The 56,168-nt window shown below is 40.6% G+C and overlaps 1 protein-coding gene across 1 annotated transcript; it reads right to left on the bottom strand.

The window, feature by feature from the left end:
* Window positions 1-5,033: 5,033 nt before the first annotated feature.
* On the bottom strand, window positions 5,034-54,094 carry METTL24 (methyltransferase like 24). The gene is made up of 2 exons (XM_039223965.1): window positions 53,864-54,094; window positions 5,034-6,731 (listed from the first exon to the last, which is right to left on the bottom strand). The coding sequence occupies exons 1-2, from the start codon at window positions 54,056-54,058 to the stop codon at window positions 6,417-6,419; spliced, it is 510 nt and encodes a 169-aa protein (XP_039079896.1). The 5' UTR covers window positions 54,059-54,094; the 3' UTR covers window positions 5,034-6,416.
* Window positions 54,095-56,168: the final 2,074 nt, after the last annotated feature.

Here is a 56,168-nt window from a genome sequence, read left to right as displayed (position 1 = left end):
ATTAGGAATTCATCTTAAGTGTGTCTTGTTTTTTGTTTTGTTTTTTAAGACATCCTTTATAGTCTGAGTTGAAGGAGTCCCTTCACAATGGTTTTACATTTGCTTCTGCCATATACTCTAACCTTCACTCTCTTAGTTTTTTTATCTCAGTTTCTCACCTTATGGTTTTCCTCACCATGAGATTAATATAAATTCAACACCTTAAAAAAAGGCCAGCGGTTTCAAGTTCTCACAGGAAACTTTTACTTCCTCTCAGAGCTACAGCAAGGATAAGCTTTCCTGTGGTGCAGGGCAGGGGTGAGAGGGGTGCATTTTTTAGGACTCTTCCTTTGAGGTTGTCGCCCTCCAAGGGTCCCACTGCTGAAGGTGTGTCCTGGCCCATCTTTTCCCCCAACACAACCTTATGTCCAGTGCGCCAGGCCTGTAGCATCCCTGGTAAACACTCATCTCCTAGGACTACTGCAGTGCATGGTCTTGCTCTACCTGTCAGCCTTCAGGCTCCCTCGGAGCTTCGTGTGTCTGAAGATTTTTCCTTCTGGGCCATTCGGCCTAATGTATCAATGTATACGTCTATACGTTTGTGTTGTGTGTGTACAAAAGGTAACACATTCACACGTGTACACACAGAAGAGTCACCATAGATATATATACGAAACCTAGTATCTTCAGATATTGCCACTTTGTAAGGACATTCTGAAAACAAAAGTATAAACCAGTACAGTCTGAGACATGGTTTTTAGAACCAGGTGAGTTTAAGTGTGTTATCCAAAAAGGTACTTTGCCTAAGGGCACTTCTTTTGATTGGAGAGTCATCAGAACAGAGTCCCCTATTACCTGGGCCTTTTCTTCTGAATAAGCACATCATTTGGATCCTTCTGAATTTATCCTAAGGCTTCCCTTTAGAGCACACAAATCAAGAAATTATCCTACCCCTGTCTAAGCCTTCTCTAATCACACACAAAAAAACAAAACCTTAGATTAACAAGATCTTCAAGCTAGAAGAAACCTTAGAAATCAAACATCCCAACCTAACATAAGAAAACAGGCCAGTAAAGGCGCTGATTTGTTTAATACCACACAGCTAGTTACCAACAGCATCAAAATCTGTCTCTTTCCATCCTACTATTCTGCCGCCTCCACATAATGCAACTTTCTTGTGTATTTTTTAAATCTCAGATTTGCAGCATAATGTTTGTGGCTTCCAGCTTGCTCTCTCTGAGGTAGTTTTAAAGAAACACTCAGTTACCCAGATTATGTGTATTTCATTCTTCAGTAAAACAGAACCCTGCTAAAGATGTTCTCTCGGCCTCTTGCATTAGAGATGGGCCCCCATCACTTTCTCATAACTGTGCCCACAGTAACATTGCTACTTTTACAAAGCATTAGTTTTCAGGAGAACTAGCATTTTTCCATATAGTGCTAAACAAAGTATGGCGCTAGCTTGCTTCATTTATTTTCCTTATGGACAGAAGTATAATTATTTAAAGTATTTCAATAAGATCTAAATGTAGGCAGTTTAAGAATACGTTGAATCTTTGGGTTTCGATTTCATGTATAAAGTACAAATGACCTCTCTCAGTCAGAAAAAGACTTCTTTACACAAGATGAAGTGTATTTCTAAACGCACAAAGAACCAGCAATTGGCTAATACAAAAAGAATTATGTCATTGCTTAAAAGGCAAACATAAACTTATCTCCAGCAGAAGTGAACAATTATATTAATTGGCCTAGAGTTACTATTGTATTGTCAGGTAAGATAATCTGTTTTAATGAGGGCTTCATTTTTAATTTGACAATGTGTGATGACGAGGGTGGCTCCCTGGTGTGAATCCAAGCTTTGCAATATCCAAACGTAATACTTCGGAAATACAAATCCTGTACCGTATTTACTATATCTGTAACCGTATAGCCAAAGCAGAAATGGTGCACACGACTAACTAACTGGACTAAATCCTGTAAATTCACGAGTTTACAGTTACTTTGGTTCTACCCTGATGTAAACATTAGTGGACCTTCAGTCAACTCTGCCAGACGTTTGTTTACTTCTGTCAGGCTCTCTTCATTTGAACATATCAAATACGTATATGATAACCTGTGTGAGCTGCATCAAATTCAGTCACTCTCTAAGAGAAATGGGAAATCCTTTTCCTTGGACTTTAATTTGAAATTGTGGCACAGCCTGTGCTAAAAGGTGATGTCTGAATCTCTTACAAAGTTCCATGTCTTTCACCTAAAAAAATAACAGATTTTTGATCATTTGAAGAATAGTATTGAATTTGTATTTTCAGATTCACCTATGAGCATTGCTCTGTTAAGAATAAGCTCATGTAGGAGCACCTGGGTGGCTTAGTCGGTTAAGCGTCCGACTTTCGCTTAGGTCATGATCTCGCAGTTCGTGGTTTCGAGCCCCACGTCGGGCTCTGTGCTGACTGCCAGCTCAGAGCCTGGAGCCTGTTTCAGTCTGTGACTCCCTCTCTCTCTGACCCTCCCCTGCTCACGCTGTTTCTCCTAGAAATAAAAAAAAAAATTAAAAAAAAAAAGAATAAGCTCATGTATGTGCAGGTCAAAGACCACTTGAAGCAAAGGAAACCCTGCACTTTCAAGCAACAGTGCCCTTTCTAAAGCCCACGAGGAAAGTGCCACATGGTGGGCTGAGCCAGGGCCAAGAGCGGCCTCCAGGCCTCACAAGAGACTTTCTGGCAACTGAAATATTGACTGAGAAGTTGCTGGATCCCCATATTCCTTCAGTAAGCCTCCATTGGCAGCCATATCTTAATCAAGTAGATGGTTTAAAAAAAATTTTTTTACATTTATTTATTTTTGAGAGACAGAGAGAGACAGTGTGAGCAGGGGAGGGGCAGAGAGAGAATGAGACACAGAATCTGAAGCAGGCTCCAGGCTCTGAGCTGTCACAGCATAGAGCCTGATGAGGGGCTCAAACTCACAAAGTGTGAGATCATTACCTGAGCCAAAGTCAGATGCTCAACCAACTGAGCCACGCAGGTGCCCCACAGGTAGATTGTTTAAATTAAAGCTGCATGCTACAAGAATGCCCCACGTGTAACAGATTTGCAGGTCTTAATGTATTTGTGGTTCTCTCCCCCTGCCCCACCGCATTTACTAATAAGAAAGCCAAAATTCATCCATTGGGAGTAGCAGCTTACATCTGTTAGAGGCTACTGAGGTGACATTGTGGAGGGAAGGGGACCAGCCCAGGTTCTGGATCTGAAAGACTGAGATGTGGATTCCTGCTCTACCATCATGTGCTAGTGGCATATCCTGAAAAAGCTATTTAATCTCTCAGAGCTCCCTTACCTGCATAACCGGGAAAATTACACTTCCTTGCAGGGTTGCTGGGAGAACCAGGAGCAATCTCTGCACCATACGGGGCACACAGTAAGCTCTCAATACCGGCTCCTGACTTTGTTCTCTGTGTTTTGTTTGTGCTGCTTTTGTGGTGGTTACAGTGGTGCTTGTTCTCCATTTCCCAGCTCTTCTCAAGCGGGAGCTTCCCAAACAGCGGCACTGTGGTACCCCAGACCCTCTCTCATCATGGCCTACACCAATTTGATTTTGCCGCCTAGAGGACATCTGACACTGTCTGGAGACACCTGTGGTTGCCACAACTGAGGGAGGAGGGGGAGAGATGCTCCTGGCATCTAGCGGGGCCAGGGATGCTGCCGAACATTCTACAGTGCACAGAATAGCCCTCCCTCCCCCAGCAAGGAATTAGCCAGCCCCAAATGGCAATCCGTGCTGAGGTTAAGAAACCCCAGCCCACACAATAAGCATAATAAATTTTAGAGGCAGGGAAACCATGGCAACAGTCAGATTACTCATCATAAATTTCAAACTATCCATGAAGGGAATGAAGGACAGTCTTAGAAATAAGCACAAAATAAGTACAAATAACTATTGAACAAGCTGCCTAGTAGGTGGGTGTGGGTGGGTGTGTTTGTGATTTATTTTGAGTGGTTTTTTTCCCCTTAACAGTACAGCCATTCTTGCTTCAGATATATATAATGAAATGAAGTCAATGTTCTGCACCACCAATCTGGAATAAATGGTAACGTGCCCTGCACAAAGGGGGCTTTCAGTAATTCCATAGATCTTCAATCCAATGAATTAAAAATCTTAACATGCCTGTGTACATATCTAAAACCTGATCAGATTGGACACATAGGATCAGAACATTTCAAACTTTAGTGTAAAAGAAGGTTTAAAAGGTTTAGCATTTTTTTTAAAAAAGAAGCTTATTGTATATACTTCAGTGTGTAAAATTTTAATTAAAAAATAAAAGAGAGAATCTGCGATATAATCCAAACAGGAACTGGGCTGAAGTTAACCTTCTTTTGGAGACACCACCATGCAAACTGAGAGTTGCACCACTTCAGAGTTTTTAATGGGTACTTTGTGCTTTTGAAATATCTATGGTCTTGAGAACAACTTAACTGCTATTTTTTTTTGTTTTGTTTTTTGTTTTTCTGGGGGGAGGGAGGAGCAGAGAAAGAGAGAGAGAGAGAGAGAGACAGAGACAGAGACACAGAACCTGAAGCAGGCTCTAGGCTCTAAGCTGTCAACACAGAGCCCAATGAGGGGCTCAAACACAAACCATGAGATCAAGACCCGACCCAAAGTCAGACCCTTAACCAACTGAGCCACCCAGGTGCTCCTAATATATATATATGTATATACTTTTTAACGTTTTATTCATTTTTCGAAAGAGAGAGAGAGACAGAGCATGAGCAGGGGAGGGGTAAAGAGCAAGGGAGACACAGAAATGGAAGCAGGCTCCAGGCTCTTAGCTGTCAGCACAGAGCCTGATGCGGGGCTTGAACCCATGAACTGTGAGATCATGACCTGAGCCAAAGTTGGACACTTAACTGACTGAGCCACCAAGGTACTCCCACCCAGGCGCTTCGCTCCTAACTACTACTTTAACTCACACTTATTCAAGCTGGTCTTCCCACCTCAATGAATTTTATTAGTGTACTATGAGTTTTACAATAAAAAGCTCATTTGTACTTTTAAAAATCATCACTACTAAATCAGAAAGTCTTGTTCCCTTTTGAACTTAAGTTAGTAGGATTATCTAGCTAATATATTTCGGTTTCTCACTTGACGAATGGTTATTTTCAAACCACTGCAAGAAATAAAACGCCAATGCAGGGAACATCTGGAGTAAAAGGAGGTAAAATATGGGGAAAAGGAATAAAGTCTAGTAGCAATCACTATTTTCCTGTCTCCCCAGATTTCTTTGAACAAACAACATACATTAAATTTCCTGCCCTCTCAGGATGTAAAACATGCCAGAAAATAAGCTTCATTTATCATAAGGTAATAATTTGCTTTATTTTGTACCATTTAGCTTATTTGAAGTAGAATTTTTGAAAATCATTTGTAGGGATGTCTAATCCTATAAATAAAAATGATAGAGATCGTTTGAACTACCGAGAACCTACATTCCTCTGTTTAATATTTAAAAATGTAAAAAGGATTGGCACTACTGAAATACTGCATAACCACCCCAGGAAAGATACAGATTTTGGCTCTTAGGCCAATTGGCAGTTAAGAAAAACTTACTTAATCTTTCAGATAATGTATTTAAAAAAAAGATTTGACAGCATAGGCACGTCGGTGGTTGAGAAATCAGGTCTGAAGTCAGAAAAGGCAACAGTAAAGACATGCAAATTCTGCTTTGTGCTTAGTTTCATAGGAACAGAAGGGGATTTAAGGCTGAGTGTAAAGGAATCCTGAGTTGAAGTTCTTGATAATCTAGACTTGTAAACTCAATGACAGAATTTGGTGTGTCTGAGTCCCCAGAAACCAGACTCAGTGGCTCTTATAACGTCCCAGCATAGCCCTCAGCAAAAGCCAAGTAGGAATGATTGAAATCTACAAGGTTGTAAACAATGTTATTGACCAAGGCGAACAAGAAAAAAAACCTCTGAGACTCAAATGAAGGGCCCTATTTTGAACAGTAAGCTACACACTTAATCTCATGAACCCAGTAAAAATGGAAAATGCATAGAATTTCTTCTTGATGCTGCTGAATTCGTGGACTTCAGATACATTAATGACTCTTAGGGAAAACAGCTACGTGGGGGATTATCTTCCATGTTAAAATGAAGGACAAGGATCCCCACTCTGTCAGAGGCAAACAGGCAGAAGGCTAGGATCTGGACAGACGGAGGTGGACTCCTATGGCACTCTGTGTCCATCCCTTCCACAAGTGTTAACTGTGCTCCTACCACGTGGCAAGTGTCGAGTTACATGCACTACAGAGGCAATAACACGATCCCCACCTCACGCAGGTAACAGGCTAGTGGAAACTGCGCAAGTACATCGATAATTAGACTGCCGGACGTGCCTCATTCTGCAATTATTTCCTTGAGTTCTTGATGAGGTCCCGTATCCTATTTCCATCTTGTATTCACCCAACTCAGAGTATAACAGCTACTTGCATTGAAAATGTCTTTCTTCAGGAATAGCTGAGGTTTAGATAAATCTTTGTAACTATGAAAAAGCCTGAAACCCTTTAGTTCTAACTCTTTGAGGAGGCTGTACCAGAACCGCACGACAGTGCTGTCCCCACCACTGACCTCAAACCCGGGCCAGTGGAGATGAACCTCAAAGGTGAGCTGTCCAATTTGTTCAAGGACATCTTCCAGAATAAGATTTTCTAAAATTTTCCATTCTGCGCTTTCCAGATCTGCTTTGAGAACATCAATCTGTAACAAAATGATGAAATGAGATTAGCAGATTCAATAAGCGCTGTTAAAAATACCATCCTGACATTAGGAGCATCACTGTATCACTACCTCCTACAAAAGCAGAATGTTTCAAACTTTAGAGTTAAAGAGCTTTTTCAAATGGCCACTTACAACGTGAATTTCTTTTTTTAAAAAAATTTTTGGGGTGTTTTTAAAAAAATGTTTATTTTTGAGAGACAGCATGAATGGGGGAGGGGCAGAGAGAGAGAGAGAGACAGAAGATTTGAAGCAGGCTCTGATCTGACAGCAGACAGCCCCATGTGGACCTCGAACTCATGAACCATGAGATCATGACTTGAGCCAATGTCTGCTCCTTAACTGACTGAGCCACCCAGGCACCCACAGCATCAATTTTTAACCTCATTCCACACTGTTAACATACAAATAATGAAATGCCAGCCACAAATCATCAGGAACCCTCCTACTTTATGCCCAATGGGAATGGATGCCTGAGAAGGAGATGCTGGAACATGTGTTCTCCCAGAACCGCATGCCCATAGCCTCCCCGCAACAACATACACACTGCTCACAGGAGCCCAGCCATGGTCCGGGCAGAATGGTGGCCCACTGGGAGGGACTGGCAAGGGCCACTGCCTGCAGGGACGACCTCACAAGCCTCAGCTCCCTCCAATTTCTAATATCCCAGGACGAGAAGCCAGGCAGAATTCTCAGGTATCGAAATATTAGACTTGTAAAAAAAGAACCCACAGTATTATTATGCCATGATTTCTTTTTAGAAGTAAACACCAGCACAGCATTTTAAAAGGAAGAAGCAAGGCGCCACCATTCTCTGTTCATTTAACGAACATAAGTTCACATTCCAGGTAAGATAGAATATAGGAAGAAGGGTGGGATAGGAGAGATGCTGCAATTAATTAAGTCATGAGAATCAGCTCATTTTTGCTGGCTTTGCTCTTAGAATAACAGAACCCCAAATACCTCCAGGAAGCAACGAGAGCTAATTACTTCCTGAGTGCTTATACACGCCTGGCACTATGCATAATGCTTCACTGGCAATATCCATTTACTCCTCTCAACGATTCTGCAAGGCTGATGCTGTTTCCATCCCTGTGTGAAGTTTAGGAAACCCAGACTCAGAGAGCAACCCATCCCCCGTCACATAGCCGGAGAGGCTGTGTAGTGACATGTGAACCTGGCCCTTATTCTTAATCACTAGGTGATGCTGACTCCTCATCAACCACAAGGGGGGAAATGGCAGCTCACATTCCCTAAAAATCTTTTGGTTTGGAAACTAAGGTGCTACTAGAGAGTGTATAAGGGTCAGTGAGTAGAAATAGTGTTACCAACACCCCCAGTTTACAGTTGTAGGACACGTTACAGCTTAAAGAATCACTTTCGGGGTGCCTGGGTAGCTCAGTCGGTTGGGCATCCAACTTCGGCCCAGGTCATGATCTCACGGTTCGTGGGTTCGGGCCCCGCGTCGGGCTCTGTGCTGACAGCCAGCTCAGAGCCTGGAGCCTGTTTCAGATTCTGTGTCTCCCTCTCTCTCTGACCTTCCCCTGTTCATGCTGTCTCTCTCTCTCTCTCAGAAATAAATTTAAAAAAAAAATAAAAAAAAAAAACAAAAAAAACAATAAAAAAGAATCACTTTCTACAGGCACAATCTCAGTGAAACAGCCTTATAGGCAAAGACTTGGTGAAAATGACTTTGGGCCGCCAACTCTGCTTGTGTGATTCCAGAGCTGGGTGGAGGAGGTAGGCAGCTCTGCGCCAGGAAATGGTCTTGGCCCAGCAGCATCCTGACATCCCAGGGGAGATGCTATTTCCACCGTCTGGCTTTGGACAGTACCTCACGATCCACTGGAAAAAGAGGGATAGTAATACCTCAAGAATACCAGGAGGCCTGAGAATCGCCCAGATATCTGTAAACCAGCCTGTCCCAACTCAAAGAGAAAAAGCCACATGAAAAACAAAACACAAAACAACATTCTTTTCTGAAAGGAACCGACCAAAAGCAGACTCCGGGCGAACAGGCACAAGGCTGAGATAATTCCTGTGAACTGGATGCAGTCGAATTAACTCACTCTTTTTTCATCTCTGCTGCCCTCCCACTTTCTTGACTTTCTTTAATCTTTCAGATTTTAAGCAGAATATTTCTGAATTAGGGTAATTAAACTGCCAAATATGGAATTAAAGCTTCACACAATGTTCTCATTAGGACAGAAAATATCCAAAACTCAAAATCAACATTTTGTGTCAATTCACATAGTTAAGAATTTTTTTTTTAAATCCTTAGAGACTTATTTCCTACCATGGTTTTCTATGAGTTCGCATATATTGAATGTGATCGATAAAACAAACTATTAAAGGGACAGGGCAAAGTTAATCAGCCTAAAACTGACCTAAAAACTACACTGGTGAAGACAGAGGAATATACATCACATATTTTTTTCCCAAACATATTTTTAAATAAGCTATCAATCAGAAGTTATGAGAAACATACCAAAAAACCAAATTGGGATACATCATAGCAAATCAGTGCTTTCTGCGGAAATCCAATTTTCACTTACAAAACGCTATCCTATTTAAGTGCAAAAAGCATTTTCGAATATAACAACATTGCCAACCTCTCTTGATTCCAGTGACTGAAGATTCTCTACTTCATTTTTTTTTTAAATATTTTTATTTATTTCTAGGAGAGAGAGAGAGAGAGAGACAGCGTGAGCAGGGGAGGGTCAGAGAGAGAGGGAGACACAGACTCTGAAATAGGCTCCAGGCTCTGAGCTGGCAGTCAGCACAGAGTCCGACGCGGGGCTCGAACCCACGAACTGTGAGATCATGACCTAAGCGAAAGTCGGACGCTTAACCGACTAAGCCACCCAGGTGCCCCAAGATTCTCTACTTCAATCAGAACTGGGTAGGCTACTCTAAATCATGCAGCCTAGGACAGTGCAGCACGGAGAAGCTCGTAAACTCTTCCCCGCCTTCCAGCCTGAGAACACAGCCAGACAAATGCTGTGAATAAAACATGGTTTTCTTTTCCTGTCTGCTTCTCCCATTTTTTTTTTTTTGTCTTTCAGAATGTTCTATCACCACAGCGATCTTGCAAATGTAATTTCCACTGCTCCTGCATAATGCACCCAATGTTATTGTTAGTAAAAGGCACTGAACATTTCCGCATCAGGTATGCCACTTTTCAGATCCTAACATCAGCTCTCAACAACCACAGCACTAAAAATCATGCAGATAATTACATCGGAATAACCAAGCGTCAATCCTATACACAGTTGGGTTAACTCAGCTTTCTTGAGAGAAACTACTCGGTGTTAACGCTCTGTAAACTCTGGAATAACTAAAGACATATTCTTGGGTAGAAAGATCTCAAAGAAGATAGATCAAACAACCTATTTGTGATCATTTCAGAGGCATTAAAGGAGTCCTCTTATCAAAAATTATCCCCTTTGCCTTGTGCCTGAAATATCCATTATATCTCCTTTCCCAGAACTTTTTGAGGAAATGAGAACTTTCTTTTTTTTAATGTTTATTTATTTTTTAGAGAAGGACAGACAGAAAATGAGCAGGGAAGGCGCAGAGAGAGAGAAAGGAAGAGAGAGAGAGACAGAATCTGAAGTAGGCTCCAGGCTCCAAGACAGCACAGAGCCTGACATGGGGCTTGAATTCACAAACGGGGAGATCATGACCTGAGCTGAAATCTGATACTCAACCGAATGTGCCACCTAGGCACCCTGAGAACTTTCATTTTAAGTGGATTCAGATGTGAAGCTATTTGGGAGCTTCCTCGTCATGGGCACAAGTCATTGGCTGCGTTCATCTACCCAGAACTGCAGAGATGAGGAAAGTGGGGAAGGAGCACAGGCCTCTGTACTAGTTTGCTGAAGCTGCTAGAAAAGAGTATCACAGCGGCGCCTGGGTGGCTCAGTCAGTTAAGCATCTGACTCGATTTCAGTTCAGGTCATGATCTAACGATTTGAGAGTCTGTGAATCAGGCTCTGTGCCGTCTGCATGGAGCCTGCTTGGGATTCTCTCTCTCCCTCTCTCTTAGCCCCTTCCCCACTTGTGTACTCTCTCTCTCTCTCAAAATAAGTAAACATTTTTTTAAAAAGTACCACAAATTGTGTGGCTTCAACAACAGTAATGTATTGTGTCACAGTTCTCGAGGCTGCACGTCTGACATCAAGGTGTGTGACAGCATCGGCCCCCTCTGAGGGCTACAAAGGAGAATCTGTTCCGTGCCTCCTTCCTAGCTCCTGGTGGTTAGCTGACAGTCTTTGGCGTTCCTTGGCTTCTGCATTACTCTGATCTATTTCTTCATCTTCACCTTGTGTCATTTCTTCATCTACATGTTGCCTGTGCCCAAATATCCCCTCTTATAAGGACATCAGTCATCCTGGATTAGGGGCCCACCCTCACCAGTATGGCCCCATTTCAGCTAATTACATCCGCAATGACTATATTTCCAATTCAGGGCATATTCTGAGGTACTAGGCGTTAAGGACTCCAACATACGAATTTTGAGGGCACGCAGTTCAGAGGACAACAGTGTCTGAGGGAGCTGCCATTCTACAGCTTTGGTGAGACACTCTGTGTTCTAGAGCCAATTCCGCAGTCAGTGCCTGGGAAAAGCATCCCGTGCCAGCGATCCAAGGGCCAGCAATTCTCTGAGGCAATTATGGATGTGGTCCTGCCAGTCCCTACATCAGCCAGCGCTGACAGTTCCAACTTTGCAGCATCCAGGCCGGGTCAGCGGGGCTCTGGGGCCAATTAAAACCGTGCTCATGAAACCCCTGCGCTTTATTCCTGGTTCCTTTCTGGCCACACAACAAGGCCCGGCTGGTGCACTTTGTCCTTGGCACTCTCTAATTCCCTAGCCACTTCTCTCTCTGTCCCCGGAACTCAGCAGGCACTCAGCATCCCCAGGCCTGCGGCTCCCCCCCACCCCCACCCCCAGCCTTTTCCCTTCCCCGGTACTCCCAGCAGGACAGGCAGACTGCATTCCACGCTGCAACACCTTTGAAGCACTAGGTCTGGGATTCACCAACATCACGTCCGTTGCATTCTATTGGTTAAAGCAAATCACAGGGCCAGCCCAGATTAAAGGGGAGACCAAAAAGATTCCAGCCCTTGAGGGCAATAGTGGCGTCCACAAAAAGGGTGAGACAAACTGTTCATGGTCATGTTGCAAATAATTGACCCCAGTTAATAAAAGCAATATTCAAACGTGTATACAAATCCATGAATGAACTACAGGATTAGAGGAGACATGAACCTTAGTCATCAGAATCTTATTAAAGAAGGGACATTAATTAAAACATGGCATTTACTATTAGATCTGGCCTTCCTTGGAAGCTGACAAAGAACTGGGACAGCCAATGGATTAGGGATGACTAATAAGAAAATACAAAGACAAGTAAAGCAAATAGGTAAAAATCTTAAGATACTGTATTAGTGCACCCAGGATGCTATAACAAAATGGCAGAGAATGGGGAGCTTAAACAAAAGACATTTACAGCTGCTTCTCCACTGTGCCTTCATGGACCTCCCTCTGTTCTCATCCACTTCTGGTATCTCTTCCTCTTATAAGGACACCAGTCTTATGGGATTAGTGCCTCACCTCATGACTTCATTTAACTTTACCTCCTTAAAGGCCCTATCACCAGGGCACCTGGGTGGCTCAGTCAGTTAAGCAATGGACTCCTGATGTTGGCTCGGGCCACGATCTCACAGTTTGTGAGATTGAGCCCTGCATCGGGATTGGTGCTGACAGCACGGACGGAGCCTGCTTGGGATTCTTTCTCCCATTCTTTCTCTGCCTCTCCCCTGCTCATGTGCTCTCTCTCCCTCTCTTCCTCTTCCTCTTCCTCTCTCTCAAAATAAATAAATAAACTTAAAAATATAAAGACCTTCTTACCAAATATAAGTCACACTGAGGGTAAGTGCTTCAACCTATGAATTTTGGGAGGGGACACAATGCAGTTCATAACAGATATAAAGCAGGTATTTCTGCTAGAGTCTATTTAGAGGCAAGCAGTATCTCTCCACAAAGAGTTTAAAAATATATCCCTGTTACTGTTATGACAGTCTGACTACTAGAGGGCTAGTCACTCCTCCTTTGTAGTTAATAGCTAATTCCAGTTCCGGGGAATAAAAGTGTGAGCCACCTCATTAACTGATGATCAGTCACAGAGACTGTGACAGATTTTATTCTTCAAAGATGGTCTCACCATTAATTCCCATCTCATGCTTTTCCACAATATGGCCTTGACCCTCCTCTTATCAAGAGATGGGATTGATGTTCCCTCCCCAGGGATGGCTTCACAGGGTGCATCCTGAGCAGCCACACCAGGCTTGCCCCACTTAAAAGGGCTGCATACATTGCTTAACGCTCTGTTGCCACGCATTTGAAATTCTTAGTAGGTTTTGAACAAGGGACCCTGCATTTTCATTTTGCACTGGGCCCCACAAATTATGTCCCTTATGCGGTGATGCACCCCTTGAGTCTTGATGGGCTTGTTACTATTGACTAAGAGTGTGGTAGGAATAGTTTCAGATGACATTCAAGACTGGGCCATAAAAGCTTCTACTTTGTTCAATGGTATACTCATCCTTGAAACCTTTAGCCCCCGTGCAAAGGGTCTGACTGTCCCATGGCCACAGTGCTGTGAGAAAGTCCAGACTAGCCTTTGCAGAGACACCCCAAATCAATAGGAAAAGGCCCTAAGTCAATAGGAAGAAAAAGATGTGTGCCCAGCTCCAGCTATTCCAGCCGTCATCTGACTGTAACTCCAAGAGAGACCCCAGCCAGCACTACCCAGCAAAGCCCTTCTCAAATACTGACCCCCAGCAACTGTGATCAGTAATGAAATGATCAGTTGTTGCTTTAAGAAAGTTAAGTTTTGGGGGTAACTTGTTATGTAGCAGTAGATAATTAGAACAGAGACCAAGTACTGTTTATGCAAATCTTCTTTTTAAAAGTTAGAGCTTACTTGTACAGTGTCAAATACTATATATTCCAAAGCTATGATTTCTATAAATTCAAATGTATATTTAACCAAAATTATTCTCCTATTAAAAAATCAATACATGGTCATTACTTAAAGATTAAAACTACAGGTAAGAAAAAAGAAAGAGAATTAAAATACTCATAATCCAAAGTTTACAGAGTTAACTCTTGCCATCCCTAGCAAAATAACACCAGCATTCTTCACAGAGCTAGAACAAACAATCCTAAATTATGTATGAAACCAGAAAAGACCCTGAATAACCAAAGCAATCCTGAAAAAGAAAACCAAAGCTAGAGGCATCACAATCCCAGATTTCAAGATGTATTACAAAGCTGTAAGCATCAAGACAGTATGGTACTGGCACAAAAAGAGACACTCAGATCAATGGAACAGAAGACAGAACCCAGAAATGGACCCACAAACGTATGGCCAACTAATCTCTGACAAAGGAGGAAAGAATATCCAATGGAATAAAGACAGTCTCTTCAGCAAATGGTGCTGGGAAAACTGAACAGCGACATGAAGAAAAATGAACCTGGGCCACTTTCTTACACCATACACAAAAATAAACTCAAAATGGATGAAAAACTTAAACATAAGACAGGAAGCCATCAAAATCCTAGAGAAGAAAGCAGGCAAAGACCTCTTTGACCTCGGCCACAACAACTTCTTACTCAACACATCTCCGGAGGCAAGGGAAACAGAAGCAAAAATGAACTATTGGGACCTCATCAAAATAAAAAGCTTCTGCACAGTGAAGGAAACAATCAGCAAAACTAAAGGGCAACCAATGGAATGGGAGAAGATATTTGCAAATGATAGAACTTATCAAACTCAACACCCAAAAAAACAAATAATTCAGTGAAGAAATGGACAAAAGACATGAATAGACACTTCTCCAAAGACATCCAGATGGCTAACAAACACATGAAAAAATGCTCAACATCACTCATCATCAGGGAAATACAAATTAAAACCACAATGAGATACTACCTCACACCTGTCAGAATGGCTAACATTAACAACTCAGGCAACAACAGATGTGGGCAAGGATGTGGAGAAAGAGGAAGAACTCTTTTGCACTGCTGGTGGGAATACAAACTGTTGCAGTCACTCTGGAAAACAGTATGGAGGTTCCTCAAAAAAATTAAAAATAGAACTACCCTACGACCCAGCAACTGCACTACTAGGTATTTATCCAAGGGATACAGAGTGTGCTGTTTTGAAGGGGCACATGCACCCCAATGTTTATAGTGGCACTATCAACAATAGCCAAAGTATGGAAAGCGCCCAAATGTCCATCAATGGATGAACGGATCAAGAAGATGTGGCACATACATATATACAAACACACACACACGCACACACACACACACACACACACACACACACTGGAGTATTACTCGGTAATCAAAAAGAATGAAATCTTGCCATTTACAACTACATGGATGGAACTAAAGGTATTACACTAAGCAAAATTAGTCAGAGAAAGACAAATATCATATGACTTCATTCATTGAGGACTTTAAGATACAAAACAGAAGAACATAAGGGAAGGGATGGAAAGCAAAAATAATATAGAAATGAGGAGGAAGACAAAACATGAGACTCTTAAATACAGAGAACAAATTGAGGCTTGCTAGAGGGGTTGTGGATGGGGGGATGGGCTAAATGGATAAGGGGCATTAAGGAAGACAATTGTTGGGATGAGCAATGGGTGTTATACATAGAGGATGAATCGCTAGAATGTACTCCTGAAATCATTATAGGACTATAGGCTAACTAACTTGGATGTAAATTAAATAATAATAATAATTTAATTAATACAGTTTTAAAAAATAAAATAAAATAAAGTATTGAAACTTCAAACAAGTGAAGAATAATATTGAGATATAACATAGATATAAAGAAAAGGCTATCTATCATTTAAAAAAAGAGTTAACTCTTGAATAGCTGGTGTATTTCTTGCTAAACATTTTTCTTTGCCATAAACACGCACACACCACATAGATCACAGCATAAACAGGCAAAATTCAACCACACATGTTGTTTGTAAAATTAGAATCACAATGTGTTTTCAAATATGCTTTTTAGTGTAACAATGTAACAAACCATGAATACCTTTCCAGGCCAAAAATTTTTATTAAAAATGTTCTCTGTGTCTCTTGGGGATTTCCTAAGCATGTGATTGAGGCGGCTGAGGCCCCTGCAGGGGTGAGAGAGATGTGGGGGAGGCTCTAGATCCTCTACTTCAATTCAACAGGAGCAGCTCCCCTTTCTTCTCTTTTACAGATTTGGGAACCCCTCACAAATTTTTGCCTGATAAAGAGCTTTCCTGCCAAGAAAAAAGTTTGACTCCATCTCCATGTTTTGTAGCTTTGGTTACAAAATTGGTTTAATTTACTTAATCAATCCCCCTTCTTTTAGAATTTTTAAAATCTTTATTATTTATTTATTTTTAGTTTTTTAAACAGAGAGAGACAGACAGAGCACAAGTAAGGGAGGGGCAGAGAGAGAGGGAGACAGAATCAGAGGCAGTCTCCAGACTCTGAGCTATTAGCACTGAGCATGACATGGGACTTGAACTCACAAACTGCGAGATCATGACCTAAGACAAAGTCAGACGCTTAACCAACTGAGCCACTCAGGCACTCCCATCAATCCACCTTCTGATGGATATCTAGATTCTTTCCAATTGGATACTGCACACTGATGTGATTAACAAATATTTAATTTGGAGGTACATATTTAAGTGTGTTCTATTATTTTCCTAGAAGAACCATATTCCCGGAAGTGGAGTAGCATGTGCAAAGGACAGCCACCGTTTATAACTTTCAACAATTTTATGAACCTATAGACCTGTCTTGTACCTGCTCCTGGGAAACTGAGGACAAACCTGGTTGAACTAAGGCTGGAAGGCTTGCCCAGATGCACGACAAAAGGCTCCTCCAGTGTCATCAGCCCAGGCAGTTGACCATTTGTTTTCTTACTCGGGTGCCATGTGACATCTGGAGCTTTCCTAAACATACCTACCTATGTCTCTAGTCTGACTGGGTCACTAGATAAGACAAAAATCTTCATGCCATATAAAGAAAAAACAGGGGCGCCTGGGTGGCTCAGTCGGTTAAGCATCCGACTTTGGCTCAGGTCATGATCTCATGGTTCATGGGTTCGAGCCCCGCATCGGGCTCTGTGCTGATGCACTGCTCAGAGCCTGGAGCCTGTTTCAGATTCTGTGTCTCCCTCTCTCTCTGACCCTCCCCTGTTCACGCTCTCTCTCTCAGAAATGAAAAACATTAAAATAAAAATTTAAAGAAAAAACAGGACAAGCCAATTTTACCTAAGTACATGTTAAATGGCCTCTACATATCTTTTTCATTTAAAGCATTTTAATAAAAAATGACTTATGTATTGTTCTACATTAAATCTTTAAAGGGATATAGATTTGGAATGCCTGGGTGTCTCAGTTGGTTAAACATCAGGCTTCAGCTCAGGTCATGATCTCACAGTTCGTGGGTTCAAGCCCCACATTGGGCTCTGTGCTGACACCTCAGATTCTGTGTCTCCCTCTCTCTTTGCCCCTCCTTCACTCGTGCTCTCTCTCTCTCAAAAATAAATAAAAACATTAAAAAATAAATAAGTAAAATTAAAGGATATAGATTCTCTTTTTCACCCAGAAAATATGAATTAAAGCTTAAAACTGGCTATTACCATCAATTATAAAGCTAGTTAATCATTATATAAATCAAAATCTCTGGCTAACAGCCAAAACTATAAGTAACACCAATAAAATGTCAATATCAACCATCCAATTTATCAATCAATTAACAGAACAAAGAACTTCCTATTTAGGCCATAATTTACCTACAAATACAGCTGCTTGCCTCAGTAGCTGCTGTTGGGTTTTGGGCCAGGATCATAAACATTACGGCATTTACACACAGATCTATTTTGTAAAAAATAAATTCCTGAAAAGGAGTGTGCAAATTGAGTCTTGTAATTGGGCTCATATTATGAAAATAATCATTTAACCATTCATCTAGTTATTTATGAATATTTTAAAAAATTAAGTTATTATCATTATGTACCACCCCAACAAATCAAGCTAATCTTTGAATAACTGCATCACTACAACTTCTTCCTGCTTTGTAGCATAATTATGGAAAGTTTTTATGTAATGAAGAAAGCAAAGTAAGTCCAGGCTTTTATATATCAATTCTACTTAAAGCAAGATATATCTGCACCTACAAAATTAAAGGTTGAACACATTAAAAAGAGGATCTTAGTTTTGTAGAAAATAGATTCATTTCTTCCATTTTTCTCTCTCTTAAATGAACAAGAGGGTTAAGTCTCTTTAAGATCCTTAGACTTTAAACACATTAAACCAGGCTCAATTATCACTGTTGGCTGGCAGAAATGTAACATTACAAGACTTCCACTAGCACTAGGGAAAGAGAGATAAGGCTCTGCCTTGAATATTATGAGAAACAGGAAGGGTCACTCCAAGCTAATGTAAGACCAATTCTGAACTCATAATAAAAGAAAATAATTTTATGTAGTAATCAGATCACAGAAATGACCTGTGCAGGGAGCCACACTCCACAAAGGAATTTTAAAAGAAATAAGAGAAACATTTACAAAGACATTTTGTCAGATCTCCAGCTTATTCACAGCATCCAACCTAAGCCTGGTGGGTAGGAATCTTCTGGGCTGGATGCAATGATATAACCTGGTCCTAGCTCTAAAAACCTGGGTCAGACACAGGAAACAGTGAGCTGGTGAGGAGTCAAGAAGTCAGCTGGGCTACTGGTGATTTGTGACAACAGAGAGCCAAGCAGGGCACATTTAGCAGGGCTGAGGTGGCAGCAAAGGACCTGGCCCAGGCCGTCAGGCAGGAAAGCAGTGGCAGGACCAAGGACAGCGTTAGTCAGATGCTTTGATTTACTTTTTTCTACCCGCTTCCCTGGGCATCTGTCTGTGACCTGAAGTGAGAACCCTGTGCCTTAAAGCCACATCACCTGGTTAGTTTATTTTTCTGGCCTAATTATATTTACACAAGTGTTCTCAAGTATTTCCAGAAAGAGATGGGATATTTTTTAAAAATCTATAAACTATTCCTAAGGGAAGAGATGTATAAACAAATAAATAACCATGCAAATACCCAAGTAAAATGTTTCTCGGCCAGACATTTTACTCTTAGACGTGGGACTGGTCAATCTCAGAGCATGGTGGAGCCAGCAGTGTGACTTATGCTACATCAAACATGGCCCCAAGCACTTAGACAAACAGAAAATACACTCATCGGTTTTTTTTAATGATTAAAATACACAGAAATATGAGTGAGGAAAAATACAACTGCGGGTGAACATTATAAAAGGATCAGCAGGATTAGAAGCCAGAAATGAGAGGAGATGAGGGACCAGCAAGAGGTCTCAGGATGTGTTCTATATATGTCAGTGTCACCCTGATGTCCTCCATTTCTGAACCTTGTATTGACCTCTAGGGAAGCATATAGCATGGTTTGCACTCATGTGTTGACAGGTCCGGCTCTCTTTCCTTCCCTGGGATGTAGTTCCATAAGGACATGACCCAACTCCTCCTTGGGGGTCACGTTTCTACAAGAGTTCCTGACACACGGTATGCACTAGCCCATATGATAACGAGTCCTGTCCATTCTGCACCTGTAATATCTTACACTGGGCCCCTCTTTTCTACCACCAGCACTGTGATCATCCTGCATAAGATCCCACTGACTGCAACAGTGGAGAGAGTCAAAGGTTGGTAGTCAGGAATGAGGTCAACTGTGGATTCCATCAACCCACTCTGCACAAGTGGTGTCAGGGTCTTAATTTTCAATACTTTAGGAACCTGGCATTTTAGCCAAATATTATTCTTTGCTATTCCTCAAAAGGCCATGAAACGTCCTGTCCTTGTTCCTTTTATTCATGCGACTTCCTTTTGGCATGGGACACCAAAACTTTCTGCTGGTAACCACACCTCCCCTCTACCAATGTATAGAACACCACAGTTGTCCCTCAAGTACAAGCTGAATTTCATGTTCTTTGAGGAATTTGAGTTGCTGGAGTTATGCAAAAGTTCTTGCCCTCAAAAATCCTAAAGCAGAGACGATTGTCTAAGAAGGTGCTACATGCCATAAACTCTGACAGGACTTGGAAACATATACAAATTGTTTTTCTCTTATGGAATGTGAGAAATAAGCCCACTGACCCAATCAAAGGAGGGATGCAGAGACTCAGTGATGCGAGGCTTTAATCAACGTTCTTTCAAGAGGGCGTGTCTGCTGGACAGGCACACTTGGGCAGTCACGGCAGACAATTTATCTCCCAGCATGCAAGTCCCTCCCCTGGTTTCTCATTGGCTGAGTACTACAGAGGGTACAGCCTTACACAGAAGTTGCCTATGTCCATGTAAGGCAAAAAGTACATCCTTTGAGGGGCGCCTGGGTGGCTTAGTCGGTTAAGCGTCCGACTTTCGTTTAGGTCATGATCTCGCGGTTCGTGGGTTCGAGCCCCGCGTCGGGCTCTGTGCTGACTGCCGCCTCAGAGCCTGGAGCCTGTTTCAGAGTCTGTGTCTCCCTCTCTCTGACCCTCCCCTGCTCACTCTGTCTCTCTCTCTCTCTCTCCTAGAAATAAATAAAAATATTAAAAAAAAAAAAGTACATTCCTTGAGGTGAGGCAGAGACTTCAGTTCTTTGCCGCATGCTCATTGCAAAGCCTGCAAAAACAAGCTCTCGAAATGGAGAGGGGAAGAAGAAAGAGGAAGTGAAGCATCAAAGCATTTGTGGGACTCCATTTGGGGGGGGGGGTTTGTACATATTTCCAATAGGTTGTAAACGTACTGTTAACTGGACAGCACTGCTTTTATTTGGTATTTCTGAAAATGAATCATCTCACATCTCACAGGAATATTTCACTGGCATTAAACTGCAAGTCGCCCATTCCAAACATTTTCTAGTTAAAGGACATCAACGCTGGAATAAGGAAATAGATGATATCAATACACAATTCTATATGTTGTATTCAGTTCTTTGTTGTGTTGCGTGGTGCCTCATGCAGTGAGGAACAGGAATGTTTAGGAATGCCATGGGGCTAAGTGGTGCTGGCCTACACATGGCCATTCACCACATGCGGCCATTTAAATTTTAATCAATTAAAATCCAATAAAATTAAAAATTCAGTTATCTGTCCACATTTCAAGGGCTCAAAAGCCACCTGTGCTGGTGGCTACCATGCTGGACAGTGCAGCCCTGGGACACTTCCACTGATGTACAGAGTTCTGTGGATGGTGTTGCTCCAAGTATCACACGCATCAAAATTGGTGGAGGGCATGTCAACACACAGCCTTTGATTCTTCAGATCTAGAACAGAGCCTGAGTATCTGCATTTCTACCAGGAGTGCAGCTGCTGGTGACGCTACTGATCCAGGACCACACTTTGAGAACTACTGGGCGTGGCTGATGACATTACATTAGTTTTTTACCATATGTGTGCACAGGACTCTCAGCCTCAACACAGGCTGGGTTCTCCCCCTTCTTGTGAGCAGTGCAGAAAGTATCCACACACTGGTACTCTTTGACCTGAGAAGGTATATAGTAGTTTTCCAACATCAGCTATTTTCTTAATTAGGATACAGTTAGGTCAGAGTTCCCTAAACACATCACCAAGGTGTTGGTGAGGTTTGTACTCCTTGGAACTGTAGGTAAAACTGTATGTTTGTGCTCATGAGCACTCTACTAAGAACACTGTGGTCCCTGGGACTTTGGCTCTGGGGCCAACTGATTCATTGCATGGGTCTAGGACAGGTTGTATAGCCTCTCAGTGACTCAGAGAACAACAACAGGATTCCTACCTGTCTTGAGGTCAAATGGTCTTGAGGAGAAATGCACATAAGGCACCATGCACAACACCCAACACAGAGTATGTGCTCCATAAGGGTTAGTTGTTATTATTTTTACCAATTCTCGGTGAGGTCCATAACCACCACCCCCAAATTACAATCATCTTGTTTAAGCTAACATCAAAATATGTCTTCTCTGCACCTCAGCAGCTATGTTTTGGGAGATGACTCAGGGAAAGAATTAAAATAGGAAATCTACAGAGCTGTTTCACACGTAATAGTCAAGAACCATCTCTACATAACACACTGGCAGGAGAAATTTGAAACAGTTTCTTCAACTGCATTTGCAGCTGACAAGAGGCAAAAGTGTTATACTCCCTGTGGCCAAGAATAGACTCTAAGCTCCATGAAGGCTAATAACTTATTTTTTTTAATCCCCAGCTTCTAGCACACCACCAAGTACTATCAAAAGTAGTTGACAGGTGGATGGGTAGATGGGCAGACAGATGGACAGATGGATAGGTAGATGGGAAGATGGTTAAATCAACCGCCTCGGTTCCAGGTTATGGAAAATTGAAGCCAGTGGGATTGAACATCTGGTCCAACCTCCTCATTTTAAAGTCATGGAAAAACTGAAATCTGAAAAGGTTAAATGAATTAATGGCCTAAGATCACAAATTAGTTAATTAGTAACAGATATTCCACACCTCAAATACCATTCCTCTGCTCTAAATCTGAGAGAGGCACACAGTAACAGATATCATACACACTAGCACAACTTTCGGGCAGCTACTACCCTAAGTTTTATCTTCCTCGAGACTGAGACTTAAGGGCTAACAAAGAGTTCTGTTCAAAGACTGCTACAATATTTGAGAAAGAGGTACAATCCCTTCCTTCTCCCAACATCCTTCTCTGCCAAGCATCTTTTTGCACCAGGGGTGCCCAGAGAAAGCACAATCTGGCATTTTCCAAATTTACTTATGATCAATACCAGCGCCCCCCTAAGCACGTTAATACAGATTCAGATCCTATGAAATGCTTGGTTCTTAATAGAGAAAAATAGCAACGTCTATACCATCTTTGAATTTAAAGGCAAATGTAGCACGGCAGAGGTATCATTTACCCATATATCCATTCCTCCTCCTTCCTTCCATAACAAAACCTGATTTCCAGCTGATCACATTGCTGCCCAGATAAAAGACTATATTTCCCAATCTCTCTTAATGACAGTGTGGTCATGGGACTAAAATCTGACCAAAAAAATAGAAGTAAAAGTGTCGCATAGGATTTCCAGGAAGTTTCTTTTTAAAGGGCTGTACTTAGTAGTCCTTCCTCCATCCCTCTGCCTGGGGTGGGGGGGTCCTGGCTGAAGCTGCAGCAGCAGTACTGGACCCTGAGGAGAAGAATTACACCCCAGGGATAGAAGACAGGGGAGCTGGATGACTGATGACTACGGAGTCCCTCTGCAAGATCTGAACCATGTGCCCCCAAAGACTTCTCTTATGTGAGAGGAAGAAAAATTTTCTATAGTTTAAGCCACTGTAAGTTTTTTTCACATGTAACACACCTTGATTTTAAATACCTTCAACATATTCTACTATTCTTACTTAGAGAGAGTGGTGTCTCTACTTTCAAAGTTATTCAGAGTTGAAGCCTTCTGTAAAGAAGTAATTAGTGGCAGTGAATCCAAGCAGCAACCCATGCCTATTTCAAGTTAGAGTCTTCACTTAGAGGTTCACTGGTTTTACTCAGCACATTCTGAACTGGTAAGCAACTTTCTAATTCTGGGATCACTCCTCTTCCCCTGGAATTCCCTACATTTTTCCTTCTTGCCTCCTCCTCTTTGCTCCAGATTCATGGTATTTGTTCTCCTGCCAGAGACCTCTCTTGGCCACAACACTGCACTCTCCCTCTGTGAGTCCCAAAATGTATAACACATTAACAGAATGGGACTGTGAAATCACACTTGGTCAGTCCTCTTTAGTCTGAAAAACCTAGGTTTGAAGCATTATGTTAATGAAGCTAGTTCTCTTTTTTTTATCTGTTCTAAACATTTGAAATTCTTTTTTTATTATTATTTTTAATGTTTTATTTATTTCTGAGAGAGGAGAGAGAGAGAGAAAGAGAGAGAGAGATAGCGTGAGCAGGGGAGGATCAGAGAGAGAGGGAGATACAGAATCTGAAACAGGCTCCAGGCTCTGAGCTGGCTGTCAGCACAGAGCCTGACTCAGGGCTCAAACCCACAAACCGTGAGATCATGACCTGAGCCGAAGTCAGACGCTTAACCGACTGAGCCACCTAGGCGCCCCTGTTCTAAACATTTGGAATTCTAATAGATACTTAAGAAGCCAGATACTGAGTGATTATATTTTGACCACCCAATGAATTCTACATGTCTGCATATTTTCATTGAAAGCACAGATGCTTTTTTCCCGAAGAAGCAAAGCAAAATTCAGGCAAGACCCAAGTGGAGCAAGAAAATAAATATCTCTTTAGTCTCCTAATGCTCCTGTAATAACATTCACTTTAGATGATTTTAAGTTGAATTCACCAAGTCTTTCACCTGAAAAACAAATGTAACTTCTAATTGGAGCCAATTCTGGTTTTGTGGAGCTTGAAGCTTATTTAATTTAAGGGCTCTCTTTATGAAAAAGAATACAAGATTATAAATACAGAATTAGGTAAAATCATTTCTGCTTATAATCAAGACATATGCACAAGTCCCAACCCAAGAGAAAAGATAAGATTAAATGAAAGAAAACTATAAACAGATGTATGGCCGAAAACCAGAAAGTAAGAAAAAAATTAAAAGTGTTTAAAAAAAACTTGCAAGAAAAAATACAAGTGTACCAGTTTTGAATATCCTGTTAAATTTATGTAGCAATTACAGTGAGAGAAAAAAAAAACTTATAAAGATCGGTACAGACAACACACATAGATATCACCCGTAAAATACTGAAAGAAATGTGCTAGATATTCAGGTAGATTATATCTAGAAACTTCATCTTAGGGAAAACATTAAGACCATGACTTGTAGAAATAACCGTTCATTGGCTCTCACTGGAGACAAAGCCCCTAACATTTGATTAGATCCACCATCCCTCAGAACACAGTATCTTTTTACCTCACCACTACCGGTAATAAAAAACTACCAACCAACTTTAATTAAGCACTTGCTGTGTGCAGAGCCAACTAGCATGTTAAGCACTTTCTCTGCAACACCCACTAATCTCCCAACCAACAAATGAAATGTTTTATTATCCTTATGCTACAGGTAGGGAAACTGAGGCGTAGGTAGGTCACAAAGCTTGTAAAAGGTGAAGCCAAAAACACATCTGAGCAGTTTCCATAGAAACCTGAGAGACTCAGAGAAGTTAAGCAACCACGCCGGGGGCACACAGTGACTAAGGGTAGAATCAGGGTTCTAATTGGGACTGACATCAGAATACTCAACAACGGTTAAGGGATCCAAGCCCCAAATACAACATTGTCAATGGTTTCCTGACTTACAGCTCCTTTTGCCAAAAGACAGATGGAAGAAAAGCAAATGTGCTGCATTTATTACTTGGAGAATTCTTTGTTGAGTTCCTAGCTTGCACGTGGCCCACTCTGTTCCCATTCTTGGGGGCAAAAGGCAACAATTTGGCCCTGCTTTCAGACAAGGCACACACATTTGAGCGGTTGCAGCTTATTTAACTGTGGGAATGAGTGCCTTCTCCCCTTTGTTCCATGCACTTCTTTCACTTTTTCTAGAATAACAAAGCTTTCATTTATATTCATTTCATAGCTTCTGTATGACCAAAAGGCATAATTTGGGGCTGGGACATTTTAGCACTTCATGTTTTGTAAAGTTCCCTGCAAATTAGCATGAACGCATAATAAGAAGAAAACCACCACTTGCATCTTGTGGAGGTTGGAATAATTGCCACAGGCCTCCGCTCCTGCTAAAGATGGGTTTCCTCCCACTCATTCATCCCCTTCACGCCCAAAACGGACTATGTATTCCCTTCGATTCCTAATTTCAGGTTCAGGTCCAATTGGAAGAGGCCAGGCCTACAGCCAACACCATATAACATGTTTAATTGTCAAAAAGAGAAAAACCTTTTGAGACCTAACTCACCAAACAAACAAACATACGACATCTGTTCCCCAGCCTCCAGGCCTCTCCATTCCCTAGAAGAGGACAATTTGGGATGCTATTTGTTTGTTTCTTTCTATTTATAAAAATAAGACATGGAATTGTTAAAAAAAAAAAAATGGGCGAGTCCAAAAAGACATGGAGAAGAAGAAAAAATATTGTCGAAAATCCCTGTCCCAAGGGGAAATGATTATTAACATTATGGTTATAGTTCCTGTATTTCTTTATCTACCTTAGCAGGTAACTGAGATCAAACAGTATATATAATTCTGAAATCTGTTGCTAGTGGGGTTTTTTGTTGTTTTTTTCTTCCACTTTAAAAGGCCATCTGCTCTTTAATTTTTTTAATGTTTATTTATTTTTTGGAGAGCACAAGCAGGGGAGAGGCAAGAGAGGGAACAGAGGATCTGAAGTGGGTGCTGGGCTGACAGCAGTGAGCCTGATATTGGGCTCGAACTCACAAACCATGAGATCATGACTAGAGTGGAAGTCAGACACTCAACTGACTGAGCCATGTAGGTGCCCCAAAAAGCTATCTGCTCTTAATGCTCATATACAGCTCCTTTATTTTTCAGGCAAAGATCAGTTCAACATCTCAACCTGAGTATTCTAGAGACGTGTGCAGACAGTCCAAGCTTCTGTTTGGTGTAATTCAATGGGCTGTCCTGGGCCTTTTTGATCCCATAGTAGTGGGGATATGCCCATTCGATTTACTCTATAGAGAGCTGCATGACACAGTGAAAGCTGATCTTCCCGGAAAATATGAGTTGATCCTCCATTTTCATGCTAACCTGTTAATGAGAAGTCTACTTTTTTCATGTTTCATAACATCTATGACTTACACCTGGCAATCTCTGAATTGCACAAGCAGGAAAGATTGCAAATTCAAAAGGAAGGGATACAGAACATACAGAAGAGTGAAGCAGTCACTGAAACACTTACAGAGATCAAAGTATGTAAGAGCCTCATTCATTTGACAAGGAACAGGTGGGCGAAAGAAGAAGATGCACAAGAAGAAGAGGGAGACGAGGCTTGCAGAGGACTTCTGGTTGAGATTTCTCCTCTCCCGCTGCCCTAAAGCCTTTTGTATTCCTCAGTCCCACAAAAAGGAGAACAGAAGGGCTGCCCAACAGTAAAAGTGAAAAGATGCATTCGCTACTTTGTCTGATACTAATTGACATGTGGAAGATTTGGCAGATGATTATCTTTGAAAATCATCCAAATCTATATATACACTTCTAACTGAATCAAAGAGATCAATACATATAATGGCCTTTTTTAAAGTCTGTGTGTTGGCCCAGAACAAAGAGAGTGACGAGAATCATGAAAGCTTTACAGGTTGTCAACCAGGGACTTCATCATCTTGCTTGATTTCAGTGGTGGCTGGTTTGATCATTTTTAAATTGAGGTTCCTAGGATTCTCTATCCTCTTACTCATCTTCCTTCTTTAAAAGAATTGCTGATGCCTGGGAACTTCAGCCATGAGGCAATGCAGTTTTACTGGAGCTGGAAGAGTTTTCTAGATGGCACTTTTTCAATAGAAATCAAGGGTAGGATGTAGTTTTCCTAACATACTACACTGCTCATAGAGCTTGACAGCCAGTCCATTGTTAACCTGTCACCACGAACACCTTCCCTAAAATGGATGCCCTCTACTTCAGGGAACAGGTGGTTTTAGCACTTTTTCAGGCACTAAGAATAGCTCTCAAGCATGTTAAATAGAATGAGAATCTCCTCTCACAGCTCTACCAGCTTTTTCTCTGAAAAATGTAATAACATTTGAACTTTCTAGAAAGCCAAATCTCTTATAAAACATTATACTAGAAAGTTTAAGATCTTTCAGTTTACTAATGACCCTCTTATCAGTATTTTCCATAAATGTCTAAATTGAGACAGATGTATTCTTTTTTATGTTTGTTTATTTATTTTGGGAATGATAGAGATAGCACAAGCAGGGGAAGGGCAGAGAGAGAGAGGAAGAGAAAGAATCCCAAGCAGGCTCCACGCTGTCAGTACAGAGCCCGACTCAGGGCTAGATCTGACCAGATCATAACCTGAGCCAAAACCAAGAGTCCAATGCTGAACCAACTGAGTCACCCAGGCTCCCAGGAGACAGATGTGTTCTAATTGTCTTGTTTCTTGTGAAAAAAGCAAAAGTAGTACCATCTTCTAAAGTAAGTTGCCAAATTTTGTTGAGTTCCTTAGTAACTGGATGTCTAACTAATGAATTCATACTGCAAACAGCTTCTTAATATCTTTAGTTGAGAGCATATGTTTCCAATTTTCTGCTTCCAAAAAACTGAGTGTGGTAAACTAGACTATCAATTGTGAGTGTCTTGTTCTATGTGCTAGAAGTTGTCAACTAGACCCACACTTAAACTCTAAAGAAACAGTGTATGGGGAAGCTATTTTTTTTTAAGTCAATTCTCAGTTATCTGTGGGGTAATTTCCACACCCACATTCAAGAGCAATTATAAGTGCACAGTTCTTAGCTAAGTATCAAATATTTATTTTGAGATATAAACAATTTGGATTAACTAGATCCCTGGAGGAAAATCACAAATTGCTGATAGTGCAAAAACCGCTACATTGGTTTTGGGGACCGTGATGTGTTTCTTTTTTCTTCATCGGCAAAAACCCAGTTCAAATTGGTTTAGAGCAAGCCCTAGAGGAATTTTTAAATGTCTTAGAAATGAATATTTCTTTTTAGAATGAATTATTAAAGAGAGCTTTAAAATGTTTTGTTCTGTAGCTTTAATTTTATTGCAGTGGGATTTGACTTTTTTTCCCCAAAACAAATTTGTTTTATTAAAAAGTTGGTTATAACAATGCAACTGGGAAAGAAATACATAAAACGAAAAGTAAAAGTCCCTTATTCCTGCCCACACTTTAAATTTTGGCAGGGACTGACAGATGTGATAGCTATTGCTAAAATGCCAAGGCTGACTAATGTCGCCTCCACCACACTGGCTCTTATCAGTCCTTTAATGCCTGCTCACCCGATATTTCCAATGAACTCTACTCTCAGGAGATCTTAGCCTTGAATTGTCCACCCCACAAAATGTTTCTAGAATTATCTACCTAATTTAAAACCTAATTATTTAAGTCCCTTGTTTCAGGGCCTTTGGAGGCTACTGCCTGCAGCTTCAAAATAAAGTCCACCCTCATTTACCGGGCTCACCACGTCTTTCACAGCCTGGGCCCAACATCTCCTTTCTTTGCCTCTTGACCTTGCTTTCTCCATAAATCACCTTTTGTGCCAGCCACACTGAATGTTTTACTTTTTTGGAATTGACAATGATCTTTGCCACATCTTTGCCCTTGCATTTATTAATCCCTCCCACCTTCTATTTCCAATAAACTCCTTTGCAACTTGTAAGAGCCAGCTGAAATGGCTCCTCTTCTGAGCTGCCTCCCTGACCACTCCCCACATCAAGAAAAAAGAGCTGCTCTTCTGCTTCTCTTGTGGCACTACTTGGTATATTACTATATAATCTTTGTACAGATACTGGCTTCTCCATATAGACCATGATGTCTTTGAGGGAAAGGACCTCATTGTTGCTACCCTGCCATTGGCTGAGTTCCTAAAATAGGGTTCACGGGGTACCTAAAGAACATTCACTAGCATCCAGCAAAAGGAAACGATGCTCTCTCTTCTTCATCTATAGCATGGAATATGAGATATTTGAGAGTAGTTAGCACATAGCAAGCATGAACAACCTACAGCTGACCTTCACAAGCAAAGCGTGTCATGAAACTCTGCAGGTGGGCACCTCCATGGGCTCAGCAGAAATGACAAAGAGGGGGGCGCCTGGGTGGCTTAGTCGGTTAAGCATCCGACTTTCGCTTAGGTCATGATCTCGCGGTTCGTGGGTTCGAGCCCCGCGTTGGGCTCTGTGCTGACTGCTAGCTCAGAGCCTGGAGGCTATTTCAGAGTCTGTATCTCCCTCTCTCTCTGACCCTCCCCTGCTCACGCTGTCTCTCGCTCTCTGTCTCCTAGAAATAAATAAAAATATTAAAAAAGAAGAAAGAAAGAAATGACAAAGAGGGAAAACTATACCCGAGTGTTTCTCCTTCCTACTTCCCTTCTCCTCTCTCACCTCCTGTGACTTCACACCCACCGCATTTGCTCTTGGGTGCCCACTGTCTGGTCACAGCTTATTATAGCATGTGCACAAAGCTATACACAAGTATTTCCCCCTTTCCACCTCAGCCAGCTTCTACTCTCTCAGCCAGGTATCATGAGATACCTACTCAAGAAACAAATAAGATCATCTGATGTAAGTCACTGATGTTCAGGTAAGAATAGGCTCAATCTTCCAGAGAGAAAAATCTTTTTCAAAGATCAGCTAATTAACTTGAATCTAACCAGCAGAACATACTAACAAGGTATTTTTATTGGAAGGCCTTCCAGACGTCCCTTGGACTTCTCATTTACCAGATACCACCAGCTCCAAGATGGAAGAGATGGTGTCAGCAACTGGACCCTGCCCCGCTTCTGTGAAAGGCTGCCCATACCTGGCACGTCTGCAGGAATTTCCCAGTGCACCTTGCGTAGATCGTCAGTGCTCAAAAGATCACAACTGCTCAGTGTGCTCACACTTTTGGCCTAATGGAAAGAATCATTATAAACATAAAGAAGGGGATGCCTGGGTGGCTCAGCCAGTTGAGGATCCAACTCTTGATATCAATCATGATCCCAGAAACATGGGATTGAGCCCCACGTCAGCTGAGTGTGGAGCCTGCTTAAGATTCACTCTCTCCCTCTGCCCCTCTCCCCTACTTATGCTCTCTGTCTCTGTCTCTGTCTCTCAAATTAGAAAAAAAAAAACATATAGAAACAGGGAAAGGGGAACAAGGAGGAAAAAAGTTAAGAGGAGGTGCGAAAGCACATCAATACTGGGGGAACCACACAGAAGATAAATGCCCAAATAGATGGCATGGGGCACTTACACAAAAAGCTTACTGAAGAAAATCAGAGATGCATCCATCCCATCACTTTTTTCTATTTAAAATGTTTTGCCCCTAAAGAAGCTGAGTGTCTTATAACATATTTGCTATTAAAAAAAAAAAAATTCACCCAAGGTTGAGAGGCTCAGAAAACCCCAAGAGCACTTTTCTTCCTGAAATTATGAAAGCCTCCTGAGTAGCTAGAAATGGCCTTGCTCTACCCTCACTTCTCATGATATTAGTTTCTATCCCAAATTTGATCTTATTTTCAGCACAGCCCTTCCTTTTATAGCTACGCATGCTGAGATCAAAGGATGGACAGGCAGTTGCAAAGAAGACTAAATGCTACAGAGAGGAGAACTGGAAAGGGCTCAAACTTCATTACATAAAAAATAATTTCCAGGGATAAAAACCACTTCCAGAGGAAGCCAAAACCAAAAATAGTGCAACTTTAAACTTCATTTTAGGAGCTTGAGGATGTGATACCCCTCCGTGTGGTTGCCTAGGGAACAGGATTCATTTAAGCTTGGCTATCCAATAATGCCTTGGAAACTGCTACCCTATATTATATCTATGATTGTTAAATTCACTCTACAATGTAAAAGCTCATCAAAGGTACAGCTGAAGTTATTAGTATAGGAATCTTTGTCAGGAAAGTGTTATAGAAAGCTAATGGTCCTTTAATTTCTCTTGCTGTCCCTACACATTAATATCTTTCTACTTGGATTGATTTTCTTATCCACAATAACCTAATCTTCATTTTGATTACATCTGATGCAGAGTCTTCTTATAAATAAGTGAATTTATCTTGATTAAACACACTTATCTCAGCATATCAAAAAACATAAATTGGAATATTCCAGGCTGAATGAAGCCAGGCAAGATTATTCTGGCTCCCTAAGCATTAATGAAAGAATATCCTTGCTAAGAGAATGTATAAGAAGTGAAAAGAATGGTATTTGGTTTTCTAGACATGAGACATTTTCGTTAACTTTTGCTTGTTATCTGTCCAACCATGACGAAGAAAAGTTTGGGTAACTGTCATGGGAGGCTTATTGGAAGTGCCACCACTATAAGCACATGTTTGTTTTATATAAAAACACTGCTGGCCAAATCTCTATTCTTCTTACTTCTTGTAACCCTATCAGGCCAAAGTAGTTATTTCACTGAATGTGCTGAGTTTTTCAGGCCAAAGTAGCTATTTCACTGATTGTGCTGAGTTTTTCATTTCTGTGTCCCGTGTGTCGTTAAACGAATAAAGAGCATTTTGAGAGCTGACTTTCCAGCAGGGAGAATATTCCTTCTGTTTATGTTCTTTGCTAATGCTTTTGGCTTCTCTCTGTATTAACCACTTTTTACAAGGAAGCAACAAGGCTAAACTTTCTCTCTTCACTTTCCTCTCTGAAACAGCTTATGTTAAAATCTAGACCAGGGGAAGAAGTTGAGACCTATGGCTAAAGAAGGGTAATACGTAATTTGGTAAGTTCAATATTCTACGAAATTTTTAATATTTTTAATGTTAATTTGTTTTTGAGGGACAACGCATGAGCAGGGTTGGGGCAGAGAGAGAGAGAGAGAGAGAGAGAGAGAGAGAGAGATGGAGACAGAATCTGAAGCAGGCTCCAGACCCTGAGCTGCCAGCACAGAGCCCAACATGGGGCTCGAGCCCATGAACCATAAGATCATGACATGAGCTGAAGTTGGATGCTTAGCCAACTGAGCCAACCAGGTGCCCCAATATTCTATGAAATTTTAAGATCCTGGCTGTCCTGTGCCTGAGATCAGAGACTTTGTCCTTCAGACTGATATCCTCTAGGAGAATCATCTCTGCAATGATGGCCATTAGCTGACTAGCAAAATCTCAATGAACCAGAATTAAACCACAGAAGAAAAATTCTTATTTGCCATAAAACACTGTATTGGGCACTATAGGGCTTATAAATAAGCCAAAAAAATTTTTCTGCAGATCCATTTTAAGGGAGCTGAATGCCAAGAGAACAGATTCATATATGAAATCTTGTTTTTAAAAAATGAAAACAATTTCCACAGAATATTCTGAGGTAAGTGCATATCCAGTTCTGTCTTCTATAACCAATTACTGTACCATAAGAGTGAAGTTCAGCATGACTTTACAGGATTGTCAAACACCTCTCTTTGCTCACTCCATTTTCTTAACAAGGCCTTATTAAGGACTGGTTTAGGCTCCTTGTGGAACACTGGGTAGAGATGGCTGAACAGTGGGTGCCCAAGTAGATTAATGATGAAAACAAAGTTAATCAACACAACCTTACCAATTAAGTTTCAAACTAATAATGTGCATTTGTTGTTTTATTTGAGAATATTCAATTCCACTAGAGAAACCAAGAAAGCAGATGGGATGAATGAAACTTGTAAGATGGGTTAAGTATAGATAAGTAACTCAGGAGACATAATGCATAAGTCAAATAAGTAGTAGAGGCATGTGCTGAACATAAACAGGGATAGAAAGCCTGAGTAACCACTAAAGCTGTCACTAAACATTAAATATACATGAGGCATACGGCCACACAATATTTATGAGGTCTTAAATTGGCCACCCATTGATTACACTCATCGTGGCCCCACAGATAGTCGGCCAAATAAAACTCAAAGCTGCTCATAGAGTAATCAGCGGGTTTAAAGTTGTGGCCAGACATACTTGTCCTTGTATCTCTCCAACTGAGCCTCCTTGCACCAAACCTCAACTCTGTTCCTTATAACCACACCACTCGCAGGGAAGGCTGATGAGAAAATAAGAAGAGGGGGTAGAAGGAAGAAGAAGGGAGGCCGGGGGAGGGGGAGGAACACGCGCTGACCTGGACTCATGCAATGTGATCTTTCTACCTCACTTGTACCTTATTCTAAATACATAAACCTACTCCATCTCTTTCCCTTATTCTTCACTGTATGTTTTTAATTGATTCAATAAACCATGCATTTCAAGCATCTTAATTGGTGATCCATACCCGTGGGATAGCTTACCTTGTAGTATATTTGGAGGCTACACTGTATCAAGGTAATTTCCCACATGACAAAACTCATCAGTGTTTCTTATGCCTTCATAGTGTCTGCTAATTGTCTGCCACCAAGGGCCAATAGAAGAAGAATAGATGAAAGGAGGCAACCAGTTATTAATTGAGAAACCTGAAGTAGTCAATCCCGCTTTAGTCCTACAGCTTGGTTATATGTGGTCCTTGTTGTGACTTTATATTACATACATATGTATCACGTTTCCTCCTGGTAACATTACTGTCAAGCCAAACTGTTAAATTATAGGTATCGGGACTTGATGATGTTCCAGAAGAGGACAGTGGTCTATAAAGAAGGCTATGATCTCAGGATGCTCGACCAGCTGAACAAGTTTCACTACCATCATTTTAGAAAGATGCTCATTAACAGTGTGAAACTAACTCATTTCACTGCACCTGCATTTATTTACTACACATTTCACACGGGCCAGGCATTATATTCTAAGTGCTGCAGTGGAGAAAAGGTGAATATGATAGATTACCATGGCAGGAATTTCATAGTGTGGCACAGACATACCAGCTGTATCACAAAGATACACTAAGCATCGAGGTAGTGATGATAAAAAAAAAAAACAACTAGCTACATCCCATAAAAGACATGCAAATCAAACTGTATGGAAATTCAAAAAAGTAAGCAATCACATTCACACAATTTTTTATTTATCCCAGTAAAATAAAAGGGTACAAGCTCTCTCGAGGGTAATTTAGCAATGGGTATGAAGAAACCTTAAGACTCTTAAGGTTTATGGTAATTAAAAATTGAAAATAATCTACACACATGTCTAAAATTTGGACAGTGATTACATAAACTTTGACACAACCATTCCCTAGAATATATGCAGCTCTTAAAAATTACATGGCAGGTAGGTATTTCACAAGGTGTTGTGGGGAAAGTACAAGATACACATGGTAAAAAAAAAAAAAAAAAAAAAGAAGTTCAAACTCTTCAAAAGGACAGGCAATGAAATCTCTTCCCTCCTCTCCAGAAACCCCAGTTCCTTTACCCAAACACACCACTGTTTTAACATACACATACAAATATGTATTTGTATATATGCCTCCTTATTTTTATTGAATAGTGGTGTCATATTATACCCACTGCTTGAGACTCTTTTTTTGGCCCTTAACTATTTATCTTGGAGATCTTTCCAGATCAGCAAAATATAGATCTCTAGCACATTCTTTATCAGTCACAGAATGCAACTGTGTATGGGTTTTAACTATATTTCGCTTATTCAGTCCCTTATCAAAGGACAATCCTATGGTCTCCAGAATTTTGCTGTTACAAACAATGCTGCAATGTATCTTGATGAAATGTCTAATAAATATGTGAAAATGTTCAAGATATTCTGTTAACTGAAAAACAAAGGCAGATGAGGGTTTGGCTTCCAGTTCCTTACGTAGGAAGTTGGCAGCTGCGACACCATCCTAGCAACAAGTCAAAAGACAGAACAGACTGAAAATCCAACACCTCTTGGATCTGTTAAGAGAGGACGATACAGGGCAAATCAGAACCCCCAAGATTAGAGAACAAGAGGTACCAAGAGAATACAGGGAGCCCTGGCTTACCAGGGAGTGGAGCAGCACGCACAGGGGCCAGGGCTGGAAAACCCAGACTCTAACTGACAACTTGCTGGAGGCTCGGTGTGGAAAAGTCTGAGAGTTAAAAATTCCGAGAAGACCCAGTCATGGGGGGTCCCCACAATATTGTGGGATTTACTATAAGGAGTTCAACCATCTTCCTACAGAAAGTAAACATCAGAGGAAAATCCCCAGAGGCTTCTGGCAGGGAGAATTATTTTTAAATATATCCGAGCATTCCGTTTTTCCTAAGAAGGCCTGCCCTCGGGAGAGTGGCTAACTGCGGCTTAACTTGCTGGGGTATTTTTAGAGCCTAACTAAGCTGGGGAGGGAGAATATCCAAATCCAGCCCACTCTAGCCATCCTGTCCCACCTAAGGGAAGAGAAAAAAGTGAAAGATTCTTGAGTTCACAATCTACAGGCATATGTTCACTTAAAGACAGAGACCTAATCATAGGACTATAGAACACCTCCCCTCTCCCCACACCTTATCATCACATTACTAAAGCCTAAAGCAGTACCTTTTATGCAATACATCTTGTCTAGCTAACAAGAAAAATTACAAGGCATACTAAAAGGCAGAACACACAAATTATTTTTTTTAATGTTTATTTTTGAGAACGAGAGAGAGACGGATTTTGAGCAGGGGAGGGGCAGAGAGAGAGGGAGACATAGAATCTGAAGCAGGCTCCAGGCTCTGAGCTGTCAGTACAGAGACCTACATGGGGCTCAAACTCGCGGACAGTGAGATCATGACCTGAGCCAAACTCAGAGGCTTAACCAACTGCGCCACCCAGGCACCCCCAAAACACACAATTTAAAGAGACAGACCAGAATCAGTCATATCAAGGATGTTAGAATTAACAGGCTGGGAATTTAAAAACTATTATTAATATGGTACGGGCTCTAATGAATAAGGCAGATAATATGCAAGAACAGATGGACAATATAGGCAGAGAGATGGAAATCTTAAAGAAGAATCCAAAGAAGCTCTAGGGATCAAATACACTGAAACTTTATCCCTAATCCTCAATGGGTTTACTAGTAGACTGGACACAATTGAGAAAAAAAATCTCTAAGCTGAAAGATGTATCAATAGAAACTTCCAAAACTGAAAATCAAAGAGAAAAAGGCTGAAAAAATATCAGAATAGAATATCCAAGGACTGTCGTTTGACCACATAAGGTATAACATACACATAATGGGAAGTTAGAAGAAGAAAGAGAGAAAAGAGCAGAAGAAATATTTGAAATAATAAGGACTGAGAATTTCCCCCAAATTAAAGTGAGACATCAAACCACAGATCCAGGAAGCTCAGAAAATATCAAGCAAGATAAATGCCAAAACCCTACACCTAGGCATATTATTTTCAAACTATAGAAAATTAAAGATATAGAAAAAAATCCTGAAAGAAGCCAAAGCCAAAGCCAAAATCCTTTACTTACAAAGAAAGATAAGAATTACATCCTAGACCTCTTCAGAAACCATGCAAGCCAGAAGAGAGTGGAGTATAGTGAGTATTTACCCAAAGAAAACAAAAATACTAATTCAAAAAGATATATGCACCCCTACATTTTTTTACTTGAGTAAAACATATGGAAGCAATCTATGAGTCCATCCCATAGATGAAGGGATTAAAAGATAGGCTATGCTACACACACACACACACACACACACACACACTGGAGATTACTCAGTTATACAAAAAAAAAAAAAAAGGATGAGATCTTGCCATTTGCAAAAACATGGATAAATAGGCTAGAGGGCATTATGCTAACTGAAATAAGTCAGAGAAAGATAAATGCCATACGATCTATAAAAAGAAATCTAAATCAAAAAAATCTAAAATCAAAAGTCTAAATCCAAAAAACAAAACAAATGAATAAACAAACAAAAATCAGAAACCCACCCATAAATATAGCAAACACATGAATGGTTGCCGGGGGAGTGGGGGGGGAGGGCCGGCATGGGATAATGGGAAAAATGGGTGAAGGGGAGTGGAAGATACAGGCTTCCAGTGATGGATGAATAAGTCAAGAGAATGAAAAGCACAGCATAGGGAAATATAGTTAATGATACTGTAACAGTGCTGTATGGTGACAGATGGTAGCTACACTTGTGGTGAGCATATCATAACAAATAGACATGTTGAATCACTATATTGTACATCTGAAACTAAGGTAACATTGTATGTCAACTGTATTCAAGAAAAAAATTTTTTAATTAAAAAAAAGAGTGTAGTAAAATATTTAAAGCATTGAAAGAACCACTGACCTGAATTCTATACTCTGCAAAATTATCCTTCAAAAATGAAAGAGAAATTAAACTTCCCCAAACCAACAAAAATTGAAGGAATTTGTTGCCAGTAGATCTGTCTCGCAAGAAATTGTAAAAAGAAGTTCTTTACAGAGAAGAAAAATAATATAGGTCAGAAACTTGGATCTACATAAAATAAGAAAGAGGTCTGAAGAAGAAAAATAAGTGAAGGTAAAATAAAAATATATTTTGCTTACTTTTTTTTAATTAAAAAAAATTTTAGAGAGAAAGAGTGCATGCAAACTGGGGAGAGAAGCAGTGGGAAAGAAAGAGAATCCCAAACAGGCTCCATGCTCAGTGTGGAGCCCAATGTGGAGCTTGATCCTATGACCCTGGGATCTTGACCTGAGCTGAAATCAAGAGTCAGATGCTCAAACTGACTGAGCCACTGAGGTGCCCCCATATTTTTCTTATCTAACAGGTAACAGTTTATTCAAAATAATAATACCAACAATGTATTTTATTGTGTATACATATGTAAATACCATATGCTTATGTCTAAGTAGAATGAATGACAGCAATGATACAAAGGACTACAGGGAGAAATTAGGGTGATTTGTTATTATAAGGTACTCATACTACCCAGGAAGTGGTATAGTATTATTTGAAAGTGGTCTTGGATTAGCTATAAATGTGTAATGCAAACACTAGGGCAATCACTAAAACAAAGTTTAAAAAGAAGTAAAATCAAAATGCTAAAAAATAAGAGAAAGTGGAATCATATAAAATGCTCAATTAAATACACAAAAAGCAAAAAAAGAGTGGAAGACAAAAACAGAAACAAAGAACAAAGACAAGAAACAGAAAATAGTAATGAATATGGTAATATTAACCCAATATCCTATTATCCTATATCATAATCAGTTTGAATGTCAATGGTCTAAATATATCTCTGTTAGAAGACAGAGACTGGACGGATCAAAAAAAAAACCCAAACTATAAGCTACCTACAAGAAACTTACTTTAAACATAAAGAAACCTATAGATTAAAAATAAATGGACAAAAATACACCATGCTAACACTAATCAAAAGAAAGTGAGAATAGCTACATTAACTTCAGACAGAGCAGACTTCAAAGCAAGGAAAGTTATCAGGGGTAAAGAAAGGTATAACATAAAGATAAGGAGGTCAATTCTCCAAGAAGATATAACAATCCTTAACATACGTGTGCCTAACAACAGAGCGTCAAACTATGTGAGGCAAAAACTAATAGAATTACAAAGAGAAATAGAGGAATCTGCTACCATAGTTGGAGACAATCTCTTTCAGGGAATAGAAGCAGAAGAAATACTTAAGTCTAACAAGATATGTATAAGATCCACATGAGGAAAATCACAAAACTCTGATGAACAAAATAAAAGAAAAACTAAATGGAAAGATATTCCACGTTCATACTTAGGAAGACTCAACACTGCCAAGATGTCAGTTCTTCCTAATTTGATATATAGATTCAACACAATTCCAATCCAAATTCCAGCAAGTTATTTTGTGGATATCAACAAACTTATTCTTAAGTTTATATGGAAAGACAAAAGACCCACACTAGCCACTGCAATATTGAAGGAGAAAAACATAGCTGGAAGACTGACAGTATCTAATGTCAAGACTTATATAAAGCTGTGGTCATCAAGACAGTTTGGTATTGGTGAAAGTATAGACAGACCAATGGAACAAAATGGAGAGCCTAGAAATACACCCACATATAAATAGAATCAACTGATTTTTGACAAAGGGGCAAAGGATAGCATTGGAGGAATACACAATTTTTCAATGAATGGTGCTGACACATCCACATGCAAAAAAAAAAAAAAAAAAAAAGAATCTGGACAGACTTTATATCCTTCACAAGATCACAAGAATTAAAATTCAAAATGGATGACAGACCTAAATGTAAAACACAAAACTATAAAACTCCTAGAAGATAACATAGGAGAAAATCTAGATGACCTTGGATTTAACAATGACTTTTTAGATAACACCAGAGGTACAATCCATGAAAGAAATAACTGATAAGCTGGACTTCATTCAAATTAAAACTTCCATTCTGTGAAAGAAAATGTCAAGAGGATGGAAAGACAAGATACAGACCAGGAAAAAAAAAAAAAAAAGCATTTGCACAAGACACATCTGGTAAAGGACTGTTATCCAAAATATACAAGGAAGTCTTAAAATTCAACAATTAAAAAACCAACAACCAGGTTTAAAAATGAGCCAAAGGACCAAACAGATGCTTGCCAAAGATGTACAGATGGCAAATAAGCATCTGAAAAGATGTTCCACATCATATGTCATCAGAGAAATGGAACTTAAAACAATGCTGAGATACCACCACGCACCTATGAGAATGGTCAAAATCTGGAACACCAGATGCTGGCAAGGGTGAGGAGCAACAGGAACTCTCATCATTGCTGGGAGGAGTGCAGAATGGATGCTGCAGTCACTTTGAAAGACAGTTTGGAAATTTCTTACAAAACTGAACATACTCTTGCCATACGATCCCAAGGAATTGAATGTTCCCACAAAAACCAGCCCATGGATGTTTATGGCAATTGTGTAGGTAATTGCCCAAACTTGGAAGCAACCAAGAGGTCCTTCAGTAGCTGAATACATAAATAAAGTGTGGTATGTCCAGACAATGGCATATTAGTCAAGGCTAAAAAGAAATGAGCTCTCATGCCATGAAAAGACATGGAGGAAACAAATGCATGTGACTAAGTGAAAGAAGTGAATCTGCAAAGACCACATACTTTATCATTCAAACTGTAAGGCAACCTGGAAAGGGCAAACTGTGGAGACTGTGACGAGATCAGTGGTTGCCAGCAGTTTGGGGTGGCAGGAAGGGGGAGTGAATAGGTGAGACAGAGGATTTTTAGGGCAGGGAAAATACTCCCTATGACACCATGATCATGGAGACATGTCATTATACATTTGTCCAAAGCCACAGAATGTACAACACCAAGAATGAACTGTAACATAAACAATGGATTTTGGGTGATTACCATGTGACAATGTGGGTTCCTCAGTTGTAACAACTGTACCACTCTGGTGGGGTTGCTGATAATGGGGGAGGTTGTGCATGTGTGGGGGTGGGGGCATATGGGAAATCTCTGTACCTTCCCCTCAATTTTGTTGTGAACTTAAAACTGCTCTAAAAACTAAAGTCAATAACAAAAAGGAAGTAATCACATAGCATACACAGTATGATCCCATTTTAATTTCGTTAAAATATATTTATCATAGCGAGAAAAAGTCTAAAAGGAAGACTTAATATATTAACAGTAGTTATCTTAATTGTAGAATTCACATGATTTCAATTTTCATCCTTTTACTTTCTGTGATCATTATTATCTAAATTTTCTTCCTGGAACAAATAGCATTTATATAATTTAAAAATATTAAAAGGTTTTAAGAACAACTTTGTGGACGAGATAGCATTTGGAATAGGATTTGAAAGGCAGGTGGGGGCATCTGGGTGGCTCAGTCAGTTAAGTGTCTGACTTCAGCTCAGTGTCATGATCTCATGGTTCACAGGTTCGAACCCCGCATTGGGCTCTGTGCTGACAGCTCAGGGCCTGGAGCCTGCTTCAGATTCTCTCTCTCTCAGTCTCTCTCTCTCTCTCTCTCTCTCTCTCTCAGAAATAAATACAACATTAAAAAAAAGAAAGAAAAGCAGGTGAGATTTTTGTTTGCTCAGAAACAGAGAAAATATTAATGATAAACCGAATTGTGATCGAAGATCCATGGGGTGAGAAATTTTCAGCAAGTTGGAAGTAAAACTGTCTGGTTAAGTTAGAGCACCAAATACCTGTGGGAAAGTGGTAGAAAATAAGGAGGTTAGAAAGCTCAACTGAGACCTTGCACATCAGCCAAGATGTTTATACTTAATCCAATAGGTAGCTTAGGAGAGAAACAATAAAGACAGAGGCAGGCAACAGCACCTCTTTCATTTAGTCAGAAATTTCAGTTATCCAGAATATTCTTGAGCACTTGGTTCAGCCAGCTGTTGGTATTATACTTGATATGTCTCCTAAAAGGAATCAAAGTAATCGAACAGGGGTTACAGAGACAGAGAGGTCAACCTAGAGAAAATACAATGTCATAAGGCAAATATAATGAAAAGTATTAAAGAATCATTGCTGTATAAAATACTTTCAAAGACATCAATACTCACCACCCAAATGATTTCCCAAAAGTTTACTCAAAAAGCCTGTGGCACTTTAAGTACTTATGCCCTAGGGATGGACATGGGGAAGATGACTGAACTACAAGATTTCTACCAATGTCATGAAGCAGGTGGACTATTTGAAATTCACACCAATTATATTTATGACCATCACTGTAGAAGAAGGACAGTGCAGTGGTGTCTGGACATCAAATTCATACTGCTGTGTTCTACACACTTCCAAGATCCAATCCAGAATATGGATTCTGTTTAATGTTTTCCGGAGTAAATGGCTGACCGATTGGAGATTCCCCCACTAATTATTAAGAAAGCAGATCAATAAAATACACCAAATGGTCCATACCATAATATTCCATTCCAGGTATTTGAATATTGGCCTAAAACATTTCATATCAATCCAACTTAATAACTATTTTAAAAAACAGCTCCTATCTGGGAAGCAGTTGGCCAGGCACTGTGCTATGCCCTTACAGGCCTTTTTGTCTTTAATCCCAATGGTTTTGCTCAGAAGGGATTATCATCCCCATTTGACAGAAAAATAAAACACAGCTCAGAGGGCTTAGTTCACTGGTGCTATTCACATAACTAACAGGAGATATAGTGAATGGTAGGGTCTTTTTGGATAAGAGCCAGCGACCCTTCCACCGGACAACATGGCCCAGTACTGGCCACCTGTCTCCAAAGCAGCATCCCTAAAATGTCATCAGCAGTGTTTTCCTGGGCCCATACCATGACCAGAGCAACGGACAGAAACCCTCAGGACTCGTTTCAGACAGATAACTGGATCTCTCTAGCTTATCAGAATAATAATGCTGTGGCAACAGCAAAACCAATAAAAATTTCTAAGGAAACAGCTGTGCCAAATATTTTTGTGGCCAGTGTCTATGTCTCAATTGCCAAAAACATTTTTTAAAAAATGGACAGAATAATAACTATGTCTTTCATTGGTTTGAGGATCAGATAAACAGATTGCTTTTATAAAATCAGAAACAAGAAATTTAACTCTACAAATATAATGCTTGATACATTTTAAATTCCCTTTAAAAATCTCAAGAATTAAATTGCAATTTAAGATATCTATAAATAGCATGGAATTGGGCAAAATGCTACTGATTTAAGCCAAATGAGAAAATGAGCAAGAGGCCCTTTTGCTATCTTTATAGAACAAAATTCTTTAGGGACTAGAGGCAGTGTTCTAAGAATAGGAAGAACATTTTCTCCCTGAACACTCAACCATTCCCTAACTTCACTACACTTTCATCTTACGTCTGCAGGCAGCTTTCTTTTTTCTCCCCCAAAGAAAAGGCAGGAACATATCTGGTGGAAATATCTCAACATCTCTGAATATTAGATGAGATTCAGAATAAGAAAAACAACACTACCGGAAAATACTTTCCATACTCTCGCCAGAGATCAATCAAGGCAACCAAGGGAAAGCTATTCATCTATTATATTCCCTCTCTGCCCTCCAGTGCCATTCCTGCAGAACAGAGGGGAGCTGAGTATCAGGAGAGAAACAAAGGAAAGGGGTCTAACCACCAACGGTCTGAATGGCTCATTCAGTCACCCACCAAACACTCATCAAGTCCCTACTGTGGACTAAGCATCAGGAATACAAAAATAAATGGCATATTGGATGGATTTCTGTACATCATATTTCTTTGTAGCACTCATTTCAGGATCACATGTCTGTTTTTCGGCTACATGTTAAATCTTTTCTTTTCTTTATGTTAATTTATTTATTTTGAGAGAGAGAGAGAGCACCCATGGAGGGGGCAGAGAGAGAGAGGGAGAAACAGCCACTCCATCAGCCAAGAGCCAGATGCGGGTTCAAACTCACGAACCGCGAGATCATGACCCAAGCTGAGATCGAGTCCAACACTTACCCGACTGAGCCACCCAGGCACCCAGCTACATGTTAAATTTGAAGACACTTGTTTACGGAAGTGTTAAATGGTGTAGCTACTAAGAACAACTGTATGTCAGGCTCTCAAAAAAAAAAAAAAAAGATTCCCATAAGATGCAGCAATTTCATTTCTGGGTATATATCCAAAAGAACTGAAAGCAGGGTCTTGAAAAGATATTTGCCAAACCCATACTCATAGAAGCATTACTCACAACAGGCAAAAGATAGAAACAACCCAATGGGCCATGGACACATGCAAGGGAATATTATTCAGCTTTAAAAAGGCAGGAAAACCAGTCACATGCTACAACATGGATGAACCTTGAGGACATTATGCTGAGTGCAATAAGCCAGTCACCAAAGACGTACACTGCATGGTTTCACTTACAGGAGGTGCCTAGAATAGTCAAACTCGTTGAAACAGAAGATAAAGTGGGGGTTGCCATGGGCTGCAAGAGGTGAGAATTAGTGTTTTATGGGAATAGACTTTCAGTTTTGCAAGATGAAAATGTTCTAGAGACCAGATGCACAACTATGTGAATATGCAAACAGTTCCTGCTTTACAATGGTTTAACTCAGGACTTTTCGAGTTTGCCATGGTGCAAAAGCAATATGTATTCAGTAGAAACCATATTTCATATGTTAATTCTGATCCTTTCCCAGGCTAGCGATAGGTAGTATGATCCTCTCTCCAGCTCCCAGTCAGCCATGCAATCACCAAGGTCAACAATGCATACGCTTACAACCATTCTGTAGCTGTACAACGATTCTGCTTTTCACCTTATGTACAGTATTCAATAAATTACATGAGCTATTCAGCACTTTGTATTAGGTGACTTTGCCCAGCTGTAGATTCATGTAAGTGTTCGGAGCACATTTAAGGTAGGCCAGGCTAAGCTGTGATGTTCGGTAGGTTAGTTGTGTTAAATGCGTGTTCAATTATGGACAGTTTGTTTACAAAGGGTTTGTCAGGACATAACCCCATCTTAAGTCGAAGAAGATCTGTACTTAGCATTACTATCCACTTGAAAATAATTAAGATGGTGAATTTCATGTTACATGTATGCGTACTTTACCAGATTTAAAAAAATTCTCCTAATTAAATACTTCCGCCCCATACTTTCATTATTTAAGCACCATACTTGCATATGGAAGATGCTTAATAAGTCTTTATTGAATGGACAGATGACAATGGGGGAATGGATGGATGGATGAACAGAATGGACAGACAGATGCGAATATGAACAGAACTGCAACCTAAACCAGTAATTACTACCCCATGTAAACATAGAGAAATGGACCCTATGAATATGAGAAAGGGAAGAGTTTGTGTTATGGTTGATTTTGATATACTATTTACCATAGAGAAGTACTTTGTCTTACCACCAATGGCACAAAAAATTTTTACAGCAATTTAATTCTTTCTAGTTGAATAATTCTATTTTTTTCTCTTACTTCTCTTCGCCACAGTATAATCTGTCTTCTGACCTAGATGAAATTAAGAGAAAGATCCATTTCCTGTCACCCCTTTTAATCCAAAAGGGTAACGTGAAATAAAGCTTACACTCAACACCACAGAAGACGAGAGCAGATGATAAGTTGCTTGCCCATAGGTTATTAATCAGCTCTCCTCCAGGGCTTAGTGTTATAAAGTGGTGTCATGTAATAAACAGCAGGCAAAAAGAATAATCTCCATTTTCTGACTCTGAAGTGCAGGCATGTGCTATAAAACTAAATTGACATCTGTTAGCAGGCTTGTCACATGGATGGTTTTTTCCTGCAGAATCTGGAATAAATTAAATCTTAAAATAAAACTTGGAACAGAGAGGCTGCTTTACATAATTCCTTCTAATGGTGTGTTGATTTTAAAGAGAAGTTCTTATAAGATACGTTTCATTATCATTTTAATTGCAAAACTGTCGAATGCCACTCCATGCTAGGAAATCAGTGTTTTTATAAGGTCCTTATGTTTTTAACTAAAAAGTGACAAGTGAAACCTTCCTTTCCTGATATTTTCACTGGCTGGAAAATAAATCAAGTTTTGCCTCCGAATAAAACCATGCCCACTTTTCCCCAGGCACCTGGAGCCTGTTTCATGGGTGGTTGGTTATGTACTTCAGAGAACCAGCATAGCCGAGCTCCCCAGGCAGAAATGGCTGGCCGGGATGTGACCTCACAGGATTTGCTCAGGAATACACACCCTCCGAGGATTCACTAACATGATAGCAAGTTCTGGGGCCTCTTACTGTCAAAAAGCATTAAGCATTTTTTAACACATATATAGGAACTGGCAGAGTGGCATGAGCCGGCGAAACTGAGCTGTGCAACACAAAACATCACATTCTTCTATCGAACCACAGTCTCCTTTAGGAAAGGTAGTCACACAAAGGGAAACCTTTATGGGCACCTGCAGCTTAGAACCCCCCTACTTCCTCAGGATCCATTTGGCTCTCCTTCCCAAAACTTTGTCAAAATGGCAAAATTTTCAAATACACCCACCCCTGGGACACTGCAAAGAAGAAAAGCAAATGGCCAGCTCACTGGAGGCTAATATCCCGTGTGTGTGAAATCTTTCCCTTTAGGTAATGATACTGGGCGGGGCCTCTTTGAAAATCTCAAAGAGGCAACAATTAGTCAAAATGCTTTGTTTTATGTAGAATCACAATTCTAGGCTCATGAAAATACTTCATTCATTTCTCTCATCAACGTGAGTTTCTTCACCCATGCAACCATCTTAAACGGCAGGGGTTGTATCACACATCTTTTAATAGGGAAACCGAGGCACAAAGAAGACAGGAGCTTGGCGAAGAGACAGAGAAGGAGGCCACAGAAGCTGATAGGCTCTCAACCGCCTGCTTCTTTAAAGGGTTTTATGCTGGGGCACCTGGGTAGCTCAGTCAGTTAAGCGTCTGACTTCAGCTCAGGTCACAATCTCACAGGTTCGTGGGTTTGAGCCCTGCATTGGGCTCTGTGCTGACAGCCAGCTCAGAGTCTGGAGCCTGTCTTTGAATTCTGTATCTCCCTCTATCTCTCTGACCCTCCCCTGCTCATGCTCTCTCTCTCTCTCTCTCTAAAAAATAAGTAAAACATTTTTTAAAAAATTAAAGGGTTTTATCCACAGCAGGGGAAGAGGGATTTGCTAATGGAAGGCTTAGTCGCTCGAGTCCTCTCTACACTGAGGCTCCTCACAGGGTGATCTTCATATTACCTGGGTCAGAATTAGGTGGGGGTTGGTTACAAATGCAGGTCCTCGGGCTCCATGCCAGACCAGTTAAGTGAGAATCTTGAAGTTGGCTCTGGGTTCAACATTTTTATCAAGGTCCCTAGGTGATCAGATTCTTTGCTTGGGCTGTTATTTTTGGTTTGTTTTCCCATGTTCTCAATTCTAACACTGAGATCTGAGAACCACTTGGTTGTACAGGTGGGAGTGGGTCTCTGGATTCCAGAGCACCGTTCACACACAAGGAAAGCACATCAAGGAAAAAATAAACCCCGGGTGAGTCCACATGTACCCAGCTCATTCTTCAAAACAGGCTTTATAATCATTCTAGCTAAATACTGAATGGTTTAAAAATCACTAAGAGCCCAGAAATTTGCTTCACAGCAAACCTCACCATTATAGATGAGTGAAAAGGCTAAAAAGCTGACACTCATTTTCTGCATATTGAGTGCAGAAGTTCTCAACCCATGTTCTTACGATGGCTTGTCCTTTGGGACCACTACAGGTTGACGGAGACAGAAAGATGTCTCTGCATTTCAAATTGCAATTCAGGATTGTAACTGACTCATTACTCCTAAATCACTACTGGCTTATTTCACAGAAACATAGCCTTGTCATGATTAAATAGCAATTCTGCAAGACGCAGTTGCCTTCGAATACGCAGAGAGATACACCCCTCTCTTTAAAAAAGGAATATCAACAAGTGTAAACAGAAGATTGCACTAGGCCCTAAAAGAATCACTTGGACTTCTACCTTTACCATAGTATATCTTGTTTCCATGGTGCTTTCCACCCAAATGTTCTTTTGAAACATCAGTGGCTAAGGCCTCTGGATGCTCTAAAGGCCGCTGGATGCTCTAACTGTGCTTATTAATTCTGCGGCAGGCTGTGTGAAAAGATAAAGCATTCAAACTTTGATGCTCTGTGCATTTTATTCCGGAAGGTACGAGGTAGAAAGTCAGATCAAGTATCTTATATATTTCCTGAGCACTTCACTGGATGGTTGGAATGGGATTCCACATTAGTCACTGCTCTCAAGCCATATACAACTTAGTTAGGATCATACATCTGAGATGCAGGGGTCCAGCTGGAGGGTTAACCATTAGTCATCTAGAACTCGGGCATGTCTGGGCCTTGAACTGGTGTGGGAGACCACTAAGAGACATTTTTTTAATGTTTATTTACTTTGGGGGGGGTGAGAGTGGGGGAGGGGCAGAGAGTGAGAGAGAGAGGGAATCCCAAGCACAGACCCTGACAAAGGGCTCCATCCCACTAATCGTGAGATCATGACCTGAGCCAAAATCAAGAGTTGGACGCTCAACAGACTGAGCCGCCCAGGCCCCCCATGAGACATTTTTATAGAAGAGCTTCCCTCCTGTGAAAAAAATGTGTTCCAAGAAAACAGCAAGTCCAATACAGAAATGTGGTGCAATAGGCTGGCACAGGAATGGAAAAATGATCTGGAGCACAGCACAGCATCTGTACCTCACACCACCCTTGGCGGAGACTCGGGCTGAGAATGGAGGACATCAGAGCACAAAGCAGCCCAGGGTTGGGCCTCTGGGAGACATCAATTACTAGTAAAGATCCTCTGCCCTTGTGTTTCTCAGACTAAGGTTCAGGCCTTGCTAGTCACTGTATGGTCCCCAGCCAGCAGTCTCAGCAGGGCCAGGTAGCTTGCTAGGAACGCAGAATCTCGGGTCCCTCTCCAGAATTCAGAAATAACATCTGCATTTTTATTAGGTCCCCAGATGATTCACAAATACATGAAATATGAACAATAATGGCAAGGAATATATATGATTTGGGTCAATACAAATAAGCACTTCAAAATCTTTTTTTTGTTAGGTGTTTTTAATATGCTTTAGAAAACATAACTAAGCCAGTTTACTCTTGTGTTCCATGGCTACTATTTCTCCAGATTATTCTAAGAAAGGTGATGCACCTTCTTCCCTCTTCCCTATAGAGATGATGCACTCCTCCCCCACACCAAACACAAACCGAAAAGAGAAAATTATGAGAGGGAGAGAGCACAAAGGACATAAACTAAAACTATATCAAAAAAGAAAGGAATCTCGAATGGCATTTCACATAAATATTTATCAAAAACAAAACAAGAAACTGGTACGGCAGAACTAATAGCACACAAAATAGAATTTCAGGTAAAGAAAATTCCTGGGAGTGAAAAGTGACATAATATACACGTGTGGCTGAATCTTCTTCCTGGATCTATCACTTTTCCACTCCCAGTGGCAAAGCCTGAGTATCATTCCCAAGACTCATTCCACTCTAGGGCAGTATCAACATCTTGTTTATATTTGCCAATTTGATAAGCAAATAAAAGGGAATCTTTCCGTAGTTCTATTTCAAAGCCCGGGTTCTCACCAGCACAGCTGAGATCACACAGCAGAGCCGACTTCTCATGATCCCTGGGGAGTCCAAGGGGTGGGGGATGGGGGGTGGAGGGCCTGGAAGCGGGCGGCTCCTCCCCCCTCCAGTGAGGCTACCTGCGGCCACTACGCCCAGGACAGCGGCCCTGCCCACCAGGGGAGGACCCGCCCCCGCAGCGAACTGGCACCAGTCTGCTCCACCCTGTCCTCTGACCCCCCTCCCACTGCCCAAGGCCTCCGTGCCCCACCTCTACTCTGTATTAATTCTCAGCGGCTTATTCAATTTATCTACAGCACAGTGTTTTCTTTCTACACAATCGCCAGCAAAGCTGTTCAGTGCCCCAGGGCAGCAAACAAAAACAGTTCTCTACCACCACGTCTGAAGAACCAATTGCCCTTCAGTGTCACACAGAGCTTTCATTAAAAACTCTTGAGTGGAATTCGGTGCAGTTAGCAACTTCCAGGGAAATCTGATATATTTTCCCTGAAAACAAAGAAAGAAAACAAAATGTTTTCTATAGAATTTTGTGAAAACCTTACTGAAATTGTTTTAAAAAGTCCCCTGAATTTAAAATCATCATTTGTCAATCGCACTGTGTTCTCTGATGTACTTCTCAAAAACAATCCATCCAGGTAGTGTTACTGTCCCTATTACACTGGTGATCAAACTGAGCGCCAGGGTGGTTAAATGCCCCATTGCCAAAAATCCTTGAAGCATCTGGAGAACCAGAGCTTCAAACGTAAATTACTGAGCTTCCAGAGGTAAAGCCTAAGGCAGTCCTGTTACTCATATTATCATCAGCATGGCTAAGACTGAAACTAATAATATCTCTTTCATCAGCCTGGATTATTTAGAACACTCTGTATGATAAAGACTTTAGGAAAAAAGCATACATTACGATTAATAAGAGCAGAAATTTCAGATTCGATATTTCTAGTCCCATTCTGGGAAAATCCTTATGCATAGTTACAGCAACAAGTATATGAGCAATGAGAAGTCATTAATAATGCTGGATCCAGGTGCTATAATAGCTTATGGTTCATTTGCTTTTCCGGATGCTGCTGCTCTCTCACCTGATGCTTCAGAAAGGGTTTTGATTTACAGTTTGAAATGTAAATTACCAAAGAGTTTTAAAAGCAGCACAAAAGCCACATGCATCTTTCTGTCACCGTGTCAGAAAGTGACAGCCCCTTTTAGCCTGAGGGGCTAGAGTGTAGGCGTGGATAAAGAGAAGAAGAAAAATCACAGCTTAACATGGAGAAACATCACCAAACTATATGAAATAGTTTAACGTCGTGAAGTGAAAACAAAACAACTAAAAACCCTCTGGTTTCTAAAGTCACTTGCAGAAAAAAATGAGTGAAGAAGGAAAGGCTCATGCACATATTTGTGTGTGTGTGTGTGTGTGTGTGTGTGTGTGTGTTTTCTATTTGCTTTCCCTGCCAGAGCCACATCCTATTGACCAGTCTGTATACAAGCAGAAAAATGAAAACAGACTTTGCTTGCTGCAGGCCAGAAATGAAGTTTCCTTTTATCTGGCACCGCCTAGCTTCTAGATGCATGTTCCTAATGAAAGCAATCACTCACCAACGGGTTTCATTTTTCTTGCTTTGTTTTACAGCATTCAAACATACACGCACACAAACACTTATGAAAGAGTATCAGTATCTTTTAAATTCCTCAGTAGGGAATTTTTAATGTTTTAAAAAAATTTTTTTAATGTTTTTTGTTTTTATTTTTCAAATTTATTTCTGAGAGAGAGAGAGAGAGAGAGAGAGAGAGAGAACGTGAGCAGGGGAGGGGCAGAGAGAGAGGCAGATACAGAATCTGAAACAGGCTCCAGGCTCTGGGCTAGCTGTCAGCACAGAGCCCAACGCGGGGCTCAAACGCAGGAACCATGAGACCATGATCTGAGCCCAAAGCCAGACGCCCAACTGACTGAGCCACCCAGGTGCCTCAGTAGAGAATTTTTAAAGCAGCAATATATACCTGGCAATTCTGAGCCAGATCACTTTCATGTTTTCCCAAATTTTTTTTTTTTTTGCTGTGGTAAAATACACATAACATAACATAAAATTAACCACCTTAACTATTTTTAGGTTTTATAATGTTTTTGTAAATAGGGGCACCTGATGACTCAGCCAGTTGAGCGTCTCACTTTGGCTCAGGTCATGATCTCACGGTTCCGGAGTTTGAGTCTGGTGTCTGGAGCCTGCTTCCGATTCTGTGTCTCCCTTTCTCCCCATTCCTCCCCGGCTCATACTCTCTCTCTCTTTCTCTCAAAAATAAATAGACACTTAAAAAATTAATGTTTTTAAATAAATATTTATCAGAATACTTTTATTTTGATAATGTCTTAATGTTAATGTTTTTAATAAAAATAACCTTAGGAATACAAAAAATCTTTTATCCTTTTTAGGTACTACTATATATATTTCCGCTTTCTAGGAGCGGCATAAAAGATTGCATGCTTCAGCAGCAGCAAACAGGTTTGCCCCTGCAGCTCCTAGGGAATTAAGCAAACACAATTTGGGTGCAAGCCTGGTTATCTGAAAACATATTTTCCACAGGAAACGTGGCTTAGATCAATGGTATCCACACGTCATTTTTCAAAGCCCTCTTTTCTCCTCCCATTTACCAGATCTTTTGCTAAAGTATCATTGAGAAAGGCAGTCTCTCCTCCGTCTTTAAAGAGCAAGGGTAGGGGCGCCTGGGTGACCTAGTCGGTTAAGCGTCGGACTTTCGCTTAGGTCATGATCTCAGGGTTCGTGGGTTCGAGCCCCGCAGCGGGCTCTGCGCTGACTGCCAGCTCAGAGCCTGGAGCCTGTTTCAGAGTCTGTGTCTCCCTCTCTCTCTGACCCTCCCCTGCTCACACTGTCTCTCTCTCTCTCTCTCCTAGAAATAAAAAAAATAATAAATTTTAAAAAATAAATAAATAAAATAAAGAGTAAGGGTAGACAGGGCCGGGGTGTAAAGAACATTATGGTAGAGCAACAAGACTCCCAAATGAACACAAAGAATCTGTAGTTAGCTCTCTGAATAATCGAGAGCTGACGTACTAGAGAGTCAAGCCTGTAATTTTTCAGCTGTCAAAAACCAGGTCTTTGAAGGTAACAGGTAGCAAAAAGAAAATAAAGTTCTGGAAAATGCTCCCACATCAGTTTCTGTTTAGAGATTTTACCCCGCAAATCCCATATATGTTTCATTTCGGTTCCAAATTATTAAATGCTAATGACTGTCAATGGCAGAGCAAAATACAAATCAATAGTTAATCACAGGTTAAAAGAGCTGCAAATTCTTTAAGTCATTCTTGAAGAAGCTCCTGCTGTCCAATTAAAGGGAAGTTGGTTGAGGGGCGCCTGGGTGGCTTAGTCGGTTAAGCGTCCGACTTTCGCTTAGGTCATGATCTCACGTTCGTGGGTTCGAGCCCCGCATCTGGCTCTGTGCTGACTGCCAGCTCAGAGCCTGGAGCCTGTTTCAGTCTGTGACTCCCTCTCTCTCTGACCCTCCCCTGCTCATGCTGTCTCTCTCTCTCTCTCCTAGAAATAATAAACTTAAAAAAAAAAAAAAAAAAGGGAAGTTGGTTGTTTTATTTTTTAAGAAGGAGGAGGAGGAAGAGAAGCAAGAGGGAGCGGAGGAGGAGAAAAAGAACAAAGCAGAGGAAAAGCCCTTTTGTTAAAGATCAAGCAGCCAACTCAAGTTTAAAACTAAGTTCCATGTACACTGGTTTTCAGAAACACGCATTTTGGCATGTTCCAAATCACATGCCATCTCTGGCTGAGAACATGAAGGCAAAGCAGGCTGAGCCCAAGCAGGTTAGCAAACACATGCAAGCCAAGTACACTCAGGAGAATTATCTAGTATTTGCCTATAGAATGCAATTGGCTCAGGTCTACCCTAAAAATTGCTTTCCAGGAACACAGTTCAGAGGTTGAGCTTCCTTTTGCTACCCATTCACAATAAAATGCCTGTAGGGATTTGACATCTTTTGACATAATTATATCAGTTGCAACACACATAATGTCCATTCAATTTTACAAAGTTCATTTTAATCAAAGATATACATATCTTCTGGTGTTTAAGAGCCTAGAGCCCCAAAATAGTTGTTACAACAGAAAGAAACATGATACCTGAGCAATCTAACAAAAACCTGGCTCTGAGTACTTTCTGTATTTGAGGCCAACGTAAGTAGTTTGCTCTGTCTGAACATTTTAAATCGATTGCCAAATGAAAATGGGACTCTTGAACCTATGCCAGAAGTAGGTTTCTTAGTTCCTGCCCATTCTTGGCCAAAATTCTAGCGCTACTCAACAGCAACTACAATCTACAAATCAACTTAAGATCTCTATCCTTGCCAAAACTTTATGTCTACAGAGCTGACTCTATAAATAGTGATGGGTGATCATCAGTAAAATTGAAACGGGATCCTCAACCATCCAATTCTTGGTTTGCATTTTTTAAAGTTTACCAGTTTGTTCACTTTATTTAATTATAAAATCAAATGGAAAAATTCTCACCTTGTGATGCCCAAATTCATTCAAAATGGTTCCCAGTTTCCTGGTGTTGCTGTACGGTCTGGGGGCAGCAACAGCTGGATGGGGGTCTCTCCAGTCGATGGACAAGCGGTGGTACCAAAGGCGTGGACTCTCCAGGATATGAGCTGACTTAACACTAGGATCAAAACGATGTACTTCACATCCATGGTTGGCCATGCTAACCTCAAATTGGGTATCATCATTCCCCAGCCTATAAAGAAAGAGGATGGAAATCAATAACAACACAAATACAATGAAGCAAAAGTGTTGGATTGATAAAATGACAATTCTAAGGACAATTTTCTTATTCATGTCTAGCTTTCTCCTGTTTTAACACATGGCTAACGGTACACATTCAATAAACCTGCTTCCTTCACAAAAAGCATTATAGCTAAAAGCTTCTGGATAAAAAGCAAGCAGAGAAATTATCTGCTAAATGCAGACGAGAGAATCACATGTTCAAACATGTAGAGACATAGCAAATTAATTTTTTTCAAGATGTAAACCATAGTAGCAATGAAACAAGACTATCCAGTAATCTTAAGAGGTTTTCTCAGAATACATCAAAAATATAAGCTCCAGGATCAGTTCCCTTAGGGAGAGGTGCAGTCTACTAATGAGGTAATTTGTCTCCATTCGAATGGGCATGATGCATGCAGCCTGACTTAAAGACAGTATCTGTTTTCTTAGAAATGAAAATGCATTTCAAAATAGTACAGCTAAAGAAAAGGCAAATATGTATGGTTCTACTGGATCTAGTACTTAAGAAGTAGAAGAGACACGTCACCTAAATTCACATCAATAGGAGAAAGAAATTATGAATTAATGGTACTTAAGGGGCACCTGGGTGGTTCAGTCTGTTAAGCCGTCCAACTTCAGTTCAGGTCATGATCTCAACGGTTTGTGGGTTCGAGACCAGTGTCAGGCTCTGTGCTGACAGCTCAGAGCCTGGAGCCTGCTTCAGATTCCGTGTCCCCCCTTCTCTCTGCCCCTCCCCTGCTCATGCTCTCTGTTTCTCAATAATAAATAAATGTTAAAAAAAAATGTAATTGTACTTAAGTACTCACTTTGTAGCACATCATGTGAAACATTCACATACTTACACATTTTTAATTTACTCAGATTCCTTATTTGGTGGAGAAATATTCATCACTCTGATTAAAGCATCAGCTTGGATGAAAATCAGGAAATTAAATGAAAAAGGATTATCTTTTTTAAATGCTGATTACAGCTTCTTTGCCAAAATACTATAATTAGATGTGGTATAAGATGCTAAAATCTCAAAGGGTATCTATAAGACATTGGCCAAACCTGAACCCGGTGCAGAAATGCTTCATTCTCTTAGATTCCACCATTGCAGACATTTCATAATGCGGAAATGTACAAGCTCACTGGCTCACAATTACCTACCTGATGTTAGGGAACTAAAATAAGCCTTCAGTACAGAGATCCTCCCTCCACCTAGACATTCTTACTACTCTTGTTTGCCTTGTTCTTTCCCTTCACTCCTGCTATACTGTTGTTGCCCTCGCTGGACGCATGGCGTGTCAGCCCTCTGCTGTTCCTCAGCTACAATTCTCTCTCCCCTTGTGGCTTGCACCCTTCTCCAAAACTATATCACTCCTTTTCTCTGAGAGATCCTGTTTCCTATTTACCTCCTACTAAACCCACACAACTCAGACTATTGTTATCTCTACCCTAGTTTCCCCTCAAACTTTCCATTATCTAACCTGGTGTGGCAGGCTGACTTGCTGGCTCTAATTCTGTCCCCCTTCATCCACACTACTGCCACGCTGTGCTCATCATGAGCAGTGTCAGTGTCTTTTCTTGCCCCTTGATTTTCTGGCTTGACTGGGTGATTTGCTTTTTGGAAGGAAGTGACAGTATGTCAGTCCTGAGCCGAGGCTTTAAGTACCTCTATCCACTCTCTCGTACCATCCTCATAATATCATAGATAGCTCACCAGTCTCAGGAAAATAAGACACATGTAGGGCAGGGGTACCTCAACCAAGCTGCCAGATTTCTATGAACAGCAGAACTGCCCTTAGCCACCACCCCTCGAAGTAAAGTCTCCCAGCTAAGCCCAGCCTCCATCAACTGAAGCCGGGCTGATTTGTAGACACAGAAGTTAAGAATTAATAATGGTTTTAAGCTACTGAATTTTACAGTGATTTGTTACACAGCAACAGCTAACCTATAAACCTGCCATGAAATATAAATCCACGAGTTGAGTAAAACTTACATTTTTTAATAGACAGATTTCTTTCTTTTTTTTTTTTTTTTTTTT

Source organism: Hyaena hyaena, unplaced genomic scaffold, assembly GCF_003009895.1.
Source record: "Hyaena hyaena isolate Hyena2069 unplaced genomic scaffold, ASM300989v1 scaffold_1513, whole genome shotgun sequence".
Lineage (NCBI taxonomy): Eukaryota > Metazoa > Chordata > Mammalia > Carnivora > Hyaenidae > Hyaena > Hyaena hyaena.
The sequence above is the reverse complement of the archived record's forward strand: the minus strand, read 5'-3'. Positions and strand labels throughout refer to the sequence as shown.

Excerpts from the sequence above, each read along its gene's own strand:
- METTL24 (XM_039223965.1), bottom strand. The coding sequence starts at position 54,058 with ATGGCCAACCATGGATGTGAAGTACATCGTTTTGATCCTAGTGTTAAG. Across the intron at positions 6,732-53,863 it reads ATGAATTTGGGCATCACAAG|ATTGATGTTCTCAAAGCAGA; the intron begins GTGAGAATTTTT and ends ATTTTGTTACAG.